Source organism: Eretmochelys imbricata, chromosome 7 (genome assembly GCF_965152235.1).
Source record: "Eretmochelys imbricata isolate rEreImb1 chromosome 7, rEreImb1.hap1, whole genome shotgun sequence".
Classification (NCBI taxonomy): domain Eukaryota; kingdom Metazoa; phylum Chordata; order Testudines; family Cheloniidae; genus Eretmochelys; species Eretmochelys imbricata.
Window position 1 is genome coordinate 34954328 of NC_135578.1, and position 72089 is coordinate 35026416.

At 42.0% G+C, this 72089-nt stretch overlaps 1 protein-coding gene across 1 annotated transcript; it reads left to right on the forward strand.

The window, feature by feature from the left end:
* Positions 1-4280: 4280 nt before the first annotated feature.
* On the forward strand, positions 4281-54836 carry PTPDC1 (protein tyrosine phosphatase domain containing 1). Its single transcript, XM_077821381.1, has 11 exons — positions 4281-4336; positions 5309-5389; positions 33040-33132; positions 36655-36826; positions 37639-37719; positions 37943-38061; positions 38837-38974; positions 41890-43094; positions 44593-44778; positions 47836-47946; positions 53732-54836. The coding sequence occupies exons 3-11, from the start codon at positions 33048-33050 to the stop codon at positions 53846-53848; spliced, it is 2214 nt and encodes a 737-aa protein (XP_077677507.1). The 5' UTR covers positions 4281-4336; positions 5309-5389; positions 33040-33047; the 3' UTR covers positions 53849-54836.
* The last annotated feature ends 17253 nt before the right edge of the window (positions 54837-72089 follow it).

Below are 72089 nucleotides of genomic sequence, written 5' to 3' on the forward strand. Positions count from 1 at the left end.
TGGCATGTAAATATCTTGCACTGCCAACTACAAAAGTACCATGCAAATGCCTGTTCTCACTTTCTGGTGACATTGTAAATAAGAAGAGGGAGGCATCATTTACAGGAATGTAAACACACTTGTTTGTCTTAGCAATTGGTTGAACAAGAAGTAGGACTGAGTCGACTTGTAGGCTCTGAAGTTTTACAATGTTTTGTTTTTGAGTGCAAAAAAATTTCTACATTTGTAAATTGCACTTTCACGATAAAGAGATTACACTATAATACTTGTATGAGATGAATTGAAAAATACTATTTCTTTTATCATTTTTAGTCCAAATATTTGTAATAAAAATAATATACACTGATTTCAATTACAACACAGAATACAATATATATGAAAATGTAGAAAATCATCCAAAATATTTAATAAATTTAAATTGGTATTCTATTGTTTAACAGCACGATTAAAACTGCGATGAATCATGATGAATTTTTTTTAATCACGATGACTTTTTTTGAGTTAATCATGTGAGTTAACTGCTATTAATCGACAGCCCTACTCATGATACAACATCATTTCCAACTATCATAAAAGAAAGAACCTTATGTTCTTAACATCCCATCTGTTGCTCCATAAACAAGTCAAAACTGCCCCTCCCAATAAGGATCTGGAACCCACTGCAATTTCATTTATCAGGGGACTTTTGATTTAAGATCACTTGTGAATACAATATAGAGAATGGTTCCAGAGTAGCAGCCGTGTTAGTTTGTATTCCCAAAAAGAAAAGGAGTACTTGTGGCACCTTAGAGACTAACCAGTTTATTTGAGCATAAGCTTTCGTGAGCTACAGCTCCCTTCATTGCATCCGATGAAGGGAGCTGTAGCTCACGAAAGCTTATGCGCAAATAAACTGGTTAGTCTCTAAGGTGCCACAAGTACTCCTTTTCTTTTTGCGAATATAGAGAATATTTTTGCTGTCATTTGTTTTAAATACCGATGTTTAGGCCGAGTGCACCTTCGGGCCAGTCCACACCAATTTGCAAGTCATCAGAGAGTAGATACAAGAGCTCAATGGAAAGCTAAGAGGGGGCAGTTCAAGCAGATACTAGATGTTTCAAGATTCTAAGGATAGTAGTGATTTAAAAAATAAATTACAATAATTTAAATAGCAGGCTGAGGGTGAGAGGAAGGCAGAAATCCTAGAGATTCTTTCCTGTTACTTTATCCTCATGAACATGTAAAGCTGAGGCAGACCTGGGAGCAGTTCTGACCGTCTATGTCAGCCATGCAGATTTCTGTTTCTAGCGTGCCCATTTTATGACGAAGAGATACTATCAGTTGATTAGAAGATTGGCATAGAATAATGATCTCTTGCCTTAAGAGGCAAAATCCAGATGTTTATTTTCAGAACGTGAAACGTGATCCTGTGACAATATCCTATTACAAAACACTTTCTGAATCAGAGAAAGCCTCTAGAAAATGTTAATTTTCTGACACCCGGCCTCTCCCATTGTCAAGCACATCTGCCCCGTCCCCATATGTTCCTGCACCCCCATGTGTCCTTGCACCCCCTGTCCATGTGTCCCTCCACCCCTACTCAGACACTCACTCCCCCTCCCCCATATGGCTCTGTACCCCTCCCCATGTGTCTCTGTGCCCGCACCCAGCCACACCCTTGTCCCTATGTGTACGTGTCCCCGCTCCCTCTGTCCCCATGTGTCTCTGTGCCCCCACCCAGCCACTCCAGTCCCTATGCAGCTGTGCACCCCCCCATCACTATTTGGCCCTGCACCTCCTTCCCCCCTGGGCCCTGTGCCTCCACTCCCATTCAGCCCCTACCCCAGTCTGTCCTTCCCCCATTAGCCCTTATGAGCCCCTCTGCAGGTCCTCTTTCTTCCCTAGCTGGCTGGGATCTGTTGTGTGATATCGTCACAGCGCCCTCTGCTGGGCAAAAGGCAGAAGGGCAGAAGTTATTTTCTGCTGGCAGCTGCTGCTGCTGCTGCTGCTCTTGCTCCACAGCGCCCTCTGGTGGGCAAAAGGCAGAATTGCAACAACATTTCAACAGAAGCTTTTTTCTGCCCACAAAATTAAAAATATGCACAACTCATTAATTTTGCACACACGCAGTAGCGTAGAATTCCCCCAGGAGTATTAGTTGTAGTTTGGATACTAGATAAGTCCTCTCCAGATGAGAGATAAATTAATGTAGAAAAAAACTATATTGATATGATTGTGAGACTCATGAGGCTCTTTGTTTTCTCCTGGTTGACAGAAGGCATTAATAGGGTAACCATGCATCCCTAGAAATAAATCTAAAGTGTCCCTGTTTTCAGGCCTTGTCCTGGTGTCACAAAGTTTTATCACAATTTTGTAAGCCTGCAATCTGCTCACCTGAAGCAGCCACTAGCCCAATGGTGGGCAACCTGCGGCCCATCAGGGTAAGCTGATTGCAGGCCGCGAGACATTTTGTGGACGTTGACCATCCGTGGGCACAGCCCCCTGCAGCTCCCAGTGGCCACGGTTCACCTTTCCTGGCCAATAGGAGCTGCGGGAAGTAGCAGCCAGCACATCCCTGCAGCCTGCCACTTCCTGCAGCTCCCATTGGACAGGAACAGTGAACTGCGGCCACTAGGAGCTGCAGGGCATCGTGCCTGCGGAATGGTCAGCATCTGCAAAATGTCTCACAGACGGCAGTCAGCTTACCCTGATAGGCCGCAGGTTGCCCACCACTGCACTAGCCAGCGTTGACCTATACGTACCTGGGATCACCCCTTCATCCCCAGTCGATATATTGCTACACTGCCCTCTTCTGCACTGCAAGAACTCCCAAGAAGCTCCCACTCTGAATAAATCCTCAAACCAATCATCCCATGAACACAAAATGGTAGGCAAGGTAAGAGTCAGGGAACAGCTTGGCTGAGAAGAACACCCTTTGCTCTCTTCCCCAGCTACCATAACTCTCTTGTGCAAAACCTCAAGGGCCGCCACTAAAAAATACACCCTCCCACTGGTGTCCAACTTGAAAACCTGCATCAATCATATTAGTCAATTGAGAAAAACTCACAGGGACTTTCTCAATCTGTATGGTTAAGCCATCAAGTTGTGCTTGCTTGTGAATATTTAATAATGCACCTGAGGCCCTCAGATCCTTATCCTGCCCTTACTGGAGCCAATCAGAAAATTCTCATGAAATAAATGACTGCAAGTCTCAAATGTGACTGGCTACTGGCTCAAGATGCTACAGACTGAAATAGCTCCATAGAGACGAAGTTAATCATTTGATTGTATTTTTATCTCTATAGTTAATTGAGATTCTTCATGCTGTGACACATAACATGTATAAGAGAAGAAAGATAGTCTATGGTTAAGGCACTAGCCAAGTTCAACTCCCTACTTCACCACAGACTTCCTGAATGACCTTGAGCAAGTCACTTAGCCTCTCTGTACCCCAGTTGTCCATCTGTTAAAATGGGGACAATATTACTTCCCTACCTCACAGGGGTGTTGTAAGGATAAATCTATTAAAGATCATGAAACACTTTTGAGATCTACTCATAAAAAAGTACTCTATGAGAGCTAGGTATGATTATAACCACTTTCAAAATAATTGTGATTGAAAGTATAAAGGCTGTAGGGCAAAAATTAGTTAAAGCAAAAGAAAGAAACTGTTAGGTAAGTCAGTGCATTTTCAGAGTAATTATTAGAACTACCTGTCTTTGGGGCAATGTTTTATGCAAAGATGGCATGTTTGTGGACGGTATGTGAATACATCAGAAAATTCTGGCTACCACATCTTCTTTTGTAATAGACAGTGTGGGAAAAACTGAGTGGACTGCAAACATAAATCTTTTGCAAACTGGCCCCAGCAGTAAAGTGCAGGATTTAGGAATAACCTTTATGTTAATAATGTTCCTTTTCGATTAAATGGGAAGTTCAGAAGAGCAAGTGATACAGTGTGGCAGGGAAAACTCTGGTTCTCTTCCCTCTGGATGTACAAAAACCCATGGTGCCATCCAGCCACCTCCACTGCCAGGTCCCACTCGCTTCCCATCACTATTTCCCCCACCTCCTGCCCCATCCTCCACCCCCGCTTCCCCCTTCCCTCCAGTCCCGCCTGCCCCTCATCCTCCACCCCCGCTCCCCCGAGTCCTGCCCCGCTTCCGCCCCCCGCACCTGCGGTACCCCACTAATCCCATACGCAGACGTCCCTGGTCTGCGCATGCGCATTCCTCGCCTCCGGCCGGCGAGCGGCCCACCCCCGCTACGACCCGAAGGCGGGGCCGCGCCCGCTCCCCAGCCCCAAGCCGGGCGCCCCGGGCCCGCCTCGGAGCGGAGCAGCGGGAGCGGCAGGAAGGTGGGTCTGTCGGCCTCGCCGCCCCCTCCCGCCGGCCGCCATCGCCCCAGCTCCCCCCCTGCACCAGCCCCTCCCCTCTCTAAACCCGCCCCCCGCGGCTCCCCTCATCCCAGGCCGAGCGCCAGCCCCTCCCCCAGCTGAGCCTCCTGGCCCCGCCCGCGCCCGGCCTGTGGGTCCAGCTCCCCTGGTCCCGGGGCAGCATCTTGCGGCGGCTCCCCGCCCCCCCGGGCAGCGCTCAGCCGGCAGAGCCACCCCCCCTCTGTCCCAGGCTGCGCAGGGGCAGGGGGCCCTTATGCCCAGGGAAGCCCCAGCCCGTGTGGGCCGGGAGGCGTGAACACAGGGGTGCCGTGGGTGGGCACGGGCCATCCAAAGGGTTTGGTGATAACAAGCCAGGGCCAAGCCATCTCCCTTCCCCTGGCGCTAGGAGCCCAGCCTGGCAGGCGGGTCCTTACCCCAACCCGACCTGTCACTCGTCAGATCATTCCCTGGACGTCCCCCTCCTCCTGGGCGGGTTGTCGCTCTTCAGACAGGCAGTGGGAAGGATTCACCCGGTCCCCCACCCAGCCTGCCGTGACGGAGTGTGTGGGGGCCGGCATCGAACAAGCGCCCAGGTGCACGCACAGACATGCTGGCCTGCTTAGGCACCGTGTATGAGCACATGGCCTTGTGTGCACACTCATGCAGACACACTCAGGCAGATTGAGTCTGATCAATTAGCCAGTCATGGGCCAGTCGCTTTATTGAGCGGAGCTGGGGAAAGTCTGGTATTAGAAGGCAATATAATAGATATTTTTTCCAGTTCTAGATTTAGGGATTCACAGAAGTGACAGGCCCTAACAGATTGTTTTCATCTATCTAATTAAACTCTGACTGCTTTGAACAGTCTAGTTTTAAACATCCTAAATGTGTGCCTGTGTGTGTTCAGTGTGTGTATAAGTGTAATTAGACGTTTTGTTATTGTTTTGTGCCCAGGAAGGCAGAGATCAGCAAGAAGAATGTGCTTGATATTCCACTTCCTAGGGAAGCTGCTGGGCTTTGCTCTTCATAGTTGAGGTAAGGAGATGGGTTCAAGAGCATTTTGGTTGGTGAAAGGTATTCAGCACCAACAAAAAGCATTACAGAGCAGTTACCAATGTTCCCGCTAATTTTTGACAGGCCATGTGTGCAAAAAATGTCTTCTGTGCAAATTGTACTTCTGTGCAAATTTTTGTGCGTGCGGTGTTTCGCTGTGTGTGCAGGGTTTAGGATCTGTGTGTATGCTCACAGCTTAGAGGGAACAGTGGCAGTTACGCCCAGGAAAGTGACGTTAGATGTGGCGTTGTGCAGCTCCACGCTTATCTCAGTGACATCAAGAGCAAACATACTCAATTTCTATTCTTGTCTTTTGGCACTGTTAATTCCACCTGGGTGTCTAAAAACAAACAGTACTTTGTGGCTGGCAACTCATTACCAGGAATAACCATTTTTCAGGTGAACTTTCTGAAGGTGGCTGACAACTTTGTTGATGAAGGAAGAATCGTAGTAGGATCTAGCTTATTCTCCCAAGACCCATAGGGTACTGGCTGCCTCTGTGGGGTTTAACAGGAACACAAACGTTTGTTTGTCATTGAAGTTAGCACACACAATGCTGTAGTGAATTAGACACACACCGAGCAGATCCCTTGGATAAGAAGGCACCTCTTTTATATGATTACTTTTCAGTCTATATCTGTACTTTAAATTGAAACAGGCTATCTTCTTCATACTCTAACATTTTCATTCCTTCTCTTGGCAGTTAGTTCCTAGAGTTAACCAATAATTATTTTACCCAGCTCTTTTAGAGAAACAACCTTTAGTCCCTTCCTCAGTTGAATTTGAGGTGAAGAATATGCCAACACGTTTTTCTTTTCATTTTACCTCAGTCCTGATAGTAATTTTTTATACCTTGTTGTTAGACTCTGTTTCTGTTTTTGCCAATAGGCTGATCTTAACGCTTTGTTTATTGGATGAACAAATAAATAACAGAGTGATTAGCTTGCATGTTTATGATGTAGAGTTAATTGTTTTTCTTTTGAACAGCTCCCTTGAGTCTTATTTCTTAGAAGGAACCATCTGTTTTCAGGAGGCCTGCACCTCAGTCAGTGAAATTGGGCACCAAGTCTGTGGAGTAATTAATCCCAAAGTAATACGTGTGAAGTAAGCCAAATGTCTGCAGTTGCTCTTTATTTTGAAGCAATTTTCTCCATCTAGTTTTTGCATCAAGAGTTTCTGTAAAACATATATGGAGGCTCCATGAGTTAGACAGCATAGGAAAAGTAAACGAGAGAGATAGTACTTGAGATTTCAGGGTCAGGCATTGTCAATTTAAGATATACAATAATTAGCTAGTTGATCCTTTCCTATAATTGGATTTCTTGGTTGGCAGCATAACACCACTTGGATAATATTTCTTCCATCTGTTTTAGTGCAATGTCTAACAATTGTGAAACTCGTTTATTATATTGTATTGGTGACTTTATACATTCGCAAAATATGGTGAAGGCTACAAATAATGAAGGATTGATCATGACGGGAAGCTGTAAAGTTTGACAGTAGAATACATTCTTTGGATGTTGGGAAGGTGGAGTTTAGTGGGATGATATGTAGAAATTAAAGACTTTTGCATGTTGTGAATAGTGTGCAGGATCATTTTTCAGATGGGAATATATTCTGGGGTTTTACAGATGGGGAACATTGTTGAAGATTAGTGTAATTCCATGAACAGTGGAAAAAGCAAAATGATTTTCTTTTAAAAAGACGCTTTCAATTCAAATGTCATTCCTGTCTGAAAATGTTTTACCAACAATTGTTACAAGTAACACCTCATGCTATTGCAACTAAAAGATGAGAGATTTTTTTCAAGTGTGTTCATTCAACTGCACAATTATGCTTCTGGTCAATTTTCTGCATTTTTTCCTACAGAAAAAGAAGTGAGAAATACTGTAAAGATTGGAAACTGTAATTGTAAAACCACAAAAATTGGCAAAGGAATTTAGGGCATGTGTAATTCCATGAAACTATTTAACTTTTTTGATAGTGACTAAATTTTCAAGTTTTGAATATTCACACAAAATTCTAAAATCAGCAGTTTGATTCTTTACAGATCTAAAAATATTTCTGTATAACACATTTTAAGCTATAGTAATACCATGAGGCAAGAAAATGTAGTTGAACTTGTTTACTTTGATATCCAGCTAAAAACTGGATGCTAATCCATCAAGTTTATTGGTTCACGAGCTTGTTTGTCCTCTAAGCTATATATAGTAAGCTGAACTGCTAACTAAGAGAGTGATGACTCAGTTGGTGATAGACATCAGTAAGTAGGTCCAGAAAGTGGGATGAGAAGTGCGGAGTGCTCAGTTGATTTAACTGCCTAGTACTGTAATCATACTTCTTTAAGCCATCCACATAACATTGGAAAAAATCGTGACGTTTATGGCAGTTTGTAAATCAGAATATTAAAATTCATGCAATTGCAGAATAGATTTGCTAATAAAATTGAGATTTGTAAACTCATGAGAGTTTAAACTCGTAAAATAAATTGTATTCCCAGGATGTCACTTCTCAAGCTGGATTGAGACCAAGTATACATGGGAGGCAACATATGATACACATTTATATATTTTTTAAAAATGGAAGGAAGGGAATTCTACTAGACAATTAACATATAAAATCAACAGAAAGTTAATTGGGCAACTAAACCCTGTGCAAATTAACTTTGGTGGACAGGACTCCAGAGATATTCCTTAAAACATCTCATGCCATAACCAGGTCATAAAAGTGAAGTGCTATTGCAAACTGAATGAGAATGTGACCCGAAACATATACTTTGGAGCTTTCTTGATTTATAGCATAATATATGGGTTCTCCATTCAGTAAAAGTAATGATGTTTCTTTGTTTAGAGTGGCCACAGAATTACAAAGATACCAAGCTGTTTATCTCTTACTTTACCAAAAATTTAGTGATTTCAAGTCCCTCGCTTCTAGAAGTATGGCCAACCACCACTCTGTGTTTGAGATCAATTACTTTGTCATCGACAAAAATCCTGATTGTGGAGCCAAATTGTAGATCTCTATTGTATATTCTGCCCTCATTCCATATAGGAGATCTGAAGAAGAACAAATGGAAGTATGCAATGTGTACCACAGAAAAGGTTTGTCCCCTATTGTATAAATTTATATAAGTCTGTGAGTCCATGCACCCACCATGTACTAGTCACTTTCCAAACAGAGGAAGACAGTCCTTGTACTTATACAATGTAAAGTGTGTGTATATTTATTTATGTATTATGTTTAGGTTTGCTTTCATGGTAGGTGAAACTGCAGACGATAGGAACTCCTATACAAGGAATTGTGACTCACTAAGAAAAAACAAATTAGATAATGCATGATCTAAGGAAGAAGCACATCAATTAAAAGTTGAAGATAATTTGCACTGCATTTGTATCTTTTTAATTGTTTAATATCTCTAAGTATACTAATGAACGTTTGGAGGATTTTCTTTCCTGGTTTTTATATCTCTTCCAGTACTTTGTCTTAAGGAAGAAAAACCCACCACCCTCTTCAAGGACAGAAATTCCTCTAATATTTCTCCTGTGCTTCATTAGTGAAGTATGTGTTGAAGAGAGATCAAATCACAGTGTGTCCTCTTAATACCTTGCAAGTATCATTCTTATACATTCAAACAAAGGATCAGATCATTAAACTCTTTCTGGCCAGGTACAAAAGGCCAGAGTGGCAAAACGGGGCCCTAAAAGCCTTGTATCTGGGTGGAGGACAGGGGGAGGATTCCCTTGGTGCAGGCATTGTGGAAGACAGCTGTAAGGCTATCTTCTGAGGCTTCTCTTGAAAGTCATGGCATGAGGGTGAGATGGGGTCAAGAGCAGCGTGTCAGAGCCCACAGCGCAAAGTGCTTTGGCTAATAGGGCAGCTCAATAAGACAGCTTTAATTTAGGTCTGTAGGGATATATCCAAAATGGTTTAGCAGATACAATCTTAAAACTAAAATTCTAGATCCAGAAAAAAGAAACCCTTTCAGTTCTCCATTACTTACAGATGTTTGAGTCCCACCCCCTTCCAGACGTCACTCATCAGCAAATCTCCAACCCATGTTTTTGTGATGGTATTTTCAGTTCAGTTGAGGTTCTGTAGTGTAGGGTTTCCTAATCTTTTGCCTATCATGAATCCTTTTTTGGCTATCCATAAACTTGAGAATTCTTCATTTCGTAATAATTTGTTATTAACGTGAGTCCCTAGTCACAGTCCTCATCCACCACTATGCTGTTGAGATACCTCAGGCTGAAAGTACATTCGAGGGATTAGCCTCACATAAATCAGATACAAAGATACTGAGAGGCAGCACACACAACTCAGGCTTATTATTGGAAAAATAAAAATAAAAATAAAAGGCTTTTGCAGGCTGACCAGCTTTTCTGCCTAATAAGTTAACTTGCTATGAGTCTGAGAACTTCGACATTCAGGACAAGATTATGGATTGTTTTAGAAGATTAGAGCCCATTTATTACAGTGTTGAAATAAGTATAATTGAAAATAGAATAAAAGCGATGCATTTTTCACAGTTGAGACATTTTCATTGAGTTTGATTTCTTCCATTTTTTCATAATATATCTTGAACCACATATAAAACATATCTCTTCTAAACAACATCAAATGAAAATTTTGGAACTTTTTATTGGAAAAATCTCTGAATTTTATTTCAAGAATACTTGAACGATTATATTTGTACTATTGCAATGAATGTCTGTTGTCGCTGCTGCTAAGACAGTAGCTATTGTACTCAAATTTCTACTTGCTCTCTGAGTTGATTACGTAAGTGTCAGATGGCAGAATTGTGATCTAAGTGAGGGACAGTTAAATGCTAAATGTTTTAGAAATTTCAAGTTGCCAAACAGACCTAGGAAGTCAGTGCTGCAATTAATCTTAAAGTATTCTTAAATGGTATTACCCCCTTTTATGGATGGGAGAAATTGAGGCAGAGAGGTCAGCTGATTTGCCCAGGTCCATGGCGTCAGTTAATGTCAGTGCAAGGATTAGAACGTGGAAGTTCCTGGCTTTCAAAGGCTATGTCTACACTACACATCATTAGCAACAGTGTGTAGTGTACTTGTAGCTACATGCTGCAGTGAAAAGGAAGCTGCATCCACACTGCATTGTGTAGCTACATGTATCTGAAAGACTCTGGCAGGGGATGCAGAGGGGAAAGGCTGAGCCTTTCAGAGCCTGCTTCCCGACTGCCACACCCTTTCCCTGCTGCTGGAGTCTTTCAGTCCAGTGGGGAAAGGCTCCAGCAGTTGGACACTTCAGTGATAAAATAGCAGTGTAGACAGGGAGGCACAGCTTGGGAGAGTAAAGAGCTGTGTAAGGCATATGCTCGTGTATATACCCATACCCTTTAAGAGTGTCTTTACTCACCTAAGCTGTGCTTCAAGTTCAACACAGCTGTTTATACCTGTGCTAGAGGGGCTACTCAGATATATATACTATACTCTGCTGAAAAAAGCATAGTGTAGTCATACGCAAAATGGGGGTCATCTTGCACTGTACTCAGTTCTAGGGCAAGATGACTGTGATGCAGGGTTGAGGGAAGAGTGTTGAACTGCAGTGGGAGCAGCTGGAGGAGGGAGGTATCTCTTCCTCTCGTCCCCCACCCAAGGACCTAGTACCTAGCTGTTATTCCATAGACTGAATTTTTGATTAAATGGTGAGGTTTTAGTTGCGACTTTCCTTGTGTTCAGTCCTCATAGCTAAGAACAGATTTCCTAGAATGTTTTCCCCTTACAAGAGTAGTTTAGGTTTCAGAGTAGCAGCCATGTTAGTCTGTATCTGCAAAAAGAACAGGAGTACTTGTGGCACCTTAGAGACTAACAAATTTATTAGAGCATAGTTTAGTCACCCTTACCAATCACAAGTTTAACATCATTGTATACTCATTATGTAGTCACTCAGTACAACTCTCCATCTTTAGAAATATCCTTCGAATTTAAATCCTCTCGCTATTGTGCTACACCATCCCATTATATTTACAACTTCCCCTTTGGTGACCACTTTAATTAATAGTGAAGGAAAGGAGAAACCCAGAGGAGGGAATATGGGAAGATAGGACTGTCTGTAGAGGGACAGGGAGAATCTTTAAAAAAAGATTGCACTTGATAGAAAACTTGAAACTGTATTTGTACTGTTTCAGATTATACATTTATCCTTTACCACTAAGCATACGTGCAATTTCTGAGTGGAATAATACATTTCAGATGGTGTGGTTGGCATGGCCTTTGGTCTTGGGCCACACTAGGCACCTAAACCATGTTTTTAGCTCACAACTGCATTTTATTGTGGTGGGGGGGAGGGTGTGTTTGTTAGAGTACAGGACTGAGAGTCCAAGCTGGGTTCTCTTTCCTAAATCCTGACTCTGCCCCGACTTGCTGTGCCAACATAAACTGGATCCACAATTAAAAGTTGTAAACAAGCTTTTATAAATCCTAAAACAAATAAAAATGTTTCCACAATGTTTGAAGTTATAATAAAAACACTTGTTTATAAACAAACACCACCCTGTAGTACTTGAGTCTAAACATCTCAACATTAGGAACCTGAAAGCAAAGCGGGCTTCATTGCTTTTCATTGTCCAAACAGAGAGAAGCGGAACATAAATGAAAAGCATGGATTAAATTTCGAAAGCTGACTCTGAGATTTAGACACACAAGTCCCATTAAAATTAATAGCAGCTTTGAAAATCTCAAATCTAAAGTGATAAGTAGATTGGATCTTTAATGTTGATAGTAATAGATAACGTTTGTGTTTATAATGCATGATTTTTAAGTTCCCTGTGTCCCTTTATCCTCTCTGTTTGACTTTCCCCCTTTTATAAAGCATTTTGACATTCTTAAATAAAGGTACAATGTGAGAACATAATATTAAATGCAGTGTAGTTCCAGTGCGGTGTGTCATATTTTATGCTTTAACGCAAGATAACTTGGAAGATCCTGTAAGTACCACAGTATGGCACTAAAAATAGATTTATTTTCAATTAGTTATATTATTAGATCAGAGTGACACCTAAAAACTGTGGGGATACATATCTTATACATGCTGAAGATATAATGGAGACAACAGGACATTTAAAAAATACATCAGACATTCACATTTGTTCAGTTCTCCTTGCCTTAGTATATATTTTCATTTTCAGGGCACTTTGAAGCTTTGATTCTGCCTGTTTAACTGCATTATGGAAGAGTGTTAACTGTGGTGTTAACTGTAGTCAGAATTTTTAAACTTGCAGTTTTCCATTGGTCTAAGCAGATAAATTAGTTGTCTGGGGTCATGGACAGGTGAATATTAAGCCTTCTGTAATGCAGCCCTAAGACAGCGTAGACAGTTCTAGTCACACTAGTTGCCAAACATCGAGTGACCAGGTCCTGTTCTACTTACCTAAAAAGCCTGTTCATGTGGCTGCGGGGTTGGGATAGTTTGGTAGAATTTTCCAAAGTGCTTAGGATTCTTTTTTGTTTGTTTGTTTTTGTTTAAATAGTAACTGCTGAGTTCTAAAGGCTTCAAGAGTATGAATTCATTTGCTTTATATCCCGATACCTGTTGCTATGCCTTAATTCTTTGAAAACAGCAAACAATATGATTAAACCAAAAAATAACTCCTCAGCTGGCTCAAAACCTCCTAGCCCTAATGAAAATAGAAATGAAGTAATAATTGTTGTGAACAAACAGGCCTGCCATTGAACCAGGGAGCTAGCTAAACTCTGGCAGGTTACTAGGGCACTCAGTTCTTCAACTGAGAATGAGCTACCTTTAGTACTGAAGAATACAAACCTAGGAAGTGCTAGAGCAATCAGCAATTCATAACTTCTGCAAGTAGATAGAGCAAAAAGGCAAGCTCTCAACTGGGCTCCAGACCACCAAGTCTTGAACTGTACCTGGAAATGAACAGGTAGCCAGTACTAAGTTATGTTATCATGAGGAAAAGTAATTATTGAAATGCTCACTAGCTGTCATTCAAATATTAAAATTTCAAAGTTTCCAAAATGCATCAGTTCTCACTAAGAAGCTCATCTACATATTTAGAAATTACCTTTCTTTGCCTTAAATGCAATTAAAAAAAAATCTGACTACTTAGTCTGTTTCATCTGTATTCAACTAAAAAAAACAGCTTAACTTCCATCGTTCTTCCCCCCTGCTTCCCCCCTAAAAAACCAAAAACAAAAAAACCCACCATTCCATAAAGATACATCATTTATTTACCAAGTTTCTGGATGCTGAGATTTGAAGTATGTACACACACTATACTAGCAGTTCTCAAATGGTGATGTGTGGAACCACTTCTATAACAATGGTGAACCATATATAATTAAAATAAGAAGTGGTAGGTAGTGTTACTCTGGAAAATTTTACTTGTGAATGGGTCTTCAATTTTTAGTGTTTTCAAGCCTGATCCTGCCGAGCACCTTCAATTCCCAGTGAAGTCAAAGGCGTGACTGAGGGTGCTCAGCACCTGGCAAATTCGGATCCATAAAGTAGTGACAGTCTTGTTAGTTACAGTTAGGGGCCCTGTCTTGTAAACACTTAAGTACATGAATAATTTTACTGACCTAAATAGCTTCACTGACTTCAAAGGGACCGCTCAAGTAAATGAAGTTTCTTACATGGTTAAGTGTTTGCAGGATAGGACCTATAGAGACTGATTTTTCAGATGTGCTGAGCTCCCACAGTTCCACCTGAAGTCAATGGAAACTGGAGGTGCTCAGTATTTCTAGAAAATGAATCCTAAAGTGACATGCTAAAAAAGCAAGGGGACATGTTATTAATACTTTCTTAAGCAATTATTTTTGAAGTATGAATATCTGATCTGGTCAGGTTTCTAAACAACAAAAGAATTTGGTTCTTATATATTAACTATCTACAACTTTGAATTTTTAGAAATTAAACTGTTTTGTAGCTAGAATTTTGCAACTCAAATTTTGCAACTTAAATACTTAATACTATTTTTGTTATTGATATATATGGCATCTCAGTTAACTTACCAAGTTTCTGACCTTAAAGTTCGAAATAATTTGCCTCTTCAAATAGTTTTTTAATGGAATTAGGGTTTACTCTTTAACTGTATTATAGAATGTAGAAAACATGAAAATGAGCACCAGTAACTTCCTTAGTTAAAGGCCTTATGATTTTGTCTCTCAGCAATTTATTCTGCTATCTGATTTGTCACTACTGTATACAGCACCTTCAGTCCTAAAATGTATTTTAATATGCATATTAATTACATGGAACAGAATGAAATTATATGTCCTCCAGAATCTGTTATAAATAAATTACAAGTATGACTAGGGCAATTAGTAGGGCATCCCTCACAGTCTATTAATATACTTCAGTCTTCTTTTGTCTGCAGAAATTTTAGGTACAATATCCAAAGTGATAGCAACAATTTGCCATACAGTTAAAAACATTTACATTTATTTTTAGGTTTCAGAGTAGCAGCCGTGTTAGTCTGTATCCGCAAAAAGAAAAGGAGTACTTGTGGCACCTTAGAGACTAACACATTTATTTGAGCATAAACTTTTGTGAGCTACAGCTCACTTCATCGGATGCATGCCTATTTATTTTTGAGTTATGGATCATTTCATTTAATATTTTTCAGCCACAAAAGGGAAAGGAATTGCAATGACATAGCAAAGAGGTTTAAAAAATACAATTAAAATAACTTTTTTCCCTGGTAAATATCTGTTGCTTACTTGGACAGTGAATATTTGCCACTGATATTTCTAAAATAAAAAAATTGACTGGACACACAAGCTTATACTGTAGTTTCTTCATGAGACACAAAATGCCTGAGGGGCGGAAACAGTGGATTTAATTGATTTCTTTTCTCCCTCTGTAATTAACAAATGAAACATTTGTGAGTCAAAGTTGTTTGGTCTAATAATATAATGGAGTGCACCAAACTTATTTTTCACAGAGGGTGGTTTTAATGGTCATGTAACGTTTCCCTTACTTCACTTTCTCCAAGGACTATACTATCAAACCAATCATCATTTTTGTAAACAATAATATTTTTACCATGCCATTTTCTAAGAAAATAATATTTAACTGGAAAATCTAAAGAAGAAAAAGCAAACTTGAGAATAACAATGGGCCATATTTTTTAAGGGACCTCAATAGGGCCTCTAAATTGTGGATGCAACTTTCCATGACCAAATTTTTATTTCCATGGCTGGGCTTTTTGCACAATTGTGCTTGGATTTGTACAAACTGGATATTGTAATTAGCCATGAAAAAACACAACTTGATTGCAAATTCAGTTTGTGTATAATCAGTTTTTGTGTTTGCAGATGCTATGGACAATATTTTTGCAATTTTAAATGGCAGTTTTTAAAGTTTGGCCCTATCGCTCTCCTTTGCCTATTGGAGCAGCTGAATTTTTTCATCTCTGAATTTTACTAATTCCACGGATATTAGCCATCATAAACAGTTAAATCTCATCAGAAGAATGTTTCTAAAAACAGACCTAACAGTTTAGCTCAGTTACCAACTCAGTGTCTTCCGTGGCCAAATTAAGACAGGTCCTTAGCTGACACAATATTTTCCAAGCTTAATTGGGCTTAACCCTTAGAACAGTTGTATCCAGGTCAATTTGCTTGTGTAAATAAAGCAGATCTCCCTATCTCCAAGAAGCTTGTGTGAATATAGGCTACTGTGTTTTTAAGTAAAGGGAAGGGGGGTAGAAAGGGGTGTCATGTTATGGTGAACTTTCAATAACTGTTACTAACATTGCCAGCTTTTTAGTAAGTGCTGCAAGAATCAGTGGAAACCTTTTGTATTGTCAACTAATGTTCAGTGGTTGAAATGAACTTTGTAAAATAGAGCAAAATATTTCCCATACTGTATATTCGCTAGTTGTTTGCTGATTCACTCACCCAAAGAAATCCATATAGTTAGGCTCTTCCTTCTTTGATTAAGTATGCTGTCTTCAGAAGCACTTGTTTTTTCATGTTGTTGTAGACATATAATATTTGATCCTGTTAACTTACACTAGCTATAACTACATTAGTTATATGCCAGGCTTCTATGTGAAAATAAGAAAGAAAATATTAAAAGAACAGATGAGATACCAGAGATCTGAGTATGACATTATTCATTGTGATTCATTGTTTCAAAATTGATTTATTAGTGAGTCCTTGTTTAATGTAACTTCATCCGAAATTATCTCTACATTGCCATTGCTTCAGTGGTTAAGAAGCACATCTTATAAATACCTACCAGAAATGACAAACAGGTTTTGTTGGACCGTAATGGGAGTGAAGGAAGAGGGAAAGGATTCTGTTGTTAAAATATCACGTTTAATGTAGCCTGTTTGCCTCAATCCCTTTAAAATCTAAACCAGACACAGAAAGCAGTTTATGGGATGATTATCTGCATGGTCCCTTAGGTATTGCACATGTAGTCTTAGGGGAAAAAAAATTGATTGTTATTGGCTCCTCCCAGATTACCCTTACAAATCCAATTAACCATAGTAAAAACTGCAACAACATTCAGGATTCATTTCTATAAACTGGTATTTTCATACAACACGCGACTTGTGCTTGGTCAAATCTGCAGCAATGAAGGGATCAGCAGTCACCCAATCTTTTTTCTGGGTAACAGGTAAGGCATTAAACTGAAACTATTGAAATTGCCTGTTAAAACTAATTTAAAATGAGAAGCTAACTCTCTCCAGTTCTGAGGTTGAAATTTGCAAAGGACAGATATTTGTATTAATTTGACATTGCTAAAGTCCCATTTTAAAGCATGTGCACTTGTGAGCATAGTTATATTAAAATTCAGTTGTGTATAGCATTCCAAACTATAATGACAATCCAATTCACTCTTCTGTATTTAGTTCACCATGCAAATCAGAAAAAGAGAGTCTTACTAAACATGAGGTGCAAGATTAATAATATCTGAGTCACCAGTTTTGTTTGTAGAACAGTTAATGTATTCACTTTTACCCTGTTCCTTTATAATTCCCAATAGTAATTATTGGCTGCCAGCCTGTTCAAGATAGTTTAAAATAAGGTCTGTAAACTATCGTGCTAGCATTTACTGAATAACTCTGATAGTGAATTAAAGAATACTAATTAAATCAATTGTTAGACCTGTCCATCAGTTTAGCACGAAATTTCTTGCTATTTAATTTATGCCCACCTTCAATTAATACCCAGGGCTGCGACACCTACACAGTGTTCTGCTGAATTGTATGTAGGCTTGGCAGAATTTGATTTTTATTTTATATAATTTTGTTGGATACTATTGATATTTATTTTTAAGCATTATATATATAATATATAATTTAATGACAGACCCTGAGATTCAAAAAGTTAATGAAGACACATGGTCAATATCACATGTCAAAATATATGAAGTAAATATCCTGTAATTAAATTAACAAATTATACGTGTTTTTACTATTCATTTACTTGTCTATTTGTAATAATCCTAATTCAAAAGACTAAATCACTGGATTTTAACTCTAAGTTCTCAAACAGTATTGGTTTTTACTTTGCCTATTCGGAAATTTCAGTTGTCATCAATGGAAATATTATTTGTCCATGTTTGTGCAGTGAAATTAGTGTTTACCAACATTTACCTATAGAAATCTAAACCTTCCAAGCCTAATTGTATGCTTTTGTTCCTTTTGTATGTCTATGATATGCCATAAACAACCACAGTCCTGTGTAAACACTCTGCTTAATGATTAAGTCACATTCAGTTCTTACTGAAACAGATGGTGAATATTGTTTTTCCTTAAAAAAAAAAAAAAAAAGTGCACGGAGGCAGGTACAGACATAACATACTGATCCTAATCCTGTTCCCACGTAAATCACTGGATGTTTTGCCACGGGTGTAGGATCACCCCACTGTGTAAATGTCATATGGCTAGTCTATATGAAAACATATGTGTGTTATTGTTACCTTGACCTCCATTTCTCTCCCCGTCTCCCCATCTGTTTTTCATCCACCTCTTGTGTCTTGTTGCTAACCTAGATTGAAAACTCCTTAGGGAATAATATTTTCCCTTTTTAAATTGTCATCACTAGTAATAATGCAACGTGGAAATAAAAACATTACTTCTCTGAGCATCTTTACAAATTTGTATTATTTCTGACAATGATGTTACAGTTGAGTTAGCAATTCTATTATAAAATTTGCTTTTTTTTTAGTGACCTGTACTTCTAGCTGAAAGTCTTCTATCTGGCTACTTGTTAGCATATTTTAAAATGTTTTAATGTCAAAAACTCTTGATTGCATATCTTAAAGTACCTGATTTAAAAAACTGAATTTTGACAAGTTTAATTGTTTCTCATATGTTGGAGAAATAGGCTAAAGGGATTTTTTTTTTTATGATCACGTTACTCTGACTTTCTTTAACCTACACTGGTAAAAAGTATCATCTAAGGTTACTATAACTCAGGCTTTCTCAACCTTTTTCTTTCTGAGGCCCCCTCAACATGCTATAAAAACTCCATGGCCCACCTGTGCCGCAACAGCTGTTTTTCTGCATATAAAAGGCAGGACCAGCATTAGGAATAGCAAGCAGAGCAATTGCCCGGAGACCTATGCCACAGTGGGCCCTGCGAAGCTATGCTGCTCAGGCTTCTGCTTCAGCCCCGGGTGGCAGGGGCTTCGGCTTTCTGCCTTGGGCCCCAGTGAGTCTAATGTTGGCCCTTCTTGGCGGACCCCCTGAAACCTGCTTGGACCTCAGACCCCTGGTTGGGAACCGCTGCTATAACTTTTTTCATGCTTTGTGTGTATATAAAAAGATCTTCTACGCGTTCCACAGTATGCATCCAATGAAGTGAGCTGTAGCTCACGAAAGCTTATGCTCAAATAAATTGGTTAGTCTCTAAGGTGCCACAAGTACTCCTTTTCTTTTTGCGAATACAGACTAACACGGCTGTTACTCTGAAAGCTGCTATAACTGAAAGAGATTAGAGAAAACGACATTTAGAGATTTGAGAAGAAAACTTTGTGCAGTTTACAGAACATTGTGGTGTTACTTTCATTCCTTCCTGTGTTTTGGCAGGTAAGGACCTGATCCTGAAAAGACTTATCCACATGACTAACTATTCAGGGGAGTAGTCTCATTGACTTCAGTAGGACCAAAGCAATTACTCATCTAAGATATGTGTTGGCAGGAACGGGCCAGATTTTTGAAAGTATTTAGTGCCTAAAGACTTAGAAAGATGCCTAATGGTATTTTCAAAAGGGGCTAGGCACTTATCTACATCTTTAGGCACCTAAGTACTTTTTAAATCTGGCCCTTAGATTGTTTTTGCCTATTGTTTATGTGTGAAAGACAACAGGGGAGAAAACAACCACCTTAAAAAAACAAAAGCAGGGAGATATGAACATATCCACGAAAACCAGCAAAGGGACTGTGGGAGATGTGTAGTGTCTGATGCTACTGTTTACTCATTAAGTTGATTAGACTTCAAGTTCATTATGTCCTTTTTATATTAAGGTTGAAAATACTGAGTTTCTGAAACAGAGATTTTAAAATTGGCTACTAACTCTGGCCCTGATATTGTAAGTATGTGAGTAGTCTCATTGAACTCCATGGATTTACTCACATGTACAAAGTTACTCACAGGCATAAGAGTTTGCAGGGCAGAGGCCTTTATGTATTAATTTAGTTCAACAAAAATATGCTAATGAACCTTACCATTGGGTTACTATTCATGGCGGTAGCTGAGTTGGCAGAACTGGAACGCTTCTATTCTAGAAAACAAAAACTTGTCTGCAAGTTTTGGAAATAGGTTCTGTAAGAAAAGGCAATAATTACTTGTATTTTTATGTTAAATAGCCATATTACTGGTAATTACTTGGGGGATACTCTTTAGACATCTTATTCTCTCATTTCTTTTACTCAGTGCAATTCTTTTCTGGCAGTCAGAATGTTAAACTTTATCCGTTTTTCTCTCCCTCATTCTCAGGCAAATACTCTGCACAACACCCAGTTTGAACAACATCCGGGTGCCAGGGAGACTTCCCAGGTAGCAGAGATGAGAGGGGAAGGAATCTTCTTCCACTGAAGGCAGAGTGACAGCAAAGCCAGTCATGGGACTTAGAGGAGTAGCTTCCATTGCCTGTATGGTCCTTCTTTCCCCACAACAGACATAGAGGTGGAATCACCAACCTCTTTCCTTAGTCACATGCACTGTTCCTGCTGCAGACTGATAGTTGTAAGTAGGGAGTCCTCTTGCCCCCCTGTGCATAGGTGACAACTCCGTGGGGAAAATTAGCGGGTGTTCTGCACCCACGGGCAGCCAAGCTCCCCCCTCCTTGCTGCCTTCTCCCCCCCTTCCCGAGCATACCACATCCCTGCTCCTTCCCCTCCCAGTGCTTCCCCTGCCCAACAGCTGTTTGGTGGCGCTTAGGACTTTCTGGGAGGGAGAGGGAGGAGGAGGAGCAGGGACACGGTGTGCTCAGGGGAGGAGGTGGAGAAGAGGCAGGGCAGGGGCGGGGACCTGGGGGAAGGGGGTGCAATGGGGGAGCTAGGGTGGGAAAAGGTCAGGCGGGGCGGGGTGGGTGTCGAGCACCCACCGGGCAGAGGGGAAGTCGGCCCCTATGCCCCTGTACCGTCTCTCTCAATCTTGGTTCCCCCTACTCTTCCCCCGTTTTCCCCCCCCCCCGGTGGCACAAAGTAATCACACCACTTCCTCTGCAAGAGAATGGTCTCTCTGCACTAGTGGAGTACTAGACAGGATTTGTCCTATGACGTGTAAGACGGACTTTTCGTGCTACATGGTTTTGCTGTTGCTAACTTCAGTAACTTGGATGTACTGAAGAGTATGGAGTGGGAGAGTGGCAGGCAGCGTCTCATTGGATCATTATCCTAAATGGATCCATGCATTAGAGTATTTAGATTCATATATTTGGAACATGCAACATTTTGTGGCTGTTACTGAGAAATAGCATTGAGAAGCTTCAAGAGATGCTTTCTCAACACCTAATGAAAGCTGTGGTGCTATAAAATGAAAAAAAAATGCTGCTTACAAAAAATAGTATCTAAAAGAATACCTGAAGTTCTACTCAAGTTTTTAGTTTCTTCAACAATTAATTTGTTAATAATCCAATTCTATAACAAAAATAACTGGAGAATAAAGAGCTATATTTTGTAGTTTTTAAAAAAGACTCTGTAGGCATAAACACATTGAATAAATAATTTCAGAGTAACGGTATACATGAAAAGAGGGAGTTATTCATAGTCTCACAAGATAGTCTCTGCAGTGACATGAAGCTAAAAAATTATTCATTTTGGCAAAGTAGTAAGAAAAGTCTTATCAGCAAGAGAAACTGGGCAGTGAAACAGACTTGCCAAGAAGGTGGCTGAACGTCATCAGGGCAGATATTTGAGAACTGGTTCAATAAGACATTAGTAAGTGGTGGAATTAGCCCTGCAAAATGCTCAATGTAAATTTAAATGAACTTGATGGTTATTTCACTCTTGACCATTCTAGTTCAATTCCAGATGACTGCTACTCATCTGTTATCAAATACATATTGCCAAAAATCATATAACCCATGCTCTGTAAGTTTATTAATCAAAGATAAATCAGCACAATACAGAAAGGAATATACATTACCCAGTCTGGGGAACAGCTTTGTACAATCACAGCTTTCATCTCCAGTCTGTGTCTGTTCCAAAGTCTGAACGCAATTCTACTTTATACATATAAACACACACCCTTGTTTATAAAAAATAAAAGATTCCACAAATTTCACTCTATTACCAGACCTTACACATCTTCTTTTATTTAGCCCCATCCATGTTTTGCAAGACATAGAGACATCTATACCAACCAAACCGTGTACAGATAATCATCCATACCTGGCAGATGGTGTATATTTTGCGAGCCGTATATTTTCTTTTCTGACATTCTACGTGTACAAAGAACAGAGATTTTAACAGTTTAACTACTAGTAGTTTTCCACAGGAAGCTTAATGAGTATGGTTCATAGTTCTACAACTTTGTATAAACACAAAGCATTCCAATAATGATACATTTTACTTGTTTAGTATTAGCTACTTAGTTTAGTTGCATTGCACACCTTATCCAGTTACCCTTGCAGTTGCTGAAATAAAGCAGTTTACATATTTTAATTAATACATTTGTTTGTGAGAGTTGATTTCACAGTCTAAAGTAAAATTCTATTCCTTATGTAGTGAAAGTACCATCTGCAGTCTCAGCTCTATAGGATACGTCTACACTGCATATAGGAGCAAGCCTCCCAATCTGGATCCACAGACTTGTGTTTGTGGGAGCTCATGCTGGTGCACTAAAAATAGCTGGGTAGATGATACAGCTTGGGTGCCCAAGCTTGTGTGGGTGAGCGGGCGGGCATGAGAGTCCAGGCTCCAGCTTGAGTTGCAATGTCTACGCAGCTATTTTTAGTATGCTAGTGTGAGCCCTGCAAATACAAGTCTGGTCTGGACCTGGGCTGGGAAGTTCATTCCTTGATGCAGTGCAGACATACCGCCAATTTCTCAAGGAGTACTTTTCCACTTCACCTTTGGTCTAGCCCTATAGAGCATAATGGGGTTTTGGTTCAGTTCAGTCAACAAAAGTGTAGATCAGGGATCGGCAACCTGCAGCACGCAAGCCAATTTTTACTGGCATGCTGCTGCCAGCTGGGGTCCTGGCTGCTGCCCTCGCTCTCAGCCCGCTGCCGGCCTGGGTGAACGGAATGCCAGGCCGGCAGCGGGCAGCGGCGGCCGGGACCCCGGCTGGCAGGAGCCAGTGGACGGAACCTGAGACGGAACCCACCGCCGGTCTGGGGTTCTGTCTGCCGGTGCAGTGGATTAAATTTCTCCCCGTAGGAATGTGCTACATGCAGAGCACCAGGATTGGCAGCCGTAAGTAGTACCCCGTAAGTAGCACATTCCTAAGGGGAGAAATTTAATGCACTACACCTGGGTAGGGAAGGCTATGCCTCCCCAAGCAGCCGGCCCACTTCCCGCCCCCTGACTTGTCCCCCTCATAACACCTGACCCATCCAACCCCTCCCCCATTCCTTGTCCCCTTACCACCCCCTCCCGGGACCCCCTGTCCCCTGACTGCCCCCCTCAGAACCCTCCACCCATCCAACCCCCCTGCTCCCTGTCCCTTGACTGCCCTGAACCCTATCCATACCCCCGACCCCTGACAGGCCCCCCGGGACTCCCACGCCTATCCAACCACCCCTGTTCCCCGTCCCCTTACCATGCCGCTCAGAGCATCAGGACTGGCAGCTGTAAGTAGTACACCGTAAGTAGCACATTCCTATGGGGAGCAATTTAATACGCTCCACCTGTCCCCTTATCAAAAAATACACTACAATTAACTTAAAAACTTGAAAACTTAAAAACTTTGTATATTACAGTAATCGTTAAAAATGTATAATGTTAATAAATGCATAGGTTTGATGAAACAAAGTAGTTGTACTTATGTGCCTGTGCTTAATTTGTGTTTCATTGATTTACCTTCTCAAAAAATCTCGTATGTCTCGCACGCCCAGAAAGGGCATCTCGTACCCCAGGTAAAGAACCACTGCTCTAAACTGATAAGATCTGCATTTTAATTTAATTTTAAATGAAGCTTCTTAAACATTTTAAAAATCTTGTTTACTTTACCTGCAACAATAGTTTAGTTACATAATATAGACTTATAGAGAGAGATCTTCTAAAAACATTAAAATGTATTACTGCATGCAAAACCTTAAATTAGAGTGAATAAATGAAGACTCGGCACACCACTTCTGAAAGGTTTGCTGACCCCTGGTGTAGATCAACATAGTGACCAGTGGGCAGCCAGCAAAAACTTGCATTTCCTTTTTGTTTGGGGATCCGTTTTCTTCAGGAAGGTGAGAAAATATCTTCAAAATCTATGCTGACTGGCAACATGGTACGAGCAATAAAATAATTGTCTTTGGTGCAATATTACTCTCAGTCTTTGGTATCAGACAGTATACCACAATTCAGGAGCCATTTGCATCCTTGGGCAATACTATATTGCTGATTCGTTCAGTTAGTCAATAGGTGTATGCTATTACTGTACTATAGTTCCATTCACTACGTTATTTATGCAGACTTAATGGCACTGTATTCTGTGGTTGATATGTTTCAGAGTAACAGCCGTGTTAGTCTGTATTCGCAAAAAGAAAAGGAGTACTTGTGGCACCTTAGAGACTAACCAATTTATTTGAGCATAAGCTTTCGTGAGCTACAGCTCACTTCATCGGATGCATACTGTGGAAAGTATAGAAGATCTTTTTATACACACAAAGCATGAAAAAATGGGTGTTTACCACTACAAAAGGTTTTCTCTCCCCCCACCCCACTCTCCTGCTGGTAATAGCTTATCTAGAGTGATCACTCTCCTTACAATGTGTATGATAATCAAGGTGGGCCATTTCCAGCACAAATCCAGGGTTTAAACAAGAACGTCTGGGGGGGTGGGGTAGGAAAAAGCAAGGGGAAATAGGTTACCTTGCATAATGACTTAGCCACTCCCATTCTCTATTCAAGCCTAAGTTAATTATATCCAATTTGCAAATGAATTCCAATTCAACAGTCTCTCGCTGGAGTCTGGTTTTGAAGTTTTTTTGTTGTAATATCGCAACTTTCAGGTGCCCGCATGGCCTCACAGTATGCCAACATTTTTATGGCTGACTTAGAAAAACGCTTTCTCAGCTCTCGTCCCCTAACACCCCTACTCTACTTGCGCTATATTGATGACATCTTCATCATCTGGACCCATGGAAAAGAAGCCCTGGAGGAATTCCACCATGATTTCAACAATTTCCATCCCACCATCAACCTCAGCCTGGTCCAGTCCACACAAGAGATCCACTTCCTAGACACTACAGTGCTAATAAACGATGGTCACATAAACACCACCCTATACCGGAAACCTACTGACCGCTGTTCCTACCTACATGCCTCCAGCTTTCACCCTGACCACACCACACAATCCATTGTCTACAGCCAAGCTCTGCGATACAACCGCATTTGCTCCAACCCCTCAGACAGAGACAAACACCGACAAGATCTCTATCAAGCATTCTTACAACTACAATACCCACCTGCGGAAGTGAAGAAACAGATTGATAGAGCCAGAAGAGTTCCCAGAAGTCACCTACTACAGGACAGGCCTAACAAAGAACGTAACAGAACGCCACTAGCCGTCACCTTCAGCCCCCAACTAAAAGCCCTCCAACGCATTATTAAGGATTTACAACCTATCCTGAAGGATGACCCAACACTCTCACAAATCTTGGGAGACAGGCCAGTCCTTGCCTACAGACAGCCCCCCAACCTGAAGCAAATACTCACCAGCAACCACATACCACACAACAGAACCACTAACCCAGGAACCTATCCTTGCAACAAAGCCCGTTGCCAATTGTGCCCACATATCTATTCAGGGGACACCATCACAGGGCCTAATAACATCAGCCACACTATCAGAGGCTCGTTCACCTGCACATCCACCAATGTGATATATGCCATCATGTGCCAGCAATGTCCCTCTGCCATGTACATTGGCCAAACCGGACAGTCTCTACGTAAAAGAATAAATGGACACAAATCAGATGTCAAGAATTATAACATTCATAAACCAGTCGGAGAACACTTCAGTCTCTCTGGTCACGCGATTACAGACATGAAAGTTGGGATATTACAACAAAAAAACTTCAAAACCAGACTCCAGCGAGAGACTATTGAATTGGAATTCATTTGCAAATTGGATACAATTAACTTAGGCTTGAATAGAGACTGGGAGTGGCTAAGTCATTATGCAAGGTAACCTATTTCCCCTTGTTTATTCCTACCCGCCCCCCCCCCCCCCCACGACGTTCTTGTTAAACCCTGGATTTGTGCTGGAAATGGCCCACCTTGATTATCATACACATTGTAAGGAGAGTGATCACTTTAGATAAACTATTACCAGCAGGAGAGTGGGGTGGGGGGGAGAGAAAACCTTTTGTAGTGGTAAACACCCATTTTTTCATGCTTTGTGTGTATAAAAAGATCTTCTATACTTTCCACAGTATGCATCCGATGAAGTGAGCTGTAGCTCACGAAAGCTTATGCTCAAATAAATTGGTTAGTCTCTAAGGTGCCACAAGTACTTCTTTTCTTTTTGTGGTTGATATGTGGTTAAATATAAACAGATGGTAGATCACCTAAGATGCTGTTCCGTGTGTGTGTGTGTGTGTGTGTATAGAGATAGAGAAAGAGAGATATAAAACCATAAATCTGAGATTAAAGACCTTCTGCTTTGCTGTCATGGCAATAGAGGTGTATGTCACATGGATAATGTAGATAATCTGATTACTGTCATAGCATGATTGCCTCAAGACCTGACTTTATTAGCTCTTCAAGAGAATTAGGAACATGGCCTAAAATAACATGCTGGCTGTTTATTTGTTTTTCTCTAGCATGTGCCAGGTTTGAGTGTAAAATATAATGAACAAACTGGTTAATAAGGCCTTTAAGGAATAAAACTATATTTTAAATGAAAGAAACAGAAAGTGCTAATCTCTTCCCAGAAAACCCCTTCAACTTTGATCCTAGCTGCTTAAAGAAAACTGCAGCAGCTAAACAGAGAATCACAAATCCCTTATTCTCTTTCTACTCCAGTGCCATTTATAAGAACCAAGTGAGCAGTTGTTACTCAAGCACTAGTTTTACTTTAGCACTGTCCTTATTTGTGTAGCAATGCAAAACAAAATCCATAACTTGAATCACTTTACTGTATATACTTACAATACTGTAATATTAAATAGTACTTCCTGTTCCAAATCACAACACATTTCCTCACTGTGAGCCACATTTTGCCCTTGTTCCAAAAAGAGCTATTTTCGTATTTAAAGTAAATCACAATCCCACTTAACTTGTTTTAAAAAATAAATGCAGAGACTGAATATTGCTCACATTGCTGAATTCAGAATAGCTGTCATGTAGTAAATTCAGCATACTCACGTTTGAAATGAAATACTACAGCACTCCTAAAACAAAGAAAATATTGAAGTCCGTGGCACTGTTTATATGGGAAAAAGCAGTAGGATTGGTCTGGGTTCTGGAAAAGAATTTCAGGGATGCCCAATTCCTAGGTAAAAAAAATTCCTGGGCAAATGAACCAACTCTCATTGCTATATTATTTAGAAAGAGCTCATTAGCCTTCTGCAGTTTTGTAGCTACACAATTTTTTGCAATACTGATCTTTTCTAAAAGTAAAAGATCCCATAAAACTTAACTGAAGTTAATTCTTAAAAAAATATGAAATAGTTTTGGAAAACACACCTCCTGAGTACTTCTGCCAATTTTTGCAGTTTTACCACCACATCTTTGTTTTTAATTAATTTATTTTACCGTATTGTATAAATGATCCAAACAAAATTGAATGTATGGAAAATGTGCATGCACAAAGTACTGTTATATGCACTCCCCTCAAACAAAAAAAAATACATATTTTCCTTTAACCTCATTCAGTTACTGTACTCTCATATGTTAATTGTAACAAAAGCAAGTACAAATTTTCAGACAGAAAACTTTCACAAGTACGATTAACTTGACAGTGTCCCTGTGGCATGCATCTGGAAAATACACTGTTTGTTTTCTATTGTCCTTTTGTGTATGGGCGAGTTTAGAAACTATTTTGTAGGCAAATTTGTGCCGTTTATCCAGCATCTCAAGAGAATTATTTTAATTGTTAAACATATTGTTCAAACAGCTGCAGCAGAAATAATTGCGTCAATCAGTAGCTTGAGTAGTTAAGTAGCCTTCTAGCTTGTGGTTAAATAGCTCTAAGAGTAAGATCTCCTATTGTAATGAGCAGTTTCAGTGCCTGCATCACAGCTAGATATTCCCATTATGGACCATGAACAAGAGTTCTAATGAATCAAAATGTGTTGAAGAACTAAGACTTAGTAAGTGTTAAATGAATCCAATCGTAACAGAAATAATATTAAAAAAATAAATTTAATGTATTTAGTAAAGGTATAAGAATAAAGTGATCAGAGTGTCATTAGCATTTGACAGACACATTTATTTTGTCCCTGGCAATTAAGTATCAAAACACTATGTTAGAAGAGAATGTTGTAGGTTGTGAAGTCAAGCACTTGAAAGGTAGAAATGCCAGATTTATGGTTGCTCTTGCAGCCTTAATTCTAACCCCTTGTTTTTCCGTTCTGTGCACTGAGTAAGGCAAAGGTCCTGTGGAAAAAATATGTGATCATATCGTTAAAACTGGATCATAATGGGCTCACCATAGCTGTATACAGTGGGTCCTTGTCTAGCTGGCAGGAGTGGGAGCCTTTTTGGGCTCCCTCTGCAACTGGTACCAGAGAAGGAGGAAAAGGGAAAGTTTATCTGATGGAGCAGGAAGTGGCTGGACCAGGTGTGTAGAGTAACTACCCTTTCAGCTGACTGGAAAAGTAGGGTGGGTATTTATACCCTGGACAGTCTGGAGAAGCCTTCTTTCACCTTGATTGGTCTGGCAGCATCCATCCTGCCACCCATGGAATCTGAAAAAGGACCGGGTTTCTTCTTGATCCATTGTGGCCATTATGCTAGTTGCCCTTTTCCTTGGGGGCGGGGAAGGAATTTTTCCCTCACTGCCAGATTGACCAAGATAGGGTGGTTTTTTCCACCTTCCTACAGCAGGTTTGGGACCCGGTAGGGTGGGGCATGGGTTTAGGTTACAATATCACAACTTGCTATATAAAATTTGGGGCAAATATCCAGTGCAGGTGCTCGTTATGGAAAGGCCATGGTTATCGGATCAAATGGATTGGAAGGGGATTTAGAGGAATGCAGCCCTTAAGGGAGCTGAGGAAGAGTGTTTGGGGTTCCTACATCTGGTCCAATGAGAAGCCAACTCCCCTCCTTTTCTAGCCCTCTTAACCCTCATGTGAGGGGAGGGCAGTGGGGGCCCAGCAATGGGATGCCTGGAATCAGGTTGGGAAGGGACAGGGCTGACAGCAGCCCTCAAAATTAGGTGGAAATTATTAAGGAAATGATGACCAGCTGCAATGTACAACTTCTTGTTGGATACTCCGGATATTTTAAGTGAATAAAGTTACAGCCTAATTAAACCATGTTCATTGCCTCCTGTCTTTCTTCTGGCATAGCCGGACAATGCATACTCAGAAGGGGCATAGTCAAGACTGTATGAGCAGCCATAAGTCTGGTATTTCCTAATTTTCAAGTGCTTGACTTAGCAACCTAAATTATGTTCTTTTAACAGTTTTTTGGATGTAATTTCCTATGGTATTGTTTTTGTTAGAGGAAAAAGGTAAAAAAAAATTATATTATGTACAACTCAACCATCATGACAGGTTTCAGAGTAACAGCCGTGTTAGTCTGTATTCGCAAAAAGAAAAGGAGTCCTTGTGGCACCTTAGAGACTAACCAATTTATTTGAGCATGAGCTTTCGTGAGCTACAGCTCACTTCATCAGATGCATACCGTGGAAACCAATTTATTTGAGCATGAGCTTTCGTGAGCTACAGCTCACTTCATCAGATGCATACCGTGGAAACTGCCACGGTTTCCACGGTATGCATCTGATGAAGTGAGCTGTAGCTCACGAAAGCTCATGCTCAAATAAATTGGTTAGTCTCTAAGGTGCCACAAGGACTCCTTTTCTTTCAACCATCATGCACCATCATCTGGTGTGAACCCTGCCTATCAGCATTGCAGTGCAGACTTTGGCCACTTGAGTTACAGGACAGATTGTAGTAGGTGGCAGCAGCAGGAGGGGGGAGGTGGTCGGCTGGCTCCATATGCTGGGTCCAGGGGTGATGCAGGAGAGTCTGACCCAGCCCAGCAATCATTCCTTCCTCCCACCACAGTGGTACCTCCAGCGTGGAGAATGGGATGGCCAGAGGGGATAACATGGGGAGTCCAATCTGGCTGTCCCTCTTCCCCTATGGGGAGTTTGGGGAACTCTTGCCCCCAAGTCATGCCCTGGGGATGGGGAATGGGATGTCTTGGCCCTGTGCTGAATCAGTGGAGCCCAGCCTGGCTTGACTCGGCTGTCTCCCCCTTCCCTCCGTCCTGCCACTACAGCTGCTCTGGCAGCTCTCAGGCGTTCCGATTGCAGCATGTGGTGGTGGTGATGCTGTTGCTTTAAACGATGGATAGCATAAATCTAAATCTTTAGAATGTTTGTGTGTTCAATTATAATTTTGGCAGACTGCCAGAATTTTCCTGAGGAATGCAAGTGAGAAGGGAGAGGGTGATTTTTTTTAAAATAGTTTATAACTCAACTGAACCTGAATGGAATTTCATGAGACAAATAAAAGGCATTTCTTTAGCCTGCGGGCTTTCCCCTTGCTGAATTCCAGAGACCCATTGCAAACAGTGAAAATGTTAGAGCGACTGAAAAAAGGGCACAAGCATCTCTTAAAATGGAAAGTGATGGGCTACCTAAATATAGGTGCTGCTGTCAGCTACCCATATAATGAAGGAATTTGCTGCTAAAATAACAAAGTCAAGGGTCAGCGTTGAAAACATTTCAGATACAGGTAACCCTAATTTTTTTCTTCCTTATAATGCAATGCACTTCTTGGCATCCTTGAAAATTCTAAAGGCTCTTTGTTTGTTAAGGTGCTTTTACTTACATGGAGTTACGCTGTGCCTGATTCTCATTGTCCTGGACACACAGAAAAAAAGAGAAGATGTGGCTTAAGTAGGCTGCAACTGTATTGACTCATCTGGGAAGTAACTGGCAGTAATCCATGCAATACTTCCTTCCTTAATCACTTCCACCTGGTAGAGGGCTGCCATCAGCCCTCCACAGCTGGTTGTTGCTGGCATCCCACTGCCCTCCCCTTGTACAAGAGTTAAGGGGCTGGGGAAAGAGGTTGTCTCCTTGCTGGAGTAGACATTAGGAGCCCCATCTGTGTTCCCTAGCTTCCTTATGGGGTGCTTCCCCATTAGGTCCACTTCCAATTCTGGTTTATCAGGGAACCAGATCCGCTATGGAATGAGTACCTGCACTGGACTCCTGCTTACACAGGCACCAGCAATTAGTGTGACTGCCTCCCCCCCAGCCAACCTGGTTCCCAGATGAATGGTAATTTCCTCTCTCATGTTGGCCAGAAATACATCCTCTCCTCATCTGGATAGGTCTACCTCATTGTCACTGAATAACAGACATAACCAATATATTTTCGTGGGTAATTACCAATCCTCCCCATTCCCCCCTTAAAGAATCTACTACCCATTTTTTCCCATACGTCCAGACAAAGCACAGCCACCTTGAGATTGCAGGGGTTGCATTTGCACTAAAGCCATTTTACACTGCTCTGTCATTAAAGGGACCTTAAAATGGGTGTAAATGTAACTTATGCCCACTCTAAAGACCCTTAACAATGCCCAAGCAGTGTAAAGTGGCTTTAGTGTAAATGAGAACCGGGCCTATCTTATTGGGGATACTTCTGATTTACTTCATCATGAAATCAGACAGTGCTACATTTGAACTGATAAATGCGCAGTGAGGATGTTTTAAAAGTCATTTGAATTTTTAAAAAACATTCAAAAATATGCATAAATTAAACAGTGGGCAAGGAAAATCAAGCAATTAATGCCTTACAAACACACAGCCTTGGACTGCTGCAGCACCTCACCCCCATAACATCCTCTTAGTAAATTTCCTGTACCTTGAGGCAGGTTGCTTAGTGCTGTTGAATCCTAAAAATATTGTTGCAGAATTTGGTACTCAGCCTTGTCTGCATGGGAAAGTTTTACCTGTTCTACTGATATAACCTCCTCTGTGGATGCTCTTATTCTTGATTAAAAGTGCTTTTTTATTTGTTTAAACCACTTCCTAGGACACACAAGCTAAATGGGAAAAAGATACTCCGAAACTGGGATAAGAGAGTTCCTATGGGAGTTTATACCGATATAACTGTATCGGTTTAAATTCACAGTTTAGGTTATACCAAAAGGCCCTTCTCCACGTTGGCAAGATCTCAGATACCAGACTTCTAAGTGGAGCAGTGTCCCACAAAATATGGTTTCCATAATTGCCAACATGTCAAAAATAACCTGAGATTTTGAGGCCCATCACCTGATTTGTATGCTTAATTATGGTGATTACACATGCTATTGTAGATAACTGCACACATTCATAGGTGTCTCTTGAAAAAATACAAAGTAATCTGAAATTGTAAATATGAAGTTTCCAGTCCAGAAACAGTGCTGCCACAATGATTTCATTAGCTTCTCCTGGAAAAAAAAGCATTCTTGCAAGATTTCCTGTTCTACAATCCCTTGTTTACTCTAGAGAGTTTGAAATCAAGATGGCAGTGCATTGAATATTCTAGGACCTTTGTTGAATGACTCATATTTGTATAAAGGATCCAGCCCTGAAGTCCATATTCAGCAGAACTCAAAACTAAAACTGCAGGATGTATGAGCTTGAATTTTCTGGGACAGTCTGTCACTTCCTGCAGTTTAAATCCATTGTGTAACAATGAGTACTATGGCCAATATCTAACTGCCCAAGGCTTCTGTCTCACTCTATACTGCATGTAACTTGCTCAGCTATATCTTTATAAAGCGTAGCTATCCTCGGTGATTTTTTTAAGTCTCTCCTGATATATGTACAATAAACATGTTTCTGTTTCAACAGGTACTGCCATGGCTGCAGGGGTCTTGCTGCAAAATGAATTGCCTTATTGTTCATTGGTAAAGAGCAGTGCATATCTTGCAACAATGAGTTCAGGTAATCATTTTCTTTAATATGCCTTTTAAAAGAAAGTTTAGATGAGTTTTGAAAAGGAATCAACTCTCAAAAATAAAAGCCATATACATCTGTTATAGCTAGGTTGTGGGGATAATGTGTGTGTATATGCAGTACAAATAATTCATTGTGTTACTCAAACATCGCTATGACTAGTAACCACCTTGACATGTTTCCCTTGCCTTTAGCTTTCTGTTTCTGTTAGGTTATAAATTCTTATGGACAAGAACTGTGCCGTCTTTTGTGTTTGGGAAGTGCTTAGACATTGTGGGGTGCCACAGAAAACAAATAATAAAGAATAACAATTTTTACAGGCAATAATTATGATTCACCACTTCGGCTGACTACCTTCAAACGGCACTGAAGTCAATGAGAGAATAATGGCATTCAGCATTTTGCCTCCCTCAGTCTCACCAACTGCTGGCTCCACTATAACTTCCTTAAATTTGACATATCTAGAAGAAAAATGTTACTGACTTATGAAGATCCATACGGAATTACATCTAAGGAGGCAAAATATCTAATGAGCAAAAGTTCGATATATATTCACTGGATGTAGCCAGCATTTGAACCATCTCTAAAAAAAAAAAAAAAAACCAAAACCTTAATCACAAATGATACTTAAACCTCAGCACCCAAGAATTATCCAAATAAAAATAACTCCTAAAATTCCAAACATCAAGACAATTGTAAAGCCTTGGCAACAGAGTCAGAAGTTAAACTAAAAAAAGCCTATAATCACCCCATAACAGACACCCCAAAAACTTGCCTTAGCAGCCCTTCAGGTCTAGAAATCCACTTAATTCAAAGTGCTAGTTTTTTCTTTTTGAAACTGATAGTGACATGTCAGGTTTAAAAAAAGGGTTCGTAGGTAGCAGCAGCCCAGTGGGGGTGAGGGGAGTGCTATTTTATAATCCTCAATTAGCATGTGATTGGTTGAGGAGAACATGGCTTGGTAGCAGACACTCATGGGCAACAGCCATGAAGCAGGCTTTAATACTTCCTCTCCCTCCTGATATCAACATTAGGGTTGGAACAGGGTAGCAAAAGCTGTTGGGCAACAGCAGCACCCAATGGAGATTTTAGGTGTTCCTTTTTTTCCCTCCTGCCGTCACTGGCAAGTGGTAGGGCTGGGAGCAGCACCAAACTTCTCCGTGTGCCCTTACTAGCCAAGTGGCACATCTGTTCAAAATCTAGTAACGTCCTTCCTGTCTGCACCTAGAAGAAAGAGATCATTGCCTGAGGTTTTTAAACTGGAAAAAGCCACTTTTAACTTACCTGGTTTTGTCATGCAAGTTCCACTTCAAGAAGTATCGATTTCCCGTGGTATACGTACACAAGTCCTAATGACATCAGATGCAAATCGCATGCCCAGATTGACGGTAGAACATGGCCTTAAGAGAGGGCAACAGGCGTAACATGCTTATTGGGTCAGGTTATACTGATTTTTCTTCTATCTTTTCTTTTCTCTACCCTGCTCGTCAAGATCTATAAATTGCACTCTAATAGAGAACTGACAAGATGACTATTATTTTTAATGGTTTTTTACAGTCCTTACCCCATGCAAGTGATGGTTTGGCCCTGTGATTTTGAGAGTGCTGTAATCTTTCTGGCCAGCTCAATCTCCCTCTTTAGCATGGAAGCAAAGAGGGAGGCAGCTCATAGCCTGATACCTACCTCTTGAAACTTAGAGCAATCAAATTATATGGCTACTTCTCCCAATAGTCTGCTTTACCTCAACCCAGTAGAGCCAAGAGCTTTGGTTAATAAAAAGCTCTGCTCTGAAAAAATAAACCTTTTGTTTTCAATAACAAATTTTGTTTTGTTAGTGGATATGAATGGTCCATGAGTGAGCAGTCTGCAATTCATCATGTACCTAACAATTTCAATAGCAACACACTAATCCCAGGTTTCAGAGTAGCAGCCGTGTTAGTGTGTATTCACAAAAATAAAAGGAGTACTTGTGGCACCTTAGAGACTAACAAATTTATTTGATCATAAGCTTTCGTGAGCTACAGCTCACTTCATCGGATGCATTCAGTGGAAAATACAGTGTGGAGATTTATATACATAGCCCGATGAAGTGAGCTGTAGCTCACGAAAGCTTATGCTCAAATAAATTTGTTAGTCTTTAAGGTGCCACAAGTACTCCTTTTCTTTTTACACTAATCCCAATCATTACAGAACTAACCATGCATTCTGGAGCAGCTAAGAGGAGGGGGAAAGGTAAGTAATGGACTTCAAACTAATTAGTGGGGGAGTACAGTGTATTTACTTACAGATTTATAGGAAAGCAGTGCCCCAAACTACATTTTGATTGTATTTCAGTATATAATATACTGTGTAGTATGTTTTGAATGTACAATAATTGTAATTTACTAAAATACTCATTTTGTTTATGGAAAATAGTCCCAGTCCAGTTGCAGAGTTATCTACTTGAAATGCAACTATTCTCATCAGCAGTGGAACAGTTTGTCCCAAGCAGAATCAATTCATATAGAATTTAGCTGCCACAAGGGTAGCTGGCATCAGTGGGTTCATTGTTTGTTACTATGGAGACCGCTCAGCCTATCCTGAATAACCGTTAGATCATACAGAAAGATACACATCTCTGTGTAACTTCAGCATTGAGCAAGTTGGATGTCAGATCCAGTTTGTTTTCTACGGCATTTGTAAAGTGTTGCAAGGGGTTGATCGATCATGGAGGGCTCACCCAGGAGGCGCTCAGCTGTGAATATTTTTAGCAACTTTTTTCAGGGTCGGAGGCATTCTTCCTCTGATCCCCTTCTCCGCATACTCCAAAGGCGCCGGAGCTCAGTTGTAGAGATCCTCTCATCATCCACACACCGCGTTATGGTGGCCATATCATCTGTAAGCCCTGCAGAGCTGAATGCAACTTTTCCTGAGAAAAAAAGTGAAGTATTTTTAGATTATTGCCAAAAATCATACTTGGGTTTTATAGCAATGTATTATATAACATGTACTAAAGATGTATAATCTTGTTCAGATGTTTAGATGTACATAAATACATATGAAATATTTCAAAATCATTTGATAGTGGTTATTGTTTTATTATATATAATTGTATTTACTGATATCTTACTCAGGGCTTAATTTGTACTTTATTTTTAACTTATAGAGCATTTCAGTTTAACACCTTGGTTTCAGAAAATAATTAAAGCAAAAGATAGCTTAATATGTATTTGTGCAGGCATGCTGTACATTTCTAGATAAAAGGTTACCATGACATTTCCTTCATCATGGAGGATATCACGTACCTATAATTTCATGAAGAAGGAAACCAAGTTGATGTCATGAATAACAGCGCTAATATAAGCAAATAATGGTATTTTTATTGAGAGTCCTTGCTGCTTAAATCTCTTGAAAAATCTTTAGTGTACTATATTTTTGTAATTGAATCATTTAAAAGTTTGCTATATTATATTTTAGGGTAGTGATGATAGTTTGCTAACCTTATTTATTCTGTTTTTCCATGTGTTGTAGGAAATTCAAGGCGTCCAACTGCAAAATATACTAAGGTAGGGGAGCGCCTTCGCCATGTCATTCCTGGACATATGCAGTGTTCGATGGCATGTGGTGGACGTGCTTGCAAGTATGAAAACCCAGCTCGATGGAGTGACCAAGAGCAAGCCATTAAAGGACTTTACTCTTCCTGGTAATATGCAGCACTCAATTTCACTAAGCTTAATTGTATTAGCTACGTTAGAGAATTTAGGGTAATAGATTTATATTGCATTTTTCTACCAAATATAGACTGCCAAGTTAAGTACAGTATGTACTGGAATAAAAGGTCAGTTAAAAATTAATACTTAGCAGTAAGCCATAAAGGCCTTCATACAAAGCCCATTGAAGTCAATGAAAGACACGCATTGTCTTCAGTGGGCTTTGGTTCAGATCCAAAATAATAAATGCCTGTTTACAGATTACATGAACGTTCTAAACTACATAAGTTTTTCCTTGAAATTTAAATACAGCTAAATTAAAATATTTTCATTGGTTTAGATTAAAATGAATGAAAACATGTTATTGAAGATAAAATAATATTAGGTATTGAGCCAATGAAAGCATTTTTTCCATCCTATCTGGTCACTGGAATGTATTTTTAAATTAATATTGACATTTCGTAAAAATGAGTTAAGAAGAAACATGTAATATGTCTCTGAATAGGAATACAGAAATTGTGATCTGGGTAGCCATTATCTACCTAAGTTTTTGTATCATGCTCATCACCACGGTATCTGAGCACCTCTAATAATGGTATTTTATTATATAACTTACCCAGTAATTGTTTCAGTAGGATTTATAAAGCATGTTATCTGGTAAAAGAATTTAGAAAAAAGGTATAAATGCATATTGCTAATTATAGATAGCTCCCTGAACATGAAAAAAAAGGTATATATTTTCATAGATTACCCACGAAATACTCACAATGAAATATCCATCCAAATTATTAATTTATTTTCTCAGGATAACAGATAACATAGTGGCCATGGCTCGACCCTCAACAGAAATTATTGAGAAGTATAACATTATTGAACAGTTTCAAAGGTAATGAATTTTATTGGTAATGAATTGCTCTAATCTTACTGATATAATCCCTGATCCATTTTTTCCCTCCTACTTAGATTTGGATTGTTGGTAAAGGTCCTTTCATTTTAGCAATATGCAGGTAAGCCTCCATTTTGCACTTAGGAGAAATGTATGCTTCAGAAAATAGGGGTTAATGAAATTATGGCTGTGTATAATGTGACTATTCTGTTCCTTGCTTAAGGTGTGACATAAAAACAATAATTAACCTTCAGCGTCCTGGGGAGCATGCTAGCTGTGGGAATCCACTCGAACAAGAAAGTGGCTTTACCTACCTTCCTGAAGCTTTCATGGAGGATGGAAGTAAGTTCACTCCTGCTGCTTTTCCTCATTAATTATCGAGTACAGTAATGCAGATTTTCTGACACACAGCTTTTGGATTAAGAGCAGTTATATAAGGAATACTATACAAAAAATATAAAAAAGCAAATTTAGCAATGTCCAACCTTCGATAATACATTGATCCCTCTCTCATGCTACTGTTGGGTGAGGTATGTGGTTGGTGTTTTAAATTTCAGTAGAGTGAGCAGCTAGAGTAGATAGAAGACTATGCCTGGTAAAAAGATAAATGGGAACTGAGCAAAATAATGTAGAGCATATTAACTGGGTTGCAGACATGTTTGCGGGTAACGTTGCACTTTTCAAAATGTCTGTTTCTTTGATTTGAAAAGGTTTGTATCAGCAGTATCTTTATTTTTTCATACTGCACTGAGTGTATCTGCTTACGAAAGTTAAGAGCCATTGAATTAAGATGTGCTTTTATGCCCAAACAGAATGTTACACTTTTCCTATATATAGCTCAGTAATTTTAGTATGAATCACTCAGCTTTGTTATAACTTTTCCATTCCAGCTGAGCTTTAGTCTGAAACATCTTAACTACCTCAGCGCGTCCATGAAATTCTCACAGCAAGCTCTCTCTGAAATGTGAAAATAATCTGTTTCAAACAAATATATATAGTTAGTCCTCTTACTTTTATTCTTTCAGTATTTTCGTTTATGGCTACTCATTTCTCTTCTGCATAGAGAACAAAAGATTTAACATTGTATACTAAAGAAAACAATTCTCTCTCTTTTTAGTTTATTTTTATAATTTTGGATGGAAGGATTATGGCGTGGCATCTCTCACGACTATACTGGATATGGTAAAAGTGATGGCTTTTGCCTTGCAGGAAGGGAGGGTAGCTGTTCATTGTCATGCAGGACTTGGCCGAACAGGTATGGGTGCAACTTCAAAAATTAATGTGAACTTATTTTCTGTAGGTACAAAATAATGGCAGATATAAATCATTGTAGGTTTGTTTAAATTGTATATTTATCACTCTTAGAGGAGGTATACCTGTAAAGTGATTAAACTTGCAAACAACATTTATTTGTAAAAAATAAGAGTCATTCTGTCACAGGCAGCAAGGGGACAAAGTTAACAGATATGAGCTGTGAACCAAAGGGTTAGAGAAACTTTGAATCCATGTAACAATCTCCCAGCAGTATTGAAACTGTACAGCCTCCTCGTCTAGGCAGCTGCTACTCCACATAGTCTCCAATTAAGAAAATAATTCACCTTGTGCTTTTCTGGTCTTGACGACAATTATCTGTGGTTACCGTCCCAACTCAGACCTTTGGTCTTTGAAGCCTTTGTCTTTTGGGTGTGAGGATGTTAAAGGTTGCATTTAACTTCTGACCCCTTCCCAAATATGTCTCTTTGTCTGGCCCCATCTCTGCAACTGCCACCATTGCTCTCTGTGGGTTGTGAGGAGTTTGAAAATGATGCAACTGTGCTGCAAACACAGTTGAGAGAGAAACTGGCATTTTTTAAAATGTGGAGGGAGGCTGGGAAAAAACCTTTAACCGCTCAGAGATGGCATTTAACAAAGTTAATATGAGCTAAGGGGAGATTTAATTTCTTATTTAAAGGGGGGAAAAAAGCCCTAAACCTTAGATTCCCTCTGTCTTCCACTGAGTAGCCACTTCAATTTCAAATCCTTTTATATCCACAGAATGACCGCAATGGCTGATCTCCTTCCTAGCCATTTTCCTATTACTTTGATATAGATCAGTGAAACAGCTGCAGGCCTCAAATCCTTGCAGCTGGAAGAAAAGATCTTATTTTGGAGATCTGAGATACAAACAGCTGTATATGCAAGAAATAATAAAATAGGTGGGCTTAGAAAGAAAAAAAATCCACCTGAGGTTGCAGGAGACTCTCAGGGAACAGGGAGAGCAAAAAGCCAGGCTCACCAATCTCCTTTTGTAATAATGATGCTTCTACATTTTGAATATATTTTAGAAGTAATTAATTAGCACCAGTGTGCAGCTATTAGAGAAAAAGGGCTTTTCTCAGGTATGCTTAAGCAGAAGGTATACCCATGATTTATGCATATAGAACCTCCCCTATAAGGACTACTCTTGAAATCAATGGGAGTCTTTACTTCACTGGAAGATGAATGAGGCTCCATGTTGTCTGACAAGCATATACTCTGTCAAGGCTATTGCTTATGTTGATTTCTTAATTCATTTGGGAAGATTTCCACACATACTTTTGGGTGCATGTACAAAATTGAAGTAACTTATAAAATAGAACATAAAAGGCCAGAAACATGACATCATCCCAAATCCACACATTAGTGCCTCCCTCCTACCACCTAGTGCTACCTACTGATCCTTCTGTCCCACAAAAGCTTGGAACAGAAGACTAGTTTTAGAGTATGATTTGAAGGCTAATATTCTGGTTCTGGTGGGCCAAGAGTGGAAGTGAGTTCCAGAGAAGCCTTCACTGAAAATGCCTCTAGCCCCTTTGCAATTAGACCATGTAACATGCCTCTTCTTATCTCTGTGTCCATGATATCACATGGAAAGACAGGCAGTCTTATGTACTGAGTTCCCAAACAATTTACATCAGCATCAGTTTATCCGCTGGTAAAAGAACAGTGGAATTCAAGTTTAATTATTTCCCACTGTACCTACCAGGTTGTCAGGGTTCCCGCCCCACTCTGAACTCTACGGTACAGATGTGGGGACCTGCATGAAAGACCCCCCTAAGCTTATTTCTACCAGCTTAAGTTAAAACTTCTCCAAATCACAAATTCTTTGCCCTTGGAGGGTACGCTGCCACCACCAAGTGAAAAACAAAGAATCAAGGAAAGGACCACTTGGAGTTCCTATTTCCCCAAAATATCTCTCCAAGCCCTTACACCACCTTTCCTGGAGAGGCTTGAGAATAATATCCTAACCAATTGGTTACAAAGTGATCTCAGACCCAAGCCCCTGGGTCTTAGGGCAATAGAGAAATCAGTCAGGTTCTTAAAAGAAGGATTTTATTTAAAAAAAAGGTAAAAATCACTTCTGTAAAATCAGGATGGAAAATAACTTTACAGGGTAACAAAAGATTCAAAAACACAGCAGAACGTCCTCTAGGCTTAGTTTCAAAGTTACAAAAAGCAGGAATAAACCTCCCTCCAGCAAAGGAAAAATTCACAAGCAGAACAAAAGATAATCTAACACGCCTTGCCTCTCTTTTACTTACAATTTTTGTAATATGAGAGACTTTTAGGATGGTTTATAGGAGAAGGAGTTTTCTGACCTGTTGCTTCTCTGCTTCCCAAGAGAACACACACAAAAAAGCCTTCCCCCCCCCAAAGATTTGAAAGTACCTTCTTTCCCCATTGGTCCTTTTGGTCAGGTGCCAACCAGGTTATTTGAGCTTCTTAACGCCTTACAGATAAGGAGGAATTCTAGGCTGCCCTTAGCTGTATGGTTATGAGAGAGGTACAGGATCAACTTGGGCAGCCAGCAGCAACAGGGGAAACATAAGAGACTGGAAAGTCGTTGAGTTTCAGGGAGGAAAAAGCAGCAAAAGGAAAAGGAGATGGCACAAGAATAGTCAGTGTTGGCCATCTGGGATATTACCAGTAACCTAGTACTAAAGCAGTTCATCTGTCTTATCGAGACAAGTGCTTATCTAGTTGTTGTTGCACTCCGATGTTTGTATTATCATGCAAAAATTGCATGTACACTTAGTTACACAAGAGCACACTATGAATTGGACATAAAATTACATCCTTATGTGTGTGTGTTAACTTTTATTTTATAATGTATTTATTAACATGTTAACCATTTGTCTTTAAATTTTCTAGGCGTTTTAATAGCTTGTTACTTAGTTTTTGCAACAAGAATGACTGCAGATCAAGCAATTCTTTTTGTTAGGGCAAAAAGGCCTAATTCTATTCAAACCAGAGGACAGTTAGTGTGTGTAAGAGAATTCACTCAATTTTTGATCCCTCTAAGAAATGTGTTTGCTTGCTGCGAGCCCAAAGCACATGCGGTTACTCTGTCCCAGTATCTGATCCGTCAGAGGCATCTGCTCCACGGTTATGAGAGTAGACATCTCAAGTATGTGCCAAAACTTATTCATCTAGTTTGCAAGCTGCTATTGGACTTGGCTGAAAACAGGCAAGTAATAGAGGAGGAATTGTTAGATATGCCAGATCTCTCTTCTGAAATTGAAGAGGCTGTTTCTCAGTTGGACTCTACACAGCTAGATAAAGAGTTAACAAGACAGAACAGTGACTCATCAGAGCCATTCGCCCACTCAGTAATGGAAAATGTCACTTTTGAGACCCAGGATTCTGTTTTCTCCCATGAACACAAATATGATCCTCTTTGGAAGAGGCGGAATGTTGAATGCCTTCAGCCTTTGACTCATTCAAAAAGACGTCTAAGCTATAGTGACTCAGATTTAAGGAGAACTGCATTTCTCGTGGAACAAGGAGAAACTCCATGGACAGTGCCTGCACAAGTAGCACTCTTTGACAAACTTAAGCAGCGGAACACTAGGGAACATTTTCTCTCTGCAGGCGTTCAAACTCCTCAGCTGGATTTAAACAAAGAGGCCTTAGTTCGTAGTACATTTATTTTCTGGAGTCAAGGTAAATTCAGTTTAAATGGACAAAACAGTTTCTATACAAGAAAATCTCCAAAAGAAGTGCAGCGTAGTAAAACATTTTCCTCAGGTTTTGAACGCGTACACAATGACAGGGAAGCAAGAACACCAAAATGTAGTTTTGCAAAGGAAATTGGCCACAGAAAGCAGCGAGAGACTAATGTGTGTGGCAGAAGAATTTGTGCATCGGAGGACTCTGATAATTCTGCTTTAGAAGAAGAATCATCTATTGGATATGAAAGTCAAGATAGTAAAGATCTATTGGAAGCAGTTCCGTACATTGTTTTGCAATCAGAATTAAGTCTGGACGCACGAAGAATTTTGGCAGCTAAAGCCCTTGCAAATCTTAATGAATTTATGGAAGAGGAGGAAGTGAAACAGAAGGTAGAAATGTGGCAGGTATTACTTTTTCTAAAACATTATTCAATATTGTGTATGTATTACATGTATATTTAAAGTATAAACAGCAGCAAAAATCCTACTGCTAGCTTGTGAGAGAAGTCTCTGGCACCCATTATAAATTATACATATTAGACATGCTCTGATATTGAAATTGCCAGTCACCTAAATAAAAAGGTCTTGTTGCAACGGAAATATTATATAATCAGAGGCCTGAGGTTTGACAAAACAATTAAAAAAAACAAAAACAAAAACCTAAGCAAAATTTCACTTTACTGTTAGCATCTAACAGAAAGGTAGACAATTTTTTCTGTTTGTGTTTATTCAGTCAATTTAAAATCAGTTGATAGCTATAGTCATAACATTGTTGGTAACATAAAAGTGCCTCAAGATTTTAGATTAGAGACAGGTCTGCAAGTTGTCTATCAGAGCTTTCTCACAGCTAGTCACAGGATTTTGTGTGTAAATGAATAAGATAATTTAGTAGAAATTTAACTGCTTAAAATCGTTAAAACCATATCCTCCTGAACACGTTTGACTTGAAATAGGAATCAAAAGCTGTTTCATATGTTCCACATATAATTGGAGGGCACTGGACTGTATAATTCATGTTGCCCTTCTGATCTAAAAAGCCACTTTCATTGCAGCCGATTAACGTTGATAGTTTTGTAAAAGGGAGATGTGATGGGGTGTGCACCCCATGACAGCCCTGATAGGGTTAATAAGGGTCTGAGAGGCCAGTTGGGTTACCCAGCCTCACCTGCAAGAGGGAGGACCAGGATTAATTGAGTGAAGCCAAGCTGGGGAAGGGCTGGGATAGCACTTTGTAAACCCAGGAGGGATAGCAGAAGGGAGCTGCAGTCACTCCCTAGGATGAGGGAAGTTGTCAGGGACAAGGAGGAGTGTAAGCCCTGAGATTCTGCCCTGGCATAAGAAGTCTAGCAAGAGGCTAGAAGGGGGTGGAGTAGCACCAGGAGCAGAGTCGGCTCCCATGGTAAAACCAGAAACAGGCAAGGGAAGGGAAAAGGCTGGGTAAGAGGGAGCCAGCAACTGGGTCAGGGACTGATTAGACCTAGATTGCTGGTTTTAGGGTTTCTCTGGGCTGGAATCTGGTGTAATGCATGGACCCTGCCAGCTGCTGGTATAGTGGCTCTTGAGCCCCAAGCTGGGGTTGGACACCGTCTTAAGAAGTGGTCCTGTTGGACTTTTTTAATTCTGGAAAGGAGTGGACTAAATGGTGACCTCGCTGGAGGGCCAACTTACCAGAATAAAGACTATTGCAGAGCGAACAGAAGGGGTGACCCAATGCTGGGAAAGTAGATCTCATAGTTCTAGGCAGGAGAAGGTACACTAGCAAAGAGTGGGAACCCCATTACAGGAGGAAATATATTCATGGGGCTGATAAATGTCTCCTTTGTGCATAAGTCTAACAAGTGCTGCTAAAAGCAAAGACAATCTTAGCAGAAGTAAATAGATGGTGCATTTTTATTTTTGTTAGAAAGAGCTGAATTCTCGAGATGGAGCTTGGGATAGAATTTGTGCCGAGAGAGATCCTTTTGTCCTTTGCAGCTTGATGTGGTCCTGGATAGAGCAACTAAAAGAACCTGTTATAACCAAAGAGGATATTGACATGATGTCAAAAAAATGCACAGAAACACCAGAAACTCTTAACTTACTAGAAAAGGTAAACACTGTATATGTCAATTCATTATTTTACTGAAAAGTACAGTTTATTAACTCAAGCTTTGCATCAGTGGCCCTTAAACAAGGAATTTACATTTTTAAAGGTTAATTGCAATGAAACAAATTTCAAGCTTCATAAAAATCAAATGAAAATGTATCTTGATAGTTCACAGTAAGTTTTAATCAATGCTTAGATGCTCTGGTGATGGGTCCTTTAGAAAAATCCAAGATAGATAAAATCTTAGAACTCTAGTCAATAGAAACTTGATTTCCATGTGCGCTGGCTGGAGGTACCACAGCCTGCTGCACCTTGAAATTCAAAGAGACAAAAGGCAAGAAACACTTTCCCTTTAGCTTTCCCTAACACCAAATCTGGCAACAGTGCTTAATATTGACCACATTATAGTCCTGTGGATCTTCAAAGTACTCTGCAAACATCTAATCCTGTAGCACTGAGAGGGTTGGTGCAGAGGGTATGAGTAACTGACAAATCCAAGTAGTAAATGCTTCAGTAGCCTGGCCAAGTTCCATTACCTAAATCAAAGCTCTGGACTTCCATATTCTCAGATCATGATGGGGAATAAGTCATTCTGCTCTGAAACATTTGCATTATGTTTTCTATAAAGCAATAAATCCTTTTAGCTATTCTATCTTTTCAGAACATTTCCTTATAAAGAGAGTTTTTGTGTTCTAGAATTCTCAGTCACATGACAAATTTTCCAGTTCTTTGGATGTTCTTTTTGTTTCTGGATTATTTGTGTAGAAAGTAGGGCACATTCTAATACCCCCCTTTGCTCACAGTTCCACATTTCCTGGAGCAGCAGGTAGCGATTGCCTTCTCTGCAGTCCACTTCCATGACATTCAGCTTCTCTCAGTTCAGGGTTTTGAAATGTCATGCTTCTTCCTGAACTCAGTTCATCAGGGTTTTATTATTTTGGCTGAATAAAAGATAAAGTAACTGCTTGATACTTGAAGGTAAACTAATCATCAAAATTAATTATTTTATCTTGCCCATTTGTTGTTTATCTGCCTACATTTGTTGTTGTAATGTATGTTTGCCCTTAAAAGCTGCCTGCCCAAGTGGAGATTGTCTCCTCCAAGATTTGGTGGTGAGCCTAATGTGGAAGAGGAGATAAGCTGCCTTCAGAACACTATTTCCCTCATCCACCCAGACACTCTTTTTGGTACCCCTCAGAGACCTTTCTGTGAGGTTGTGATCCACACTGGAAAGGGAGCTGGGCAGGCCAGGGGTGGGAGTGGGATGTTAATTGAGGAGAAAGGCTTAGGAGTATATACTTCCCTGAGCCCTATAGTCTTTCCTAGGAAAAGATAATACAATCTGGAGCTGTATAATTTTTTTGTGCCCTTTCACAATAGGGCTTCTCCCAGTCAGGGAGTGGAGTCTAAGTGGACAGCCGTGAGCAGGAGAGTCCATAGTACTATTGGATCTACTGCAGGGGTGGGGGGGAAGCCCGTGCATGGGTAGCCCTGACCTCCTAGAAGTTTCAGAAGATCCATGGGGTTTGTGTCATGAGGCTACCCACATTCTGCAGGAGAATTGTTGTAATAGTTGCGCCTGCAAGTTTTACCCCAATTGTGAGCTCAGTTGTAAGAAGTGAGTGAAAGTTCATAAAATGTCACAATAACCTATAACAATAAATATTGACGGGGAAAAGGTACAAAAGGGAGACAGACTGAATTAGTCCAAACAAAAGGGCCTACCGAAACAACTCAAGAATTGTGTTAAGATCATACCTCATAAACAAGAGAAGTATGGAACCAGATATTAGTGAACCAAAATTGCTGGAAATTAGGCCTAATTTGGTGGACAAAAAAATAGGAGGATGGATTATTCTACTCATCACTCCCTTTTGGAGTCCTTAAAAAATTTTGAGGGAAAGTTGGGATGGACACAAATGCTGGATGACTGAAAGAGAAAGGAAAGGGAAGAGTGAGTTTCATCATGATGATGGCTGCCATTCCCACCCTCTCCTGAAACTCCAGGATCCAGTGTGACACCATTGTGCCTCCTTCATCCTAATCCTGAGAGATATTCTGATCATACTGGCCCAGAGAAAGGGAGACAGATGACATTGCCACCTCCACTAACTTTGGCTAAACCCCGAATGTTATCTGGGATGTGAAACTGTCAACCTCCCTCACTCCCATTGTGTGTCCTTTTCGTTCCCCTCCTTATTTCATCTCTCTCCTTTTTCTTTCTGTTTAATAAGAGCTGGGTTAGCTGGTCAAGACTATATTTCACAACACTCCTGTAAGCCTCTGGCCAGAAAGAGGCAGCTAAAAGCAATTTCCTGAACATCACAATGCTAGTACAAGTTTACCAGGTCTCAGAGGTAAATGGAAAGGCCAATTTTTCCAGCAGTGAGATTACAAGCAAAAGTTGACACCAGAGACAGAAGCTGCATTTTCTATCTTTGCTGTTCTTCTCTCTTCCCTCTTGTGTGTGTTTGTCTTGTTTTGTTTTTTTAGAAAATGAAATCAGACTTTAACAGCAATAACAACAGTCCTAGCCCCTCTCAACTGACTTCTTCAGTTTTCTCCAAAAGGACAGTTACCATTTTTATCATCATCTTAAAGACTTTAAAATGGGTTTTTCTTTCTAAACATTATCTACAGTTAAAGGGAACAAGAGAGGTCATTAAAATGAAAGCCTTAATACTTTACATTTCAAATGCTGTAACAGTTTTTCCTTTTTATATCTTTAATGGTGTATTTGCCATGGTACTAAGCAGGTTTAGGTCTCTGTATACCAAACCTTGCTTGAAACTGTTTAATATTGTACTGTTTCAGGGTATGTTGACAACTTTGGCCCATATTTTTCATCAAAATTAACACAACAGAACCTCTCTTCTCATTATGATTGAACAATTATGTAAGAACTCTGCAGGAGAATCCTTGGGGAATTTATTCCCCTGGATTTTATTGCAAGAGGGGGTAATGTGATCTACAGTTCTTGGAGTACTTTTAACAATTATTTAAATGTTTTCCTTGAAAATCTTTCCTTTTTAATAACTTTATATTTCTTTTACCCACTAGGAACAATATCAGACTATTCTTTGTATTTTCCATTGTGTAGTGAATCTGCAGACAATACCAGCTGATGTGGAGGAAGCCTTACTTACCAGGGCCATTAAAGCTTTCACTAAGGCAAGTAGCAACTCGCCCATGAAATTGTGATTGTGTCGTAGATGAAATAATAGTCTTAGCCAAAAATTTTAGTCATTCATTAATAGTTATTATACTGACACTTCTCTGCTTCAAAGTACTAAATTTTTGTCATAGCAGTCCTCACCAAAGCACAGAAAAATACTCCACACAGGTCAACTGTGGGTGTTGAGTATTGTATGGAGTAAAAATAGTGCCTTTGAACTATTCTCTGGCTTCATTTTTATGTCTTGCTAGGCTGCTTCCACTGGGTAGAAGTTGAAGTTAGACTATTTCAAACTAGAAATAAAACACACACTTTTAACTGTGAGGATAATTAGCCTTCTTTTGTTTGAGTCTCCCCCAGTACCAAGGTGGAGGTTTACATGGCTAAGACTATCTCCGGGCTTTAAGATCTGCCCTGCTTTTGAGGCAGCTATATCTGTGAATGAGGGACAGGCTAAATATCTTTTTTGTTTAGGAGAGTCACATATTACAGGCAAATGGTCAATTTGCAAATCCTTTTCTGAGCACATGTAGAGAGCTTATGTCATGTTTGTTTAAAAATGTTTGATGCAAAAGTCAAATCAATGAAAAGCTTTTTGGACTCTGAAGGCTCTTCTTGAAAGCAAGCTGCTGCTTTAAAACCAGTTTTTAGTATTTCTGTTATCAGAAACACTATTTTGGGACCTAACAGGACTTCTGGCTCTAAGAGCATGCTTCTCAGAAACATGCTGAGCCATATCTTCAGTTCTTTCTGTGTCATTCAGCAACTGCTGTTGCCCAAGGTAGGAAAGAGCAGAGATCTTCAGATGGTATTCAACTCTTCAGTATTGGCCAAGAGGAGACCTAAGATTCATCACACTGATGTCTTCAAACTGCCTCCTTTCAAAACTAATTGGTGCCACGAGTCTTCAAGGGCTGCGGAATATTACTTTGCTCCTTCAGTACCATGTTGTCTGTCTCTGGCAACCAATACCTCTTTCTTAGTATCAGCGTCATTGGTACCATATGCCACAGATTTTTTAATATTTCATATTAATAAGAAGGTCCCATATATTGAGACTTCCATATTGATACTGTTTAGATTGGTTCTGCCCACGTTGGTACCAATTCCTCTCTTAATGCTGGCGGCTTTCACAAATTCTCCAACTCATAGTGATCGCTGCAGAACCACAGTCTCCTCACTTGGATATTTCTCGAGTGTCTACAGAGTCTACATCCCTTCTGCTACTGGAACCAAAGGTACTGATTATGAAAACCTCCCTGTGACCATCATCTGTGGTACCAATATCTATTTCTCAGAGATTGGGATCTGTATCTCTGCAGCATGTTAAAACTACTCAGAGATCCATACCACTCTTGGAGGAGTTCTACTTCTCTGCATCTTTGTCTCATGACAGTAGAAGCCCTTCTAGATTCTCTTCTCTTTTTCCTATGCTGGCTCCTGAATGAGACTCAAGAAGGAATCCTTCTCATTATAGATCCCATAATTCTGGTATTTCATCCCATATTGTGGCATTGTATGCTTTTCTTATATGGGATGCAGTCTTGGCCATAGTAGTCAGGGTGGAAGCATCACCATTTTCCTGCTTTTTGTTCATCCAGATCTAGGTCTAGAATTAGATCACCATCTCCTGAGGAACCATCTAAGATAGCCCAACCATGGAACCAGGAGCTTGTCTAGCAATTTGAACAAAAACCTCATACTGAGGAGTAAGATCTTACGGAGGAACATGGGTATCAACCGATTCCTTTGGCTATTCATCTTCCTCATCAGATGAAGCTGTAACACAATCTGTCTTTCCACACTCAATTTCAAGGTCTTTCCAACCTTCTTAAAGGGTATCAGAGATCTTAGATATTCCTCTAAGTTGTCCAGGAAAGGTTTCACAAGTTATCCAGCACTGTGCATCTGGTTTCCCAGGGTTGATTGGTATGGGAAAATGATGAGGCTGTTCTTGAGTCAGTTAAAGATATGTGGCAGGCTCCTGCATCTATTTCAGCCACATCTAAAAGAGCAGATCTCAAATATCAGTTCCCCCAGGGGTTTGAATATTTCTTGACCCCTGGGTCTTTAGTAGTAGTAGTGCTCATGAAAACTCCAAGCAGCCTGGTCCTCCTAAATCTACATCTAGGGTTAAGGAGAGCATAAGCTCTCACAGTTGAATGAAAAACTTCTTCAGGACATCAGGGACAAATTGAAAGCAGTAGCTTTGGAAGGATGGCAGCTGACAAAAACTGCATTACAGGTGTCTTTGGATGCTTCTGACACTGCAGCTAGGACAATGGCTACTGCAATAACTATATGCAGAACATCCTGGCTGCAATAGTAAGGAATTCCAAAAGAGGTTCGCACCATAAGAACATAAGAACAGCCATACTGGGTCAGACCTATGGTCCATCTGGCTCAGTACCAGATGCTTCAGAGGGAAGGAACACAACAGAGCAGTTTTTAGTGATTGGTCCCATGTTGTTCAATCCCAGCTTCTGGGAGTTGGAAGTTTAGGGACACTCAGAGAATTGGATGATTGAGGACCTTCCTTTTGAGGGCCACGATCTTTCCATCTTGAAATCCGATTAGGTGCTTCATGCACTGAAGAACTTGAGAGCAACCTTTTGGTCTTTTGGCCTCTGTATTGCATACCAGAGGAAAAAGCAAACGAAACCTCTGACCTTCTCAGAACAGAGACTTCCATCTTCATATTCATACTGACAAAGAACTTCTGAATTGTACAAGGAAAAAAAACTCTTTTAAGAAGAGATGAACTATCCATCTACTGTTAATGTGCAGTTATTGATCATAGGACAAAAGGCTGCAGATTTGATGCCAGGGTCAAGAGTTGTGGGCTAGTTTTTGAGGATCTATGCCCTTTCTCCCCGCTCTTTGGCAATTGCCTTGTTTGCAGATGCATGGGCTGCAATTACTACCAACCAATGGGTCTTAGAAGTTATAGAGCAAGAGTATTCAATTCAGCACCAATCTATGCCAACTCTGCACCCTCTTCCATGTCTCATTTCAGGGACACTTAACAAAATGGTCAGGTGCAGGAGGAGATACTCTTCAGGGTGTGATTGAGATGATGCCTTTACAGTTGTGTGGCAAGGGCTTCTATTCCCACTACGTCCTCATTACAACAAAGAAAGGAGGATGGTATTCTATATTAGATCTCAGAGGACCCAACAGACTCATCTAGAGCTTCAAATCTCAGATGACCACCTTTTTCTTCAGTAATTCCTTTTTCTAGATCCCATGAACTGGTTTGCAACTCCTGACTTGCAAGATGCTTACTTCCATGTCGCAATCCATCCAGCTCTCAGGAAGCTTCTTCATTTCATGGTCAGTGGACATTATTGCCAGTTCAGAGTCCTCCCTTTCAGTCTCTCAACAGCTCTGAGTATGTTTGCCAAATGCCTTTCAGTTGGAGCAGCTGTGCAGAGGAGGCAGGGCATTCACATGTATCCCTATCTCATTGACTTTTTATGGCTTTTGGTAGCAAATTTAAAGGTCATGCTGTTTCCTCTGAGGCTCTTGAAGTGGGTTTCAGACTATATGAAGATATCCTATGCATTGAATAAACTACCCCTTCCTCCTAGAGTTAGGGCATACTTTATTAGAGCTGTAACTTGTTTCAGGGGGAATCCCTATTTCTGAGATTTGTAGGGCAGCTACTTAGAGTTCTTTTCCTACATTTACCAATCAATACTTCATTGTGGTAGCCTCTAGATCAGATACTCAATTTAGCAAGGCTATGCTACAGTTATTTTAATTAGGACTCCTATCACTCAGCTCCTTGAGAGGTAGCTGTTAGCCAATCATCTACAGTGGGAACTATGTGGACAAATGCTTGAAGAAAGAGGTTACTTAACTGACAGTAACTGGAGTTTAAAGTGCTTTTCCCCCCCATGGATCCCACAACCCACCCACTTTCCACCAGCTACAGAGTTCTTTACTGGATAGTCTATATTAGTGAAGGAACTGAGTGGTGGTTGGGGCTGCTTTGCTCTTTATACTCTTAGAGGGGCGCAAGTGAAACTGCTGGCTGAAAGATTCTTGACTTGCATGCATGGGGCATGCAAACCTACACTGGGATCTGTACAGACAAAAGCATTGTAAATTTCATTTACTGTAATGTAAGTCACCTCTCGTGTTTTGGTAGGTCTCAAGCAAAAACCAGGCAGAATATTCATTTTCTGCTCATACTTTTTCCTTGGGCATATTTCAGCCTCCCTTAGGGGAAGTTAAACTTCACTCATTAGGCTGGCATCACTGTCTGATTTGGTTTGGATTCTTCCCCCTCTCCCCTTCCCCCCCCCAGTTAAGTCTTCCCTACTCAGTAATTAGGATTAACATTGTCCTCAACTTTATCTAAACTAACTAAGATGCTTTTATCCGGCCCATGACCTAGTGATTATAGAAGAGTTGTCTATGTTGTTCCTGTCATCAAATAAGGCCGTGCCTGCAAATTATCTAATTATCTCTGAAGGAATATTTGGTAATATTGTAGTTTTACAAATGAAGGTCATTTGCACTAACTATAGAAACTATAGCCCCAGCTCATTTGCACTAACTATAGAAACACAGAGCCTCAGTGTGTATAATGTATAGAACAGAAACCTGTTCTGGTCAGATCAAAATATGGTTTAGGTGAAATAAGATTAGAAAAGGAGTAACAATGTACATTTGTTATGCCCACACACCATGAACAGTAAAGCTAGTAGTGTGCAGAGAACTCTGCATTTACTGGGTCAGATCCTCAGCTGGGGTAACTTGATGTAGCTCCATTGTCAAATACTGGTTATTTTTTGTAGGGCCCATCCTTCCTATGCAAGTTACCATGGAGGGCAGAGGAAACATGTGCTACATGTGAAATCTATAACTATTACTGTTTTGTCCCCCTGGCCAGGAACTAAGGCTTCCACACCATTACCTGTAGATCATACAAGTACTGTGCACGTGGATTTATCTTGTCTCCAATCTGCCTCCCAGATTCACCATTTTCAACTAGTCCCTGGATAGTGTGGTTTCATAACCCATGCTCTCAAGCACTCCATGTGCTGCAACTGCCTTCTGAATTCCCCTCTCATGAAGGAGAAAGTAGTGCCAATTAATAGAACCTCAAATTGTATTTGTTTGTGCAATGTTCTCTTACAGGTTTGGGTGGAGTGAAAGAATCCAGAGCCTAACAATTTCTCCCAATCTTCCTTGTCCATGGAACTAGAATTCTGTTGGGTAGGGACACAAAGGGGAACATGTAGCAGAAGTGAAGTCCCCTCCTGTGTTCCATGGATGCATGGTCTCCATCCACATACACAGGTGGTGGGGAGAATGGGATATATACATATAAACAAGTGATTATAAAAGCAGACGTAAAGGTTTGGAAGGGTTAAATTTAGTCATATGGTGGGTACTCATGATGGTGAACTCAGCATCCTTCCTCTGATAAAGTATCTGAAATAATTTGAAAAGAAGGATCATATCTCACGCACAGCCACTCTTCAGCTAGTAGCCATTCAGACTGTAGACATGAGCATGACCTTTCTCCTCCTAACTCTTTTATTTCTAACTGCCATTTTGTTTTAACCTGTCAGTAGATAGAACTCTGCTGTAGTTGTTCAGACCTGTAGTGATTTATGAAAAATACCTATTTCCTGGCTTAAAATAAGTATATGAAAATGCATCTGGTACTTGGAATTTTAAAATATGTATTATTTAGTATTTTCTGTCTTATTGTGCCATGTCATACAGTACTGTAAAACATTCAAATAAATTTTTCCCTTTTCCCAGACGAGTTTGGATTCTGAAAATGGACCACAGGTTTACAATACTCTGAGAAAAGTATTTAAACAAACACTGGAAGCAAAAAGAAAGGAGGCCAAAAAAGAAACAGATAACCCGTCTTGATGTTTACACAGTTATGCTGGGGACTTCAGTGATCCTGTCAAATTAACTTTCATTTACCAGCTACAGTATTTTGTGCTAATTGGCATGTATTGACCAAATTTTAGTTTTAGTTAAAGAACTTTTTTTTTTAAAAAAAGGGAGCTGTAGTGAGCCTTATTCCATTTACAGATGTAAAAGTTGATATTTTAATGAGCTGCTACTGTGTGATTGTACTGTAGCATTTGGTTTGAAGCAATATGCTTTTATATTGTGAACTCTGTTTTAAAACTATATTTATTGATTTAGAAGTCTCATCAATAAGCTATATTTTTTTATGTTAAACAATTGCCACAATGTCAGTGCCATGTTATACAATGATTTAATGTATTAATATTTATGTATTAATGTTTACATTAATGATATTTCATTTTACTTTACAGTGAATAAATACTGACAACATTCTGATGTATTTATTGGGTTCTTTGGAAATCTTAAAATAAGATTAGTTGTAGTAGTAAACAAACTTGTAGAAAAAAAATCCTTTATATATAGGCTATAGTAAATCACCACATGTCTTAATGTTGCTTTCTTATGTGTCTAAAAAAAAAATGCTAACAAGCATTTAACTTTTCAGTGTATGTTGCTTATTTACCACTTTTATATATTTTTAGGTATTTTAATAGAAAAGGTTTCTGAAATTTTATTTTTAAAGGAAAGTTGATTGTATGTTAACATGCTTGAAAGGACAGAGTAATCTTTTCCAACTGGCTAAAGAAACCTACAGATGTTTACCTCATTTGAAAAGTTATTTAAATTTGAAACCTTATCCAAAGGCCTCATTTTTTACTCACGCTGAGTCATAACTTACATGAGTAACCTATAAAAATTAAACCAATGAAAATCTTAAATGTAAAAAGTGTGTTGCAGATGCTAAAGTACTGTGTTGCTTTTTTGTATCTTTGAATGAGATGTCATTTTCTATTTATTTAATTAAAGACATCTGTGTATACTCAAAGAACAATTTCTGTTTATGGATTAGGATTCAGGTTGGTTCCCCAATTTTCAGGGTTACAGCTCATAATGTAAGATAACCTTAAAAAAACTCTTTCTTGTTCTAAAATATTGAGCTGTACAACACCATCAGTGACTGCATATATTCAGTTAAAAATAGGACTGTTTGCTATGTTAATAATTTATAAATGCTAACTGCATAACTCCATAAACCAAATTCAGAGCCAAGCAAATCAGTTCCTGCCTTTACAGAATGATCTTAAAATGTGTACATGACGTGGAAGTAAAATACTGTATATGAATCGCACCCAAAAACTTTGTAAACTAAAACTCTAGAAAATCACCAGTCAAGGCAATACTTAACATCCAGATTAACCTCAATTCACATGCCTTTATCATCCATATATAATACCCAAGTGCATTCACAGGTTTCACAGTTCCACAAGAAATTCTTTTCAACTTCCAGAATTCAAAAACTTATAAAGTACAGATCCAATTCCTCAGTATCACATGCCTAGCCTTCATTCCAAACAATGGTTTAGGTTGTAGTAACAAATTAGTTATTTAAACTTAAATGTCTATTCATTTTAAGTTTAAATAAGTCTATTAAACTTATGTTCATTGGTATTAAACTTACGGTCATTAGTATCAGAGGGGTAGCCGTGTTATTCTGTATCCACAAAAATAATGAGGAGTCCGGTGGCACCTTTAAGATACCACCGGACTCCTTGTTGTTTTTACATTCATTAGCTATATTAACCTTTCTGAGATTGATGTTAAGGTTAGGCCCATGTTTGAGGAACCAGATGTCTGCACTGTGATTGGTTGTATGGTGGATGCAGGCTTGCTGGCCACACCCAGAGGATGGTTGGAGGAGTGTGGCTAATTACCACTGTGCCCCCTACCGAAGGCCCCAGGAGTGAATTGTGGGAGCACTGGGTGGAGGAAGTGTAAGTATGGTTATTAGCTGAAAGCCCATGGCAGAAATGGAAGAGATGAGATGGAAGAGAGGACAAATTTGGGGGGTAGTAGGGCTCTATTTGGGGACATGGGGGAGAGGGAATCATACAGGAGCAGAAATCTGATGGAACAAGAGGGAGGACAGGTGTTGGGAAGCAGGGCTCAGTCAGTTGGCACAGGGGAAGAAAGGAAAGGTGCGTTAGCAATGTGGCATCACGGGGTAGCTGATGAGGGAGCATTAGGGCCCCATACCATGAACACAGTAAGAGTGACACTGTGTCAGGGTAGGATGCACAGCGAGCAGGGCTCTGGTAGGTGAGCATTTGGGTTGAGGGGAGCATAGTTCTGGAGAGAGAGAGGGCATACTGTGCACCAGCACAAGCCCATGCAAATCTCAGGCTGAGCAAAGACAAGCGGGTTACATTTCTAAATGTTTACCTGTATGAAAATGTGTACTTGCCCTGAACTTTATGTGGACTCTGCTGTTGGGGAGAAGGGAGGCAGGCAGAAATTAGGGGTGGGAACGTGATACAGTAGGAATAATGGGGAAAAGGGCATCTGCAGATGTACAGTGGCAGAGATTGAGGTGAGGGGGTGTAGGCTGTAGAAGAGTTGAGGTTATCTGGTTGTGCATTGGAAATTATGAAGTAGCAGAATGTGGGGGGGAAGGCTTGGGACAGTTGTGGGATTTGAGGAGAGCCAGGGGTCATGAGTTAATAGGAGCACAGCTAGTTCACTGACCAAAGCTCTGGTTCTGAGCTAGGCAGCCAGCCAGCCCTAGAAGAGAACTTCTAAGAGGCTTCTGGAGCTGAGCTGCAGGGGTTGTCAGCTAATTAGCCCAGGAGCAGCTCAAGGCCTGCACTGCATCTCCTGTTCTAGTACTGGGCCATCCTCAATCCTATCCCTTTCCCTGTTGGCTTCAAGGAGGCAGCAGAATCATGCAGCATTTTCTAAAAGGTTGATTTATTGACCATTTTACAACCCATTTTGCAGAACCCAATTTCAGTACCTACCTTGAGGTGAAGCTTTGTGGTGATAGGAGATTTTGTTGGTCAGATGGATGGAAACAAACATGAGATAGTTAGCTCATTTTAATATATTTTGCTAATTTTTAGGTCCTTAATTTTCAGAACTGATCATAGTTGCCAATAAGACAACAGTGAAAACATAGGAAGTATAACCCTTCTACTAGCAATGAGGCAGCAATGAGGGCCAGGTTCAAATAGCTAGGAGTCCTTCGTAAAATGAACAAACACCACCATCTTGAGTCCTTACCCACAATTTTTAGAATCACTAACTGCCTTCCCTCTGTGCTCTTCACAGACAGTACTTCCCCATTTACAAGCACTGAGTCTAAGATGAAACAAGGAAAATGTTATTAGTGGGAAAGGGGACACAGCATCAACTTGAGAAAACACAGCAACACTACATGTAACTAAATGACAAATCAAGCACTTCCCAATGGTAACTGTGGCAATAGTCCATTAACTCTGCCTATTGGACACTCACACTGGGTGAGCAAAGATGACCAACTAACTTTTACCCCATCTGTTAAATGCCACTCATGGTTTGGTGTCAGTGGATATCATAGTTGCAGAGTCTTGAGGTGCATCTGAATGGACTTGTCTCCAGTCTCTTGGGAAGTGCTGCCTGGTTCTGAGGTTCCCCCACCTAACCCACATAGACTTATTTCAGTTTTAGTTAGTGGTGGGTTGAAGGGACCTCACTGGAGTTCAAAAAGCCTTCTCTAACTTGTACTTGGTCAAGGAGCCACCTTTGCGTTATCTCTAGTTGCAAAGCTTTCTGTAACAGCTCTTGTAGTGAAATCCTCAGTCTATAGCATGTCTTACCGGAAAAATCCCTCTCCAAAACCAGAATTCTTTGGAAAGAAAAAGCAGGAGCACATAGGACCTCTGAACAGAAGAATTGCGCATGGCTAAGCTCTTTGTTCCCCCAACTTAAATAATAACAACAATAATAATTCTTTTTAAAAAAGATTTCTCTTATTTTCCCTCTGAACTCAGTTCCATTACCCTAACAATTCTGACTTTGTAGTGATGGTCACTCTCAAAATGTTACTAAAGGAATTCTGGGTAGAAACCATATGCAAATGAAGGTCTTGCTTTGTTGCTATCCTTCCTTCTGTTCACTAGCAGATGGTGCAGAGACTGGCTTATTCCAACACCAGGCCACAAGGCTTACAAAAGCATGTGTGTGTGTTTGGGGGAGTGGGGGCGCTTATTTACAAGGTAGCTTGAAATATGAGGTGTGATCAGACCCTAGCTGGCTGCAACACTCCATAATGCAGTGGAAGTGCCTGCTGTGTGGGAAAGGGTTAGGGCTTGCGAAGTTGTGATTTTAAAACTAGCTACTAGGAAATCTCCTGGCCCCAGCCAGCCAATGACATCTTTTTAGTTTTTGCCTGTGTGATAAAGGAGATAGATGCTGGCTTTTTAAACCATATAGCAGTGTGGGCCCCTTTGGGGTCTCACTCCCCAGGGGACACGTGCAGGAAAGCAGGCACATGCTACCCTGCTTTGCTTTGAAGTGCCCACAGCTCAGAGTGCCCCAGAATGCACGTCAGGGCCGGAGCCAGTGAGGGAAGTTGCCTAAGCCCTACCCAGCGTGGACCTTCCCAGCAGCCTGGGAAGCCTGGTGGTGAAGGACCACCCACCCTCCCTTGAGTCCTGGGTTGAGGGTGGGGAAATTTGAAGACCCTGAGAGGTGGTTGAGCTGGGCATCTCCCTCCCCTCTCCTGGCTGCCAGGGGTGTGTGTGTGTGCAAGCCCCTAATGGCTCCCTCATCCCTGGTGAGGGGTTGAAGAGGAGGGGCCCAAACTATCAAGCAACCAGTATGTAGCCATGAATACGAGACTACAAATAGGTTCAAGGGAGACCAAAGTGCATTGGTTTTGGCTGCTGGGAGCTTTTGTACTCATCTGTTGGCTTTGGGCACTGAGGTGCAGAGCAGCGGGGTGGGGGGAGGGTGTGAGATTTGGGTCTCTGGGAGTGTCTGGCATGCATGGTGCAGTTGAATTTGTTTTGGTTGCCTGGAATGAGCTGGAGGGTGGGAGGGGAGTGTTGACTAGTTTATGGTGTCTGGGGTGCATTGTGGGAGGAAGAAGTAGAATTGCTTTCAGTCACCAGGGTTCCTGGGAGCTGATTGGATTTTTGAGTGCTGGTGTGTATTGGGGGCAAGGGGTGTGGCGGGAGGTGAATGGGTTTGGGTTGCTGGGATGCATTGATAAGAGATGATGAATTGATTTAGTCACTGAGGTGCATGCGGGGGCGCTGAATTGCTCTTGGTCGCAAAGGGTGCAGAGAGGAGAGCGGTTGAATTGGTTTTGGTTCCTGGGATGCACTGACATGATTTGGTCGCTGAGGTGCACTGTGGGAGGAGCTGAGATGATTTTGGTTGAGGGGAAGATTGTGGGCGGGTCGGGGGGTAGAGCTGAGGTGATTTTGGTCACGGGGGTGCAACTGTGTGGGAGAGCTGAGGTGATTTTGGTCATTGGGGAGGGAGGTTGAATTGGTTTGGGTGTCTGGTGGAGGAGCTTCCAGGAGACTTTTCACAGTCTCCTTTTTCTCATGCTAGTGTGCTGGGAGATACTTAACACACGCTTTTTCCTCCATCTCAGTGTGCCTGCTGGGAAGTTCTTCATGCCCTGCAGCACTTAGGGAGGGATAGGGAATGTGATAGTGTTCTCTAGCAAAGATGTGTGTGCTTGGTGTGAATGAGGATTAGAGAGATCCAGCCAAACCAAGTAGTCTCTGACAAGACAGCTGGGATTCTGTACAGGAGTTGATATGCCTGAGAAAGCTAGAACTGACACATGCAGATGTCATGGCCATAAAGCAGACCATCCATCTTTAAACTTTGTGTGTGTTTGAGGCCTGTATTGATGGTTATATTCCTGGTTGGAGAAGGGGAGAAAAATAGTTACTGTTGCCCTCCTGCGAGATGCTTTTCTTGTTTGGTGTAGAACCACTGATTCTTAATAACTATCACATACTATAGCAATTTAGGATGTGGAGGAGAAAGAGACAGAAAAATATTTAGATTTCAATTTCCCAATTTATTTTATATATGGATTTTCAGTATGGGGGAATGGTGCTGTTGGAGCTGATTTCCTTTAGGAAGGCAGCTTGTAAAAACCTACATTGGAACTTGGCTAAGACACCTGAGCTAACACCCCTGCACTTGAGAAAAAGTACAAAATGGATCATTCAGGAGCACAAGTGATGAGCCTTTACTTGTGAAGAAGGCAGCAAAAGCGATCCTCATTTGGACAACACGTTTCCCTTGCTACTTCCTTTATTCAGCTCCACGTGTCTCTCGTGAACAGAGTGCTGCTCTAGGGAATATTGTTGAATTTTTACACTAGTCTTTTTCTGGCTGTCCACCCCCCTACCTACAAAATAGCATGTGAACGCAGAGCTGAGCCTGCATTATGCCTCAGATATGAAGCCTGCTTGTTCGCACCCTGGACCTGTCAAAATGCTACGTGTATGTCTATGTGCCTCTTGGGCAGGGGGAAGAATGAGTTTGCTTAGGTCTCATGTATGATTTTGAGGTACGTTGTGAGATTTAGTTAGCTGATGTTTCTGAAGCACTTTGAAGATGAAACATTGTTCTTCTTCAAGTGCTTGCTCATATCAATTCCAGTGAGGTGTGTGCACACGCCGCGTGCATGGCTGTCAGAAACGTTTCCCGAGCAGCTACCCGTTGGGCTGGCTGTGGAGTCCCTGGAGTGGTGCCGGTATGGCGCACTATATATATGACCCTGCCGGTCCAACCCCCCTTCAGTTCCTTCTTACCACCAGTGACGGTTGTTGGAACAGTGGTCTCTTGCTCACAAGTGCTCCACTAATCCCTAGCTCTTCTGCTTATCTTTGTATATAGTTACCCATTGTTAGTTAATCATTCTCTTCTAGCTGGTAATTGTAGTCTTTAGTGATTGGGTTTTTTCCCCCTTCAACGAGTGCCCTGTGGGGCTCCGGGGCATGCCGTCCCAGGGCTTCAAACCCTGTAGCTCCTGTGCCAAGCCTATGCCCACGGGTGATCCCCATGACTCCTGTCTCTGGTGTCTGGGAGAAGCCCATCAGGCAGATAAATGCAAGATCTGCAAGGCCTTCAAGCCTCGCACTAGAAAGGAGAGGGACATTCATCTAAAACAATTCCTCATGGAGTCTTTCCTCCATCCGCAGCAGGACCCGGCCCCGAGCACCTCGGTGTGGAGTGCTCCTCCAGTGGTGCTGTCCGCGGCACCGAAAACGGACTGCGCACACCCTCCCAGGGGTTGGTGGTCTCCCGGGGCCCAGAAGCGTTCCCCTCGGCACTGCTCCGATTTGCTGGTTGCCTGCAAGAAGTAAGCCAATGACAAGCCTCCACAATGGCCTGTTATGGAAACCACAGCCTTGGCAGGGCATGCTGAGGAGTATGGGCCTACAGCTGACAGACCCTCTGGTTGGGCTTAACCTCCAAGGGCCCCCGTCTTCTCAGGAAGCCCACACTCCTGGGCTCCCCGCAGCTGCAGGTGGAAGAGGTCACGCTACCCTCCACACCGGACACTTTTGAGGCCGCTACGGGGCTTACTGAAATGATGGCACCCAAGTCTCCAGTCTCAAGTCCTCCACTACCCCAAGGCCTGGCAACTTCAAGAGGCAAACTGGCTATGTTTGGGCCATCTGCCCCCCGACCAGGATCTCCGTGTCACTCGGGGTCTCGACGCCACTCTGAGTCCTGTCACCGTACATATGCCCCCACGTCGGTCTGACTCGTGGCACCGGTCCGACTCACAGCACTGGTCTCTCAGCCCCGACCCTCAGAGCCATTCCCGCTCGAGGTGGTCATCGGCTGATAGGTCCTGGTCCCGCTCGAGGTCCAGATCCCAATCTGTGACCTGGCGGCACCGCTCGCATCGACCTCGGGCTGTACTTCCCAGTCATCGCTCGACAGACCAGCACTGCTGTACGCAGTAGTACTGCTCTGCGTCGCAGCACCGCACCCCATCTAGGCACTGCTCTCCAACGCGGCACCACTCCCCGGCACAGCACCACTCCCGTTCGTGGCAATGTTCCAGATCCCATTCCGGACAATGGTCCCCGCTTTGGCAAGGTCCTCGATTGCAGTACCGCTCTACATGGCAGCACCGCTCTCCACCAAGGCGGAGCTCCACCTTGCGGCGCTGATCGACCTCCCGGCACCGCTCTGCATCTCACCGCCATTCCCCACAGTAACACCACCGGTCACCATCTGGCCCTCATTATTCCCCACAGCACTCATCCCGTTCGTTTGAGGAGGAGGAGGCCTCCGTGGGGCAGTCCTGTGCCGCCACCACCCCCTGGCCGTCCCGTGAAGGTCAGCTTCCTTCAGGTCAGGCAGAGCAACAGGGGCATTGGAAGTGCCTAGATCTGGGCCAGGAAGTCTTAGACAGGATGCTTCAGTGCCCCACTGGCAACATCAGTGGCAATTCTGGACCCCTTGGGCGTACCATCAGGCCCAAGGTGCCCACCCCCCCGAAGTTCCCCCACCATCCCGTTCGGGGTCTCACCTCCCCGAGGCAGCCATCAGCCACCCACCTCAGGATCCCTCGCAAAACCCGGATCCAACCCCACCTCTCATGGAGGCTACACCCGGGGCTTGGGAGAATCCGATCCCAGAGGATCCGGAGGCTTCCATGTGGCGGTGGCGTCTTCCTTGTCCTCCCCTGACGAGGTGGTGGCGGGTACCTCCACATCCTCGTCCACCACCCATGAACTACAGGGCCCTGCAGGAGCTCCTTCAAAGGGTGGCCCTAAATATGAACCTCCAGGTGGAGGAGGTGGTAGAGGACAAGGACCCTGTGGTGGACATCCTGGCACCAGAGGGTCCCTCAAGGGTGGCCTTACCCATGCTAAAGACTATCCTGTCTAATGCCAAAACTATTTGGCAAGTGCCTGCCTCCATTCCCCCTACAGCCAAAGGGGCCGAACGGAAGTACTTTGTCCCTACTAACAGGTACGAATATCTTTTCACTCACCCCCCTCCGTGTTCCCTTGTTGCGGATGCAGTGAACGATAAAGAGAGACAGGGTCAGCAGGAGCCCACACCCAAATCAAGAGATGCTAAACACCTTGATTTGTTTGGGAGAAAGGTTTATTCATCGGAGGGCCTTTCTCTCCGGATCGCTAACCAGCTCGCAATCCTGAGCCGGTACAGTTATAACTCATGGTCTGCGGTTCAAAAGTTTAAAGAGCTCCTCCCGTCCGAGTCCAGGTCTGAACTGGGGGCCATCGCTGAGGAGGGTAGAATTGTAGCCCGGACTTCCCTCCAGGGTTCTTTGGATGCCGCAGACTCTGCAGCGTGTACCCTGGCATTGGGTATCGCAATGAGATGAAATGCCTGGATCCAGTCTTCAGGTCTCCCCCCAGAAGTTCAGCAAACAATTCAGGACCTCCCGTTCGACGGCCAGAGCCTGTTCGCTGAGCAGACAAACTCTAGACTGTAACACCATTAAGTCCCTCAGCATACATACCCCGGTAACCCAAAGGAAGCCTTTGAAAGCACAGACCACCCAGCAGTGGTCTTTTCCCCGCTAGTCTCAGGCAGGACTTCTCCCGCAGGAGGAATAGATATAGTTGGCATATAGTCCCTGCGCTATCAGCATCTCACTCATTTTTAAGTTATTTGAGAAAATAATACAAAGAAGAGTCTATATAGAGCTACTGCTGCCTATTGTATTTAAACACCTGAATCTTCTTCAGGCACCAGCCTGTTTTCTTACTGATGTGATGGGCACTGGCCTGCATGTTATCCCCAGGCTCAAGGATAATCTGATGAACACATGAACCTGGCCTGTAATGCAATCAGGAGATAGCTGTTTTATTCCATTAAGCTCTTACCATCAATGTTCTGTCTTTTGAAACTGGAAGGAATGTCCCCAACACCCTCCTGCTGAAATGCAACAGATTAGATGGAGGAATCCCATGAGCTGGACTCTCCAAACAACAAAACTGAATACAAATAATAATTATTGGACTGGGCTTTACCCATTGAAAACTGCATGAATTAAGTCAGTGGTTCTCAACCAGGGGACTGGGGCCCCCTGGGGAGGCTACAAGCAGGTTTCAGGGGTCTGCCAAAATAAACCAGAGCGTAGGGCTTGCATTAGACTCACTGGGGCCCAGGGCAGAAAGCCAAATCCTGAGCCCCGCTCCTTGAGGCTGAAGTCAGAGTCCCTCCTCCCCAGGATGAAACTGAAGCCTGAGCAACTTTGCTTTGTTGGGCCTGCATTAGACTCACTGGGGCCCTGGGCAACTGCTGTGCTTGCTACCCCCCAATGCCTGCCCTGGCTTTTAATCTACTGAAAGATGGTTGTGGCACGAGTGGGCTGTGGAGTTGTTACTGCATGTTGAGGGAGAATGGGGGAGGAGGGGATGACTCACAAGGACAAAGATTGAGAATCCCTGAATTTTATGGTAGAGACTTAAACTTCTGTCTTTAAGGTCTTAAACTCATAGACTTTAAGGTCAGAAGGGACCATCATGATCATCTAGTCTGACCTCCTGCACATTGTAGGCCACAGAACCTCACCCATCCACTCCTGTAAATTGACTCCTAACCTCCTTTCTTATAACAAAGGAAACAAACTCCACTTGGAGGCAGAATCCTTCTGTGTATGCCCCCAAAACCCTGCCTCTTAAATTCCCACATGCCAGAAGTGGGGAGATGCCTTTACCTACAATGTGAAGATAGAGGACAGAGGCTATTTCTGCCAATGTTGTGGGCCTGAATCCTGAAAGTGGCAGATCCTAGGACAGAAATGGTAAAGTTGATTGTCCTCATCCGAAAAGAACAGAAATGGAGAATATTATAATCTCTATTTGTATGCCCCTAATATTGCATCCACCAGCTAAACCTGTATTAATCTGCCTTCCTTCCTGCAAACTTCCACATTGTTTTAAAGGAGCAAATGCAAAGCTTTTTGGTCCAGGAGGGAGCAAAAGAAACAAGAAAAGTGTGTTGAGTAGGAGAAAGGCAGGGAGAGATTTACGTAAATAGCCAGTCCCAGAATGGGAAGAACAGAATCAATTTCCAGGCCTTTTCAAATAACCTTTATGTAATTTCCACAATGTTCAGAAAGCATGGAGATTGACATCTAACAAACACTGCACATAGATGGCAACAGACTCTGGCAGTAATCTCCATCTAAAATAAGAGCCAACTTGGTATTGGAGCCCATACATGAAAAAGCAGGGAAGTGAGGCAGTCCTGCACATGTCAGGGGAAAAGGAGAATGTGATAAAAATCTCAAAAGATATGGGTAGGGAAAGACTAGCCACATTAGAGGAGGGTGACGTGATGAGAAGTCATGGCTGGGGTGGTGTGGTGGCCAGACAATTTTGGCTGAGGCAGAACTTGGTGCCTTTCGTAATGCCTGAAGTCTTGGAATCATCCTGCATTCCCATGAACATGGCAGCCCGGGGCCATGCTGACACACACAGCTCCTCTCCCATACACATACCCTTTATCTACACAGAGGCAATAACCGATGTGATCCCCATTCTCACCCTACAAAAGTCACCCCACTCTGATTCAAGAAAGTCCCCTGATGGATTATGACATTGGTCTGGTGCATAACCAATAATCTGTGAATAATAAACTGTCCATTGACACAGTCCTTGTCCTAAAAGAAGAGAAGTGGAATTGACATATTGCGGCTGCTGAAAATTCTTCTTTTCTATCAAGATCATCACTACCAACCCAAACCCCATAGATATTGGATCTGTAGGAATCCTTGCACTTTCCCTCCAACTTTTATTATAATCCAGTGATACCATTTTGAAGGAGAAATGTTGAAGTATCTTTGGCCAGAGTGCAGCAGCAGAGGCAGGAAAGCCCCCCACCCCTCCAACCCCCCCAAAAAACTGTGGACAGGAGAGAGGGAGCACCCCATCTTTCTGTACTTTGGGTACACAGATTGTGTAAGCTGTCTGGGGCAAATGTATTTGACCCACATACTTGTCCGCTAAATGTCTAGTGCAATGTTGGTACCATATAAATAATACTAATTAGGAAAGAACGCCTATTCAATGAGAATGATGCGTAATTGATAGTGCCTGTTGGTGAGACACAATTTGGTGCCTCCTTACACCATATGCAATCTGTGTTTACATGTTCAGCAAAGTGGTAACCTATTCCACGTCTGTATATATACGTTCATACATACATATGCACACACACCTACGCCTCAGTGTTCACACAAGCAAGATGAGCCTCGGTCATAACAGGGGTGAGCAAGTGTCTGGAAAGCCTTAATCTGGGCCCCATATAAATAATTAATTTTGATAAGTGAAATGCATATTCATACATTTTCATATAACTGGGTGCGAGAGAAGAACATGAATGAGCCCCAAGGCTGCCCAGTTCCTACTTCGCCTTCAACCGCCCCACCAGGTGCTTTATTCCATCTGTTGTTGGTGTTGATCTTGGTCACTATTAGAGGAGAAAATAAATTGCATCTGATCAGAGATGGGGTGTTCCCTTACACATAGGCAAAGAATTTTAGGCAATATTCCCCTTACAAATGATTACTGGATCTTTAGAGGAGCTGTCAGGTCCCCTCTTCCTCACAGTGGACAGTGAAAAGTCTTAATGAATACATCGTTATCATATTAGAGGTGTTCTTTGCTCCCAGCCTGCACTACTTTACCAGTGAACTATAGCACCTGCAGAGTTTCCATATGCAGGATAAAGCACGGGATTAATCCCTCTCTTTTTTCAATCCTGTGCCCTAATGAACCTAGAACTCCACAGAAGTTTGACTTCAACTGCAGTATTTTCCAGTACTTAGTCACTAGCTGATTTTCACCAATTAGCAGCTTTAAACTGGGATTCCCAACTTTTGTCCTCAGTAGTTTCCTGCTACTAGAATGCCCGAGTCTAGAGATGTAAAACAAATATTTTTCTATTGCAGTGTTTGTGCTGTTACCTGGTTGCTATGCTGAGGGCTCTTGAGTCTATCTTTGGGTGTCTGCTCACTATCCAGAGAACTAGAAGAAAGGCAGATAACTGTTATATCACAAAATCCTTCCAATCTGAATGCAGGATTAGTCTCCAAGAGAGACAGGGGAGTGGGGGTTACACTCCCAGTTGGCATAACTATCCCAGCAAAACTTTGTAGTGTAGACTAATTCTCAGGCACAAGATTTTCCTACCCTTCCACCTCAAACTTGATTTTCTCAGTTCAGTCATATCATGGCTCTAACTTGCCCAGTCTTGCCATCAGAAAATGCCAGTTCAGCTCTCTCCTCTGCCAGACTCAGCATGGATAAGATACATCTGAACACGGGAAATCAGACACTGAACAAAACTGCTTAGGAAATCACTGGTGGGAAATAAATAGAGACCCCCCAATATCTCACTTTTCCACAGTCTCTTACAGAAGTGACTAGGAGTAGACTAAGGCAGAGGCACTGGGGAAAAACCTAAATACCTCTCACCTTTTCAGAATGTGTCCTAGAGGATAACAGCCACAAGGAGAACATCATAATTCCCTTTAACTAAGGATGACAATGGCAGAAGCCAGAACAAATAGACACATGGCCCTTTGAGAGACAAGCAGCTTCCCACCACATTGATGATATTATGATGGAGAAAAATCATCTTGAAATGCAACTTTTTCGCACTAGCTCTCCAGATTGTGAAGTGGAAATTAATGATCCACTGCACTTTTTAAAACCCAGCACAAGATAATTATAGTGTCCTGGCCCAGCATTTCCTTCTCACCACAAAAACAGCTTCTAAAGGAAGGAAACACTAAAGAGAACTGCAATACTCACTTTAAGCCTCTTTCCAGATTAAAAGATCGTACTCGGACGTCACAGGGTCAGTCAAGAATCTAAGCACTGATAAACTGCCAGAAGCGGGAAACCTAAAAGAAGAGAAAAAGAAATAAGATATTCAGTAGAAGCTGAAAAATCTCATTCTGTGCCCGAGATATTCCTGGAACCCCTCATACCAGCTAGATCTCAATGAATCCTCCCTCCTAATAAATTACAGGAGAAAAATGCACAGTCTCTCTGCCCACAGTGGGGCAGAAGCAAGCCAGTAAAGGAGTAATGGGTATCCAGCAGTAGATGCCAATGTATCTTGCAGTGCTTGCATTCTTGCAGGGAGTGAAGACTAATGACATGCATGTCCTTCCTTCTAGAGAAGCCCATAGAGGAAGCTGCTGCATAAACCTCTAATCCCAACCCCAAAGAATCAACAGTCACAGACCAGATGTGTTTGGAAAGGAGGAGGAATTGGGCACACAATCCCAGCTCTCTGATTTTACAATAAATTTCATCGAACCGTGGAGTTGTCTAGTCAATAATAAAAGAAAGGCAGCAGTCTCCCATACCACAGCCAAGGAGTAAAGGAACATGTATAAACATTGCAGAGATATTAACAGTGTGGCAATAGCAGGGAGGCAAAGCATTTAGTCCCATTACATGAGAATGATCGGGTCTGGGCATAGGTCAGACAATGCCTTGAGTGAGCCAGAGTTTGGTGCCTCCTCCCAATGCCTGTAGAGTCTAGTTGATCTGAATTTTCGTTTTCAGGAAGAAGGCTACCTGATTGCATGCCATTGTCCCCTTACTAAAACCCAGTGGGGGTTTTTTTGGTTGGCTAGTTCCCAGTACCAAAAGAAAGGGGAAGGGCCGATGGGAAATTAGGACCCTGAGACTAACAGTCCCCAGGAATACTGGGGAGAGGCCAATGCTCCAGGTCAGCCTGATTGACAGGGCGGGCAGGCTAATGAGGGAGTCAGGAGGCCAGGGCGGGTCCCATCCTCTGTATGAGCTGGAATTGCCTGGGTCAGACAGAGTAGGTCCTAGTGAGCTAAGGAGAGAGCAGGGGTCTGAGCTGACCTGGGGAGCACCCAGAGGGGCCAGAGAAGCAGCCCAGAGGGAGCAGGTCAGTGCTGGGAGCAGAGCCACAGAGCAGACCTGTCCTGGGAGGAGAGCTGCAGCAACCAGAGCCAGAGGGGCCAGAGAAGCAGCCCAGGGAGCTGGAGGCAAAGCAACAGCCATGCTGAGGCAGAGAGCTGGGGCTGCAGCTGGGGCTGGAGAAGTCCAGAGCTGCGTGCGGTGAGCAGCTGGGGAAAGGGAGAGGGACCTTGGGCAGAGGGCCCAGCGAAGGGAGATGCCCCCAGGCAAGAGGCCTTGCATGGAGAGGGATCATAACCCCAATGGGGTGGGGGCAACGCTGGGAAGAAGGGTTCTGCCACCTAAAGCCTGAGGGTGTGTGGCCACCGCCAGAGCAAGTGTCCGACCCACAGCATCCCTGCAGCACAACCAGGACCTGAGAAGGAGGCCTGGGACTTGTGAGGAACAGACTGAACTTCCCTTACATTCCAGAGATGTCTGGTTGTGGTGTCCCGGTGCCAGAACGGGGTGATGTGTTTTCCTTTAACTTTTCCCATTTTTTCCTTATTTTTTAATATTGATTGCTGTTTAATAAATTGTATTAGCTTTGAACTCTATGTAATGATCAATGGGTCAGGGAAGCATCCAGTGCAGAGAGAGCAACCTGCAGTGGGGACACCCTAGCCCCCGCCCTAAGTGACCATGACAAGGTTGGGGGTCGAGCCCCCCAGGAATCCTGGGCCCAGTCTTGTTGGGGTTACGTGGACTCTGCCACACAGGAGAGTGGAAGGGGAGGCCTCGAGGTCAGGCAGACCTCTGGGTAAAGGAAGTGGGAGTGAGGACTCAGACCCTTTCACTAGTCCATTTCACCGGGGTAGCGTATAAGCCAGGGAAGTTCCGCATAATAGCGGGACCATTTCCCCGCTTACACCTGCATGCAAAGCTCTGTACAAGCACACACAACACTCCCATCTCTGATATTCACTCAGGACGGAATGGATGAGACTCCCAGTACTCACTGGGTGGAAGTAGAGGGACAACTCTTATTCAGGAAAGCCCCAGCCCAGACCTCTGAGGCAGGTGTGGGGCATAACAGGGGTCTTCAGCTGCCTCCATGTGTTAGTAAAGAGCTGAGCTGAAATGTCAGCAGCTGCAAAGCAATCCCCCTTTTCAGCCCTGTCAATCCATAATTGATCCTTATCTGTATTGATCCTCCTCCCTTCCCTACTAAAATGGGTATTGTTTTAAGGGAGGCAAAGAGGGGCCCCTCTGCTGAGGCAGAAGCAGTGGGCAAAGAACTGCAGGAAGAGGAGCAACGGGCTTTACACCTTTTACCAGAACATTGTAGAATCTCCAAGGTAGAGACCTGGGTCTTCATCCTTCTGTGTAAGGCACTGTTGGAACTATACATGGGAAAGGATGGGGGCTATTTGCAGTAGATGTGACTGTTAAGAGGAGGAGGAAGAGTCAGGGATATTTGTTAGTCAGACAGTGCTCCATGTGAGAGAATGGTGCCTCCTGACAATGCTTGAAATGAGAGGATCGGCCTATATTTTCTGAAAGCACTATTCCTTGTATGCCTTTGAGCTTTTAGAGACCCCTCTCTCCACCATCCTTAATGTAGCTTGACCTAAGAAGACCTTTAATACTGACTGAATGGAGGAAGAGGTTGGGATTACATGGCCAGACTGAGCCTTAAGGGGCCAGTGACTGGCTGTGAGATTCCAAGTTTTCTGATCGTGTAGACAGTGTCCTAAAATAAGAAAAGTAGATACAAAATATTATTCACAGCTGAACATTTCTCATATGCACCTCTATCCAATATGCTATTATGGTCTCTAATAACACACACCTAAACCCATCTGTCAGTAAAATCTGTATGCTTCCTTCTCTGAGACTTCTAAAAACATTCATGGTTTTAAAAGGGGTAAGTTCAAAGCATCTCTGTCCTGGCTAGGGCTGTTTAAGTGTAACCCTTCTGCCCGTCAGAGTTGGCAGCAACAAGGGCCGGGTTCAATATCTAGGGGATCCATTCCAATAACACAATGCAAACCCGCTCGAGCCCCCACCCAGTGACCTGGGACAAATATATACCCCCCCGCTGGGCGCCTCCAAGAGGCAATACTTCCCCTCTCGCAAGCACATAGCCTGAGTGTAGCAAAAGCCTTTTAATAACAGAGAGAAACAATGTGGCATTATGTTGGGGAAACACCACCAACAGGATTCATAACACAACCCATGAGCAAAAAAAAACCCACCCCAGGCAAATTGGGGCATGCCCTTTTCCCTTTGGTTCTTGAGTCCAGCAACCCCAAATCACCCAAAGTCCCAAAAGTCCAATGCCCCAAAAGTCTCTGTCCCTGGTCAGGGCAGCCCCAGAGTTCGAAAGTTTATCTGCGGAGCTTTACCTCCCAACCTGGGTGGAAATGGGACGGGGGTAAGAGGCACCTTACATGATCTGAAGCTGACCGCCCCATAGCTCCATAACAGCGCTCCGCTCCGCCAGCCGCCCCACAAACTCCTTCGCTCCGCTGCGCTCCGCTCCGCCAGCCGCCCCACGAACTCCTTCGCTCAGCTGCGCTCCGCTCCACCAGCTGCCCCACGAACTCCTTCGCTCAGCTCCACGACCCACAAGCAGCTCCTGCCATCCACACACTGCTCCGCGTTGAACTGCTTCACCAGCCGTGCCGCAAACTGCTCCACAATATATCTTCAGGCTCCCCCACTACTTAACACAACACTCAGTGATTTCAGCTCTTAGGTGAATTCAGCTTGTAGTAGGGGAGCCCCAGTGCTGGTGCACTGTCAGCCCAAAGTGAGCTCAGCAGCCTATAACTAGACTTCTAATGAAATCAAAATTAGCTCTGATATTCCACAGTGGAGAGAGGAGGAATTGCAATTAGCATGTAAGGCCCTCACCAAGGGGCCCATGCCACCAAGTATTAATACTTGTCCCCAGCCTCTCTCTATTCACACAGTTTTGGAACCCATGACCCTTGCCTAGCGAGTGCTACTTAGTTGATGGTGAATCCCTCCATCATAACAAAAGGCCACGTACAGTTCCAAGCACAGTTCCCATAATCAGGGTAATAACAATTTATTCTTCCTGCCCCAATAACAGAGACGCTGGGGATCCCACAGCAGCCAAAGTGACCATTTGAGCAGCTATGGTCTCATTCTAGGCGTGGTGGGTGTGCCTATGCAAATGACATCGGCCCCTGAAGTTCTTTTCCACAACTTGCCACACCTCACCACCAGATGTCAGGGTGGAGCTCATCCTGACACTGCTTACATAAGCAAGTAAAGAATGGTGGCTAGGAAAAGAACAAACGCCACTGCATCCAAAAAAATGTGTTCAATACTCAGTGTGGCAACAGAGTTCACATGAAATATCCAAA

Bases quoted from the DNA above. Each gene is read 5' to 3' on its own strand.
- PTPDC1 (XM_077821381.1), top strand. From the start codon at position 33,048: ATGGCTGCAGGGGTCTTGCTGCAAAATGAATTGCCTTATTGTTCATTG. The intron at 36,827-37,638 runs GTAATATGCAGC...TTATTTTCTCAG, and splicing joins AAAGGACTTTACTCTTCCTG to GATAACAGATAACATAGTGG. The intron at 38,975-41,889 runs GTATGGGTGCAA...TAAATTTTCTAG, and splicing joins TGCAGGACTTGGCCGAACAG to GCGTTTTAATAGCTTGTTAC.